Here is a 60948-nt window from a genome sequence, read left to right on the forward strand (position 1 = left end):
ACTAAACAGGCGGCATAGCTTTGTTCAGTGGAGGACAACTGTAATGGGAGGTAGACACAGTTAGTAGGCCTAAGTAAGTAAGTAGTCTAAATGCAGTTCAAGACAGGTAAAAGGACTAAACAGGCGGCATAGCTTTGTTCAGTGGAGGACAACTGTAATGAGAGGCTGACACACTTAGTAGGCACAAAAAAAGTAAGTAGGCTAAATGCAGTTCAAAATTTGTAACAGGAGTACACAGGTGGCATAGCTTGGTTCAGTGGAGGACAACTGTAAAGAGTGGCGCAGACAGACACATGTAGTAGGCCTAAAATAAAAAAGTAGGCTAAATGCAGTTCAAAATTTGTTACAGGAGTACACAGGCGGCATATCTTTGTTCAGTGGAGGACAACTGTAAGGAGTGGCGCAGACAGACACAGGTAGTAGACCTAAAATAAAAAGTAGGCTACATGCAGTTCAAAATTTGTAACAGGAGTACACAGGCGGCATAGCTTTGTTCAGTGGAGGACAACTGTAAGGACTGGCTGACACAGTTACTAAGCACAAATAAGTAAGTAGGCTAAATGCAGTTCAAAAGTTGTAAAATGAGTACACAGGCAGCATAGCTTTGTTCAGTGGAGGACAACTGCAAATGGGGGAATTGGAGCAGTCAGTAAGAGGAGGCCAAAAGCAAGACATTTTTCAGGCAAGCAACGTGTCAGCAGGGGAAGGTGGGGCCAAATAATTGGAAATCCTTGATTGGTTCATTTTAATAAAGGTTAGGTCATCCACATTTCGGGTAGCCAGACGTGTCCTTTTTTTGGTCAGTATTGAACCAGCCGCACTGAAGACTCTTTCGGATAGCACACTAGCAGCAGGGCAAGCGAGCTCCTGTAATGCATATTCTGCCAATTCAGGCCAGGTGTCTATTTTAGATGCCCAGTAATCAAAGGGGAATGACCTGTGAGGGAGAATATCGATAAGGGCGGAAAAGTAGTTTGTAACCATACTGGACAAATGCTGTCTCCTGTCACTTTGAATCGATGCAGCAGTACCTGTCGTGTCAGCGGTCATTGCGAAATCACTCCACAACCTGGTCATAGACCCCTTTGTCCAATGCCACTTCGGATTTGTGCACCTCTAACACCTCTGCCATGTTGCCCACTACGCCTCATGTTAGAACCATCACTGCCGCTGTGTGCTGGGAATGCCTGAACCAAACGGTCTACAAGAGTTGCTTGTTTGGTAGCCAATATTTGGTCAAGGTTTTCATGTGGCATGATATTTTGTAATTTTCCTTTATATCGTGGATCCAGGAGGCAGGCCAACCAGTAATCGTCATCGGTCATCATTTTGATAATGCGGGTGTCCCTTTTTAGGATATTCAAGGCATACTCAGCCATGTGGGCCAATGTTCCAGATGTCAATTCACTGCTTGTGCTGGGTTGAGGAGCACTTTCTTGCAAATCAACATCACTTGTGTCCCACAAAAGCCCTGTACCTGACCCTGCAACGCCACCAGTTTCTATTGCCCCCTGAGAAGCATCCTCCTCCCATAAATATTCATCTCCATCATCCTCCTCCTCCTCCTCTTCGTCCGCCACCTCGTCCAGGAGAGTTCCCTAAGCAGACAATGGCTGACTGTCATCAAGGCTTCCCTCATCCTCGGCTGCAGACGCCTGCTCCTTAATGTGCGTCAAACTTTGCATCAGCAGACTCATTAGTGGGATGCTCATGCTTATGATGGCGTTGTCTGCACTTACCAGCCGTGTGCATTCCTCAAAACACTGAAGGACTTGACAGAGGTCTTGTAGCTTCGACCACTGCACACCAGACAACTCCATGTCTGCCATCCAAGTGCCTGCCCGTGTATGTATATCCTCCCACAAATACATTACAGCACACCTCTGTTCGCACAGCCTCTGAAGCATGTGCAGTGTGGAGTTCCACCTTGTTGCAACGTCGATTATTAGGCGATGCTGGGGAAGATTCAGAGATCACTGATGGTTCAGCATACGGCTGGAGTGTATGGGCGACCGGCGCATGTGCGAGCAAAGTCTTCGCACCTTCAGGAGCAGGGCTGGTAACCCCGGATAATTTTTCAGGAAGCACTGCACCACTAGGTTCAAGGTGTGAGCCAGGCAAGGTATGTGTTTTAGTTCTGAAAGGGCTATGGCAGCCATATAATTCCTTACGTTATCACTGACTACCTTGCCTGCCTCAAGATGTACACTGCCCAGCCATGACTGAATTTCTTGCTGCAAGTACTCGGACAGAACTTCCGCGATGTGTCTGTTGCTGCCCAAACACTTCATTTGCAACACAGCCTGCTGACGCTTACCACTAGCTGTTCAATAATGGGATACCTTGTGTGCAACACTGGCAGCTGCTGATGGAGTGGTCGTGCGACTGCGCTCTGTGGACGAGCTTTGGCTTCTGTAGGAGGAGGGGGAGGAAGAGGAGGGGTGGCGAACGCCTACAGCCAACTGTTTCCTAGACCATGGGCTAGGCAGAATTGTCCCACTATGGCTGTTCCCTGTGGACCCTGCATCCACCACATTAACCCAGTGCGCCGTGATGGACACGTAATGTCCCTGGCCATGCCTACTGGTCCATGCATCTGTTGGAGGTGCACCTTTCCACTGACTGATTGCCTCAGTGCATGGACAATGTGGTCTTTGACATGCTGGTGGAGGGCTGGGATGGCTGTTCTCGCAAAGAAGTGCCGACTGGGTAGGTCATAGTGTGGTACTGCGTAGGCCATCAGGTCTTTGAAAGGTTCGCTTTCAACCAACCGGTAGGGCATCATCTCTAACGAGATTAGTCTAGCAATGAGGCCGTTCAAACCCTGTGTACGCGGATGAGAGGATGAGTACTTTCTTGTCCTAACGAGAGTCTCTTGTAGGGTGAGCTGGACTGGAGAGCTGCATATGGTGGGACTAGCGGTGGTGGTGGTGGACATGGCGGATTGAGAGAGGGTTGGTGATGGTATTCTTGATGTTGACCTACATACAGTGTTTCCTACCAAAAACCTTGTGATTCCCTGACTGCTTTGTCCTTGCGACGATACCTCCACTTTTGCTGCTGGTGCTGTCCTAACCGGTGGGCTTACAGTGAGGGAAGCAATGTAGCGTTGCTGACTACCTTCATTCTGAGCAGGTGCACCAACGGTACGTGATGTTTGGTAGTTAGTCCAGGCTTGCAAGTGCATGCTGGTTAAATGTCTACGCATGCACATTGAATTTAAATTTTGAAGATTCTTCCCTCTGCTAAAGGTCTTTGAGCATTTCTTACAGATAACTTTGCACTGATCATTCGGATCTTGGTTAAAAAATTGCCACACTACACTCTTCCTACTATGGAATACCTTTTCAGGCATTGCACGCTGTGCTACTTTCACCGGATGGCCACGCTGTCCTAAAACTGTTTTTTTGGTTGACACACGTTTTTGGCCTGAGAGGGGCCTGCCAGATGAAAGCTGTTGCAATGTAGATGGCTGCTACGGATCATCCTCCTCTGCTTCTGAGCTACTGGCAGTGGCACCCTCTTCCCCCAATGGCTGCCAATCAGGGTCAACAACTGGGTCATCTATCACCTCCTCTTCAATGTCATGTGCACCTTCCTCTGTGTCACCGTGTAAGGTGCTATAGCGTTCGGAACGGGGCACTATAGTCTCATCAGGGTCAGATTCTGGCTCAATACACTGCGAGGGCAAAGTAGTGATCTGAGTCAATGGAACAGCATAATAATCTAGCTGTGGCTGTGCATCAGTGCACTCCATGTCCGATTCATCTTGTAATGGGCAGTTAACAATTTCCCTATCAAACCCAGGCACGGTATGTGTAAAGAGCTCCATAGAGTAACCTGTAGTGTCGCCTGACGCATCCTTCACTTTTGGTTTGGGTGAAGGACACAAGGAAACGTCTTGTTCCTGACCGGGAGCATCCACTGACGACTCGCTGCTTTTATATTTGGAACTTTCTGAAGAGGAGGCGAAAGAGCTAGAGGCTGAGTCAGCAAGGAAAGCCAAAACTTTTTCCTGCTGCTCCGGCTTTAAAAGCTGTTTTCCTACTCCCAGATAAGGGAGCCTTCAAGGCCTTGTGTAGCCAGACGATGACGCTGGCTCAACACCTCCAGCCTTAGGTGCTATTGTGCTTTTGCCACCCCCACCAGATGCACCACCACCACCATCAGTACCAGCTGGCAACCACCGTCCACGGGCTCTTCCACCAGACTTCCTAATTTTTTTTGAAAATCTAACCAAAATAACAACTGTTATATGGTACTGTAAAACAAGGTAGAAGGTATATATAAACTTGTTGAGAATTTAAATCTCCCTTTTTTTGGGGGAGACTGAACCAAAACTCAGGCCCAGTGTATAAAACAACACAATGTACGTGGCAGAAAGTGGCTGGCTGATATACGACAAACTAACAGGACTGAAGTATATCCACTTTGTGAGAATCTGAATCTCACTTTTTTTTTTTGGAGACTTAACCAAAACTCAGGCCCAGTGTATAAAACAACACAATGTAAGTGGCAGAAAGTGGCTGGACTATATATGAAAAAATGCAAGGACTGTAGTACAATTTCAATCTCCCTACAATGATCTCAGGACAAGTATGGCAGCAATAAAAAGGACTGCTGCACACAAAAGTGTGGACAAATAAACAAGATAACTGTGCAGAAAGGAGCAACAGGACTTTTGCTTTTAAAAAAGCAGTTGGTTTGCACAGCAGTGTGCAAACAGCAATGCAGCTATCAGGGAGCCTTATAAGGCAGCCTAATAAGCTACAGCGCTGATGCACAAAGATATAGCCTCCACTGTCCCTGCAAAAAAAAGGTGGTGTTGGACAGTGGAAATCGCTACAGCACAAGCAGTTTGGGGGTTAATCTTCCCTTCCTAACTATATCCCTTCTTCTGACGAAGCTGCAGCAACCTCTCCCTATGCTAAGATTGGCAGAAGTAAGATGGCGGTCGGCGTGCACGCCCCTTTATAGCCCCTGTGATGCCCAGAAAGCAAGCCAATCACTGTCATGCCCTTCTCTAAGATGGTGGGGACCGAGACCTATGTCATCACATTGCCCACACTCTGCGTCCTCCTTCATTGGCTGAAAAATGGCGCTGAAAGCATCATACGAAACACGACTTTTGCGCGCAGATTGCCGACAGCATGGCCGATCCCACACTAGGATCGGGTCGGGTTTCATGAAACCCGACTTTTGCCGAAAGTTTAATTTGTCCGATCCGTTTCGCTCAACCCTAGTCAGCACAATTTTTTAATGTAAAGAAAACACATGGCAGTAATGGTGCTGTAATACTAATTAAATTGATGCCTTAAAATGATATCACAGCTATGTCTTTACTTCAAATTACAAAATTGTGCTGAAAAGTTCTACACAATTATTTTTTTCACTTGACAAAGACACTAGTCCAGCCTTGAAACTCGTTGTCGAAATAAAAACCGTTTAACTCATCTTGGTCCCAAAGATTCTTCATTTCAGTGGTATTATCCAAACTGGTCAACTACCGTGGAGGAGATCATCACCCAACCACGATGCAGCAGCAGCGGATATCATCAAGTGTTCATAGGAGTTGTGCCTGCCCACAGCCTGCTCAGGTGAGCACTTTCCTTTTACTTTCCTTTGTAGCTAAAAGTGTATCACACGATGGTCTTTGTGTACTTTTTGTTCCTCCACAGGTTTTATACTAAAGATCAGAGGTAGGCAGAGTGCTGTTGAATCACAGACAGGGGGGGGGGGGGGAGAAGACCCAGGGTACAGTCCACGCCTGTGCACCAAAATCAAATTAGCAGAAAATCAATTAACAAAAAAATCAATTAGCAGGTATGGTATCAATTTAAATAGTATTAAAGTGAACTCACAGCTATGTCTTTACTTCACATTACAAAAATGTGCTGAAAAGTTCTCTTTAAAAGAATCATAATATTAAAGGCACAGCTTGGGTGTGGGGCCTGGTGCTGATTTTAAGTGGAGCTCAACCAAACAACTCTGCCTTGGTCAGGGTATTTAGACAAAGGGTAAAAGTGGCAAATTGAATTACTGCCCCATAAAACAACATAGCGAAAACTTTGAGAAATGTACTCTAGCTATATTGCTGAAAAATTATAAAGTGCCCATGCATGTGCTTCGCAATTGAACAAGACCGTAGAATAGTATTGAAATTTTTTGCAGGAAAAAATATGGGATTTAGAAAATATATATATATATATATGATCATTCTGTTAGAAGGTGTTTTTTCAGTTGAGTGACATGGAAAATAATTTGATTTTGTATCTTAATGGACCTCAATACTTTAATACTGAGAATGGCACAAATGCGTCATGCAAATTTTCTAACTTTCTACCAAAGAAGTGATTGGGATTGAAATAAAAGGGGCATCGTAGCTGTGCTTTTCTTAATTCAATTTATCATATTAATGAATAGTGCAATGAAAATGAAAAGGTATACACATCAACCCACATCAACACATCAACCGTAGCCAAAAAGTAGGCAATAAAAGCCAAAGCAGGGTACTGTTAAGAGTCCATTCTATTTGTGCTGCTGTCCTTATATTTATAGATATGGAATTATTTTCCCTGCATGTGTTAATCTAGGGCACAAATAAACTATAATAAACTGATTGGCCCATCGCCATTTACCTTGTTCAGACAATCTTGGCTCAGATGGCACAGCCTTCAGGGACACAAATTAATTCATTTTTAATTCCAGTAGAATTTATGTACTAAAGTTTTAGTAAATTACCAATGTAATCAGATAAACAGATTTTGAGGGCAAGATTCTGAAAAGAATTCCATTTGTAGACATTTCTGAAAATTATATACATAACATAGGACATGACCTACAGAGTTAGCCCAGTATTATTTAAGATTCCTCCTCTGTTACAGAATTAGCTGTATTGTTTTTCATTCAGGAGGACCAATCAATTTATTGCATTTTTGGAGTAGGCCATTTATTTTTTTAATTGAAACTATGCCAAGTTTTATTCCCAGCTGTGTCACCGTAGGAAAATTGAACATTTTTTATTGTCCATCACAGATTGCAGTTGATCTTTGGAAGCTCAGCAGTGACATAGACTATGAGCAGATCATCATTGGTGAACTTTTCGTCCAAAAAAATGGTTCACTCCTCAAATAACAAATTGATATTTATATTTTGTTTATGTTTTATTCATTATATATTGGGGCAGATTTATTATTCCTTCTGACTTAAACGTAGCATGAAACTAAACTAAGCAGAATATGAGTAAAATATATCACAGTAGCCTACTTCAAATGATAGACTTGGAGAATCTTGCTAGAGATGATAAACAATGTCCCCTTCGTAATGTCATCCCTATTTGGTTGAGCCAACATTTTTATGCAATTTGTCACTTTCATAGCTAACTTGTTTTTTTCTAATCCTTGCCTCTAAACACTTTGTAAAACTCTTGAGTGGGGCGCAAAAAAGTGTTGTCAAAAACGCACAAATGGAAAAGGTGCCGGATAACCCCTTGAAGTGCTAGACCTTAGTGCTGAGGGTTTGTGCAGTGTTTAGGCTGGGTTGGATATGGTCACCAGTCAGAAGCAATCTTGAACTTATCCGGAGACTTAGGCGATACTAAAGGCTGAGACTGTGAAGATGGTAAGCCAGAGGATGCAAGTCATGACAGAGGGTCTAAGTGGAGCGGAAAATAATGTCTTACGCACACATGATTATTTTTGGCTCTATCAATATTTATAAGGCAAAACCTGTGACTGTCCTTTGTAGGCTACCGCAGGAGTACTCTTGGCTAAATGCATTATCAGGCCAGTTGGTTAACTCTGGAGAGTGTGCTGGAACTATAGGAATAGTCAACCCATAGAGGTAACAAGTGTTGGGATAGAGTGGCGAAGTTCAATCACATACGATAATTAGAATATTCAATGCACCAGTGGCTTGGTCAAGAGGTCCAGTGCAACATTCCACCCACTGGTTTTGTATGCTCCCGCCGCTATCACTGGTGAATTACAGCACTGACTTGCTTGAACTTTCACTGCTGACAATGCAGCCAGCATTGTTGATCACCAGTGACGGAAGCATGCAAAACCAATGGGTGTAACGGTTCACTCAGCACCCCAATTGCTTATGCTTTAGGTTCTACAGAACAAAGGCAACAACTGGAAAATTAAATGTTTGATTTTTCTTTACAGGGGCTGTATCCTTTACAAAGCTATGATTTTAGATTATAATGCCAGTTTGGGCTCACATTTAGTGAATGACTTTACCAGGATTTTAATTCACGACTCCTAACCTGTAAGGCAGAAACTCCATCAGTGAGCCACACGTTGCACTGTTAAGTATAAGAGAATTTTCTGTAGCTATAGATCTTAATGGTATTTTTATTTTTTACAGGCAATAATATTCTGATATGCAGAGAATGATACATATCTATATACCAGTACATTATGCCCCTGCATGTGTGCACAATAATAGTAGCAGCAATTACAATCATTCACTATAGCTGGAAGCCCCTAGAGTTCTTTCCTCTGTCTTATGTCTTATGCCATTGGGTGCAATGACCATTTTCAGGTTTTCAGGACTTCCTTCTTCTGAATAATTGCATTGTATCAGTCAAGGGGATGGGGAATGGCCCAAAGACCCTGATTAGTGATCTAAAAGTTCCGATAAGCCTAAAAAAATTCAGGCTCAATCGACTAACAACTACCTCTCCTGACATCCCAAAATATATGTACTTTTGATTTGTAAATGTTTAATAGCAAAAGTGGGGAAAGGCTTACAGCATTTACCTCAAAATTGCCTGAACTTCCTTTCTAATGTGTATGGGCGTCCTAAAAGTTCTATTTTCTGTCCCAGAAACTAAAGGCACAGCAATTCAGGAGAAAGTAAAAAAAATATCTTGCAAGATATAAACTATGCACAGATACAGTGCATTAAAATTTTCATTTGTGCCACAAAATACACCTTATCAAAAAATCCAATCAGCATTTACTAAAACTAAAAATATACTTTTAGTTTAAAGGTCAAATAAGATAATTGGAGCCCATTGCATAATTTACTCTACTGCTTTCAACTAAAGAGATTTGATAATGATATTTACAAAAAAAGTACTAAATTAAATTTATTAAAGTATAATCAAACAAAAAACATCAGTCTCTATGTTGTCTCTGTTTTTCACTCCAAACTAATAGTTTGACTTCGCACAGGTCATGTATGGTGTGGGTGCTAATGTGAATCCAATACGAGGTTGGAGACTGAGATCGTCTGGGTGAGTATAAGCATTTTTTTATTTTTTTATTATTTTTAAATATTCTATCTTTTACTATAGATGCTGCATAAGCAGCATCTATAGTAAAAAGTTGGTCACACTTGTCAAACAGTATGTTTGACAAGTGTGACCAACCTGTCAGTCAGTTTTCCAAGCGATGCTACAGATCGCTTGGAAAACTTTAGCATTCTGCAAGCTAATTACGCTTGCAGAATGCTAAAAAAAACGTGAAAAAAACGAAAAAAAAAACGCAAAAAAAAAATGCGGATTTCTTGCAGAAAATTTCCGGTTTTCTTCAGGAAATTTCTGCAAGAAATCCGGACGTGTGCACATACCCTAAGGCATACTTTCCAAGTCTCTCTCCTGGAAAAAATAGGAAGCGTCCAGGAAGTCACAAATGTTTCCTAGAACTCCCTGGAAAGCATAGTTGACTGAATAGTTCTTGTTTATTGCTCCAGGATGTTTCATATCCAGACCATTTGAAAAAACTGACCGTCACATCCAAACATAGACTAAGTGTGAACAGGTGCTGAACCTAGAGTCACCAACTCTTATATAGTCAAGCAAATAAGGCAGCACACTGCAGTGCTGAAACATGCAAACATGAAACATGCAAATTGAACTGCATTACTGCACTAGAAATATGAAAAATGAGAGCGTTTAGCGCATAAAAATGGCCAATTTTATGTGTACCTGGTAGCCACTTTATGGCATCTCTCTTATACCAGGTCCTACGCTTTCCTTTCCTCGCTGAGAATAAACATCTCCATCTGAATGGGTACCTATGAAAACCTCTTCTTAGACTAACATTCTCTCTCTCTGTGGAGGGGTAATGGACCTGTTGCAATTAAAACACCTGTGTATTATTTAGCCTTCTGACCGAGCACTTCGCCTCCTAGCCACAGGTGTTTTAATTGCAACAGGTCCATTACCCCTCCACAGAGAGAGAGAATGTTAGTCTAAGAAGAGGTTTTCATAGGTACCCATTCAGATGGAGATGTTTATTCTCAGCGAGGAAAGGAAAGCGTAGGACCTGGTATAAGAGAGATGCCGTAAAGTGGCTACCAGGTACACATAAAATTGGCCATTTTTATGTGCTAAACGCTGTCATTTTTCATATTTCTAGTGCAGTAATGCAGTTCAATTTTCGTGTTTCATGTTTGCATGTTTCAGCGCTGCAGTGTGCTGCCTTATTTGCTTGACTATATAAGAGTTGGTGACTCTAGGTTCAGCACCTGTTCACACTTAGTCTATGTTTGGATGTGACGGTCAGTTTTTTCAAATGTATTATTTAGCCTTCTGCCCGAGCACTCCGCCTCCTAGCCACAGGTGTTTTAATTGCAACAGGTCCATTACCCCTCCACAGAGAGAGAGAATGTTAGTCTAAGAAGAGGTTTTCATAGGTACCCATTCAGATGGAGACGTTTATTCTCAGCGAGGAAAGGAAAGCGTAGGACCTGGTATAAGAGAGATGCCGTAAAGTGGCTACCAGGTACACATAAAATTGGCTATTTTTATGCGCTAAACGCTCTCATTTTTCATATTTCTAGTGCAGTAATGCAGTTCAATTTTCGTGTTTCATGTTTGCATGTTTCATATCCAGACCAAACCACAGAGTACAAAGAATATTACAACAATACTCCATCCTCCACAAGGATGCCAATGGAGGGATGAAAAGTTCGATTTTGCTCCCTTTCTTTGTCCCAGGTATCCTACTTAGACATGAATGCTGATCTTCATAAGCTTAAGTACATGAGAGAATGACCAAGCAGCATATAATTACATTTTTAGCTACTGCATCTAACTCTTAAATGCACACATGCTTGGGGGATGTCATTCAAACAACTCTGCCTTTGTCAGGGTATTTTGTCAAAAAATACTGAGAAGCAAACTGAATTCTTGGCCTAGGAGAAGGAAAACACGATGAAGACTTTCGGAAATGTACTGGCTGTGCCAATCATTGTACTGGTTTCTCACTCGCTACAGAATACAATGCAAAATTATCTATCTCACCCACAAAGTTCTCCATTGTTTTGCACCACCTTATATATCATTCCTCATTTCTTTCACCTTACCCGTGCCCTCCATTCTGTAAGTGATCTAAGACTAACATCCTTCATAATATGAACCTCGCACCTCAGTCTCGAAGACTTCTCTCATGCTGCGAATATGTTGATGTTATATAAATTGAATTATTATTATTACTCTAGGTTATATTGTAAAAAAAATATTAAGTGCTTATGCATATGCTGAGCATATTAATAAGACCATCAAACTTTTTTTACTTTTTGGAGGAAAAAATATGAGATTTAGAAAACATATTTTATTTCATGTAAAATATAGTCATTCTGTTGGACAGTGTTTTGTCAGTTGAGTAACATGCAAAGTGATTTTATTTTTCATCTTAATGCTCCTCATTACTTACCTGCTGAGAATGGCATAAATGCGTCATGTTGGATAAATTTCACATTTTCACCCAAGAAGTGATTAGGATTGAAATCATAGGGAGTTTTCCATTGAGTTTTGTCGTAGAGAACTGATGTCAGGAATGGGATAACCTCTGTACCCTGGGAACAATAAATCACCAATTTTTTTTTATTATATACATTTAAAAAATGTGAGATTATTTGGATGGCTGTGAACCCCATAGCAGTCCTTTTTACTAATAGGGATAGTAATAATTATACAATAGTTGAGCATAAGAACATTTATTTTATATAAACTCACTTTTGGGATCAGTTGGAGTTGTGTGTGACACGTTGAGTGGGACAACATTGCCAAACCTTTGTATTTCATGTATTACTGCATCAGTATAAGGCATTTTTTCCGATCTTCAACTTTCGGCAGCTGTCCAAGTTTAATATGTGTTTTAATTTCTGCCTGTACCTTCTCTATAAAGAAAAAGAAAACCTATTTTGATACATTTTGTACTTGCACATCAATACCAATGCATTTAATTAATAGATTAAAGACTTTTGTTATGACTTGCACCGGCTGCCAGTCAGTGCTAGGGTATGGTTACAGCTGACGCTCACTATGTACTGAATCCGTGCCGGCAGCGCCACTATGTCTGAAAGCCAGAGGCTGCCAAGAGGAATAAAACTCGTTTCCTCCCAGTAGCCGAGCTTTCAGTGCAGTGGGCGGGCAGCTTTGGAATGCTATTATTCTGCAGATTAACCCTATATCTGCAGGTTAATAGTGTTTCAGATCATGATAGGTTATCTTTAAATGGTGTGGAGATCAAGCATGGGCACTGCCGCTCCATTCATTCTCTATTGGACTGCTGGAGATTTCATCAAGAATTCCCGGTATACTCCTTCATATAACAAAGTTGTAAAGATTGATAAGTCTAAAACTTGGATTTTTACTGGCTATGAAAAAATAATTTTAGGTGAAATCTAAATGTCTTATTTCGCCAAAAATCTCTTGTCCCTCTCTGTCTAGGGTGGGTGGTAGCATCATCCCAGAAATATAGCAAATATAAAACATGCAATTAATGCAAAAAATAAATACTATAATTACCTCAAATGAATAGATAATTTATATATGCAAAAATTTGCATTTAAAATTGACTTCTACAGGGGTGGCCATTAAAAAGACAGCCATTATACAGTATATGGAATATGACGTAAAAATGAATAAATAACAGAAAGTCTGGGTAAGGTGCTACCTTTCAGAGAGAGGTGATTTTGTGGTCTATAGAATCTATAGAGACTGTAGTTGTTCACCTACATTCTTATATAACTTTTAAAAATATATCAAGAATTACTTTGAATCTCCGGATACTTCATCATCAATAAAATTCCCCAGCGGATCGTTGTAGATGTAGGTTCAGTTCCAGCAGCAAAAAGATCCAGGACGGAAGAAAGTAGATTTTCTTCTTTAAAATATGTCTGTGGTTTTGTTGTTTCCTACAATTACATAAAACGAATATTCTCCATGTTACTACACTCAGCTGGTTTCAAGGCAATTACATGCGTCTTCTGTTTCTTATAAGGTAGGCACCGTCCTCTTTTGCTTAACATTTCTTTTTACCTGAAATAGTAAGCTTGTCACAGTAATGTTCTCATGACTATAGCTGCCTGAATGGGAAGCATTAAACAAAATGTTATGGTTCCACCCTTCAGTGTGTCTGGGATGCAGTTATTGACAGCTCAGCCATCGATTCTGTTACAGGGGTGTGCTGAAGCTGTCATCACTTTGATTGACAGCTCAGTCATTCAGTCTGGTGTAGGGGCATGCTGAGCTATCAGTGTGCTAACTGACTGCTTGGCCGTCCAATCTGAGACTTTGAGGAGCTGGCCGTCTTCAGGAGTTCATTGCCCAGGTGATTGCCAGGCTACTTAACTGGACGTGTTTGCACTCTAAGAAATAATCACTTTACTAATTTACCTTTGGGTTGGTCTCTATGACTACTATTTACTTATACATATAGATGTTTGTTGATACCCCTTTACTAACATAGGATCAAAGTGGTCTGATGTTTTAAAAGCACTTGCTTTGATATATTATACCACTTAATCACCATAAGCTATTTTTGTCTGGTATCTCCATATATCTGTATTCTTTCCGTGTCATTTGTGGCTTTCACCACAAATTACCCATTCATAGATATTGTGTCTGCTTCATCAACCCTAATCTACATTTTTGATACCTACTGTGCTGTGTGCCTTTACATTTACCTACTCATCTGCAACAGTGATGTATTGATTGCCTTCTTGACCCGAGAGATTTCTCTTTTGCCACTTCCCCTTGTATTTTGTCTATATTTAATTTAATGGATTTAATAAACATTTACCTTTTTAATACATAGTGGTATACTGCTTCTTTGTTTCTCTTTTGGGTAATACAGTTTTTTTGGAAGTAATATCTTTAATAGGCCGAATCTGCTTTGGATTTCTTACGTAACTGGGCTGTTTCTTCCTGGCCTCTGCCAGACGTACAATCAGCTAAGTGCGGTTTGTCTCTCTGTGCCTTGCATTCTGTTTGTAAATTTTTTGTTACCTCACTCTGACCATCCGTCTGTTTAACCCTTTCTGCTCTGATCTGTTATCCCCCAGGTATTCTGACCTCAGAAAGTTACCTAACAACTCATCTGTCTCTTCCTTCTGTTTATGACGTACCCTCCTAACTTTTGACCATGGACTCCTTGATTTTCCCGCCTCATGGCTTGGCCATGAGATGTGACTCTGTGTCACATCTCATCTGGCCAATACGTTTTTCTTTTTCGCCGGTATGGAGCCTGTACACCCGCTCGGTGACCAGGTGGCAAATTTGACGTAGATGACTCAGGATCTGGATAAAGAATGTCAGCGTCTGGAGTCATCACAATGCCAGTTGCAGGGTCAAGTAATTAATTTGATGAAGACCCCCTATAACCTCCACTGTCGGCAGTGGCTGTGACGTCAGTAGCCTCTGATGTAATGTTGGCCTATCCTGGACCTGTAATGGCCCTCCCTGATAAATTTTTGGGAAAGATCAGTTTAAGGTATTCACTGAGCTCTTCGAGTTGCAGATCCTGTGCCTTAGCAAAAATGGCATAGTCATCAAAATTTTGGTAGCAGCTAAAAGTAGCAGTCACTGACCAGTCCGTAGTGACTTAGTCCCCCTCGAAACAGGGAAAAGAGGTGGCAGAACACAAAGTGGAGAAAAGTCAGTCAGGTCTAGGACCCTTCAGAGAAAGAGTCCGTGAGGTCCTCCAAAACTTGAAGGGCTAAAACTATCTGTGTTTTTAAAGAACAAAAGGACCAATTGGGGGCATAGAACATGGGAGCTGTTAAAAGGGCTGTCAGCAAAACAGCTCAGCAGCAGGGAACTGTGATCTACTTTCACAACAACATGGACTCTGTTGTTCCTCTGAGGTCAATCAAGGCCGGAGAGCTACCAGAGCCAAGAAAGGGGAAGGACAAAGTATCGCCATGTTCCTGCCAAGGTTGGCACTGGTTTTTACACTCTCCTTGGCAATAGTCACTGATCATGGCTGTGCCATAATAGATCAGAGATAAAAAATTAAAACAGAAAATACGACGCAAACAGCACATACTGAGAAACTAAAGTTACTGATTTACATATAATTTTTGTAGCATACAAGTTAACATCCAGATTAACTATTCTCTGGATGTTTCCAGTATTGTGTATTGTATAATCCCAGGTATCCTGTCATTCATGAAATTCAAGCGAACCTTTCTCTAAGAATGTGCCTTCAATAACTGAAGCATTGGAGGACAGGGCAAGGAAACACATTTCCAACTTTACCTACTATAATCTGGTGCTCTGTTTTGCCAAAATTCATGTTTAATGTATATGCAAATTAGGCTTGCAAGTGCACCAGTGGGCGCATCAGGGCACTTTCAGTCCTCCGTTCCTCCATGATTCTTTCTTCCAACGCTACGCTTGAGTTGAGAGCAGAGGTGACATCAGGCAACAGAGCTTGTCTCTACTGTTAATCAATAAAAAAGCAGGGGCATAGCTGGGGGAGGGCAGCAAAGAGGAGACGAGGACTGCAAGTGCACTAATACGTCTACCACTAAACTTGTAAGCCTACTTTGTATATAAATAAAATATGAATTTTATCGCAATTGAGCAGCGGATAATGACAGAAAAGGTATTGTCGAATTTTTTTTCCCTGCTCTATTCTACAGTACCTCAGGTTTCTTAAGTACATTCTTACTGACAAGTACCTTTTAAGTAAGAAAAATTATGAAAAATCACAAAGAAATCTCTTACTTGATTAACCATAGAGTTATTTTAGGGCAGGGATGTCAAATTCAAATACATAGATGGTCAAAATTAAAAGTTTGGAAAAAGTTGTAGGCCAACTTTGATATTTATTAAAAAAATCTACAGTTGAGGACATTTTTCCTCATCAAATATAACAATGAACTTTTTCATATGGAAACAAAGTTAAAAGGGTTGTACCACAAACAAAGTATATTTTAATTAATAGATCTTGAAATAAAATATTGGAATTATGTAATATGTTATGTAAGATCGGTAAAAACCATATGGCCCAATATCCTAATTTAAATATGTAATTATAAAGAACTAGATGGTGGCCCGATTCTAACGCATCGGGTATTCTAAAATATGTATGTATGTATATAGCAGCCACATAGTATGTAGCACAGGTCAAGTAGTATATAGGAGCCATGTAGTATATAGCAGACAAATACTACGTGGCCTGTGCTATATACTATGTGGCTGCTATATACATACATACATATTGTAGAATAGCCGATGCGTTAATACAGGCCACGCAGTATATAACAGTGGCCACGCAGTATATAACAGCCCAAACAGTATATAACACAGCCCATGTACTATATAACACAGTAAAGGAACAAAGTCCAGCTCACCATACCGACATTCCCCAGGTCTCGGAGCACGGAACCGCTGTGTCAGGGCGTGAACAAACAGGAAAAAAGGAGAAGATCCAGCTCAACGATATAGTGAAAAGTCCATAGTTTTATTTCACCTCGAAAATAGCATGGTGTAAGGACAAAACATCAGCATACAAAAGGGTTAAAAACCAAGATCAACGCGTTTCCGGTGACTAAGCACCCTTAATCATGATACCTGGCACATGTCATGTCTCGTACTTTTATACTGGTATCCGGTCGGCACACCGGCATGACAATTAATCAATCCAATAGAATGGACACACATGAAAAATAAGCACAAAACAAGCATGGTAATAGAACTAAGGCAAATGTTCTAGTTGGATGGAATTATGGAAAAAGGAATACAGAAAAAGCATAGAAAAACTACATACAAAATTTAACACTGAAATAATTAATTAAATAAATAGATCTATACAAAGTTTAATTATAATTGTAATTAAATAACCTAAAATATATAGAAAAAATTATTTATATGATATATAATAAAATATATTCTAATGACAATATGAAAAAAATACTATTTTTAAATATAAATTAAATTTGTGGAAGCAACCTAATCCACTTGAGTTGATGACAATTTTACATGGGAGGGAGAGAAATTTACAAGGGAAAACAAAATCGCCTGAAGTGGGACACAAACTCATATGAGTTCTTTATTCGGAGGTGAGACATGCATGTAAATCTCGTAATGAACGGAGCTACAAGCTTCTTTGACTCGAGAGTCGGCCTTGGAATGTTACGGACTTATAGATGGCCAAGGCTGAAAGAGCAAAGTAAACAAATTAGAGGCAATCAAAGTCGAAGTGAATTAGTGCACAGCAGGAGACGCCGTTACAATGTAGAAGCGGCCGACAGGAAGGAATCATTTTAAATGGATAGTAAATAATAGATAAATAAATAAAAAAAAATATACATAACAGGAAAACAGGGAAACATACAGAAAATGTAACCTATACATATAGTAAGCAGATAAACGAATGCGCAGTCCATAAGCTGTCAGAAGATTAATAGAAGAGCATTAGATCCTTTCTTTTGTTTAAGCCATGTGGTATTCTAGTACCAAGCTTGAAGATCCACCATGTTTCTCTATTTCTAAGGATCACCTCAACATCTCCTCCTCTAAATGATTTATGAATTTTTTCAATCGCATAAACTTTAAGTGACTCAAGATTTGAATGATGAAAATTAATAAAATGTTGTGAAACTTGTGATATGTTTCTGTTGACATTGATATTCTCAACATCATAAATGTGTTCACGGATGCGTGTTTTTAGGGAACGTATGGTACTCCCCACATATTTGAGGTTACACATTGTGCATTCCATGATATATACCACATTTTTGGTGTTGCAATTCAAAAATGTTTTGATAGGGAAAGTATTCTGGTCAATAGCATCAGTAAAATTACAGCGTTTTCCCGAAAATTTGCAAGTTTTGCATGTCACCGCACCACATTTGTAAAAGCCTTTCGTACTAAGCCAATGAGAGGGCTGTGCAATAGGGGTATTGAGAGAGCTCGGTGATAAGCTGGAACCCAAAGAAGGTGCTTTTCTGGATACAATTCTACATCCATTACTCAAAATTTTGGCTATATCAGGATCCTCTTTTAGAATAGTCAAATTATTAATAATCGTTTTTTTGATTAAATTAAACTGATTACTATACTGGAGAACTATAGTGATTGGATCTTGAGGAAGTAGACTTTGGTTTTGTTTTTTGTGAAAACGTGGTCGTCGTGCGACGATTTTTTCTGCTCTTTTTAAGTGCCAGTCACTATAGCCTCTCTGTGAAAGTCTTTCTTTTATACCCTCGATTTCTTGTGAATAATCTTTCTGTGTGCTACAGTTACGTTTTGCTCTTACCATTTCCCCCACAGGAATACTTTTAATTGTATGTTTGGGATGGTGACTGTTTGCGCGCAATATCGTGTTTCCTGCCGTGGTTTTCCGAAATGTGGAGGTAACAATAGGAGCATATGGTATGCCCTTCAATTTTAGGTCTAGAAACTCTATACAGGTGTAATCTTGGCGAGAAATAAATTCAAGATTAAAGGGATTGCCGTTGAAATAATTTGTTAAATCCTGTACGGTAGATACATCAGAATTCCAGATTAATATCAAATCATCGATGTATCTACCGTACCAACATATGCAGTCCTTAAATGGGTTTTCATCATTGTATATATAGGATTCTTCCCACCAACTCATTACCAAATTGGCAATGGAAGGTGAGTATTTAGCACCCATTGACACTCCGCTAATTTGCATGAAATACATTTGATTAAAGCAGAAAAAATTGTTGGTCATGAGAAAAGAGGTGACCTTTATAACATAGGACTGAAGGTCCGCAGAGAAATCACTATATTTCTGCATGTGAAATTTAAGAGCAAATAACGCCACTTCATATGGTATAGAGGTATATAACGAAGTGACATCTGAGGTGATCCATGAAAAGTTTGGCTGCCATATGAACTCCTCCATGAAGTTGAGGACATCAGTACTGTCCCTAAGATAGCCAGGAGTTCTCTGGACGAGAGGCTGGAGGAGCAGATCCAGCCACTCCCCCAGCCTCTCACCCAGAGATCCAATACCCGATACAATCGGCCTCATAGGTGGTGGATATTTATTTTTGTGGGTTTTGGGTAAGGCATACAAAATTGGAGTTACTGGATTTAAAACTTTCAGATGGTCACCTTCCTTTTTGTTAAATAATCCCAAATTAAGCCCCTCGTCTATCAGACTATGGATTCTATTTTGTATTTGTAGAGTGGGATTGGCAGGCAGGCACTTGTATACAGTTGAATCCATGAGCATGTCATTAACCCATGTGATATAATTAGCTTTGTCCATTATAACAACGGACCCACCCTTGTCAGAGTTTTTAATGACAAGGTCGTCATTGTTTTGTAGTTCACGAAATGCCTTCTGTAACCTGGGTTTAAGATTACTATTGTGCAGGTGTCTGTCCCGCGTGCCTTCAGAGAGATTTCTCAACTGAGATTCCATCACATTTTGAAATCTGTCCATAGCAGGTTTGCGTGCTTGGACAGGATAATAATGAGGGTTAGGCACTTTAATTACATTTTTTGGAATAGTTAAATCTTTACTCGCCTCTAAACTTTCTTCCTGTAGTTCTAATAGACACATGAGTGATAACTGGTCTGAAAAGTCAAGAGATCTGAATACATTATTATGAGAATTAGTATTGCTTTTTACCTCTGATGAATCATCCTTAAAATGCAATTTAAGAGTGATATTTCTAATAAATCTATTCACATCACAAACCGTGGAAAAAAGGTCAAAATTGCAGCTTGGTACAAAATTAAGGCCATATGATAGAAGTTCTTGGTCATCTGTAAGGGAAAAAGAAGACATATTGACAACATTGTAATGACCTAACGCTGGCGTCTGAGATGATATCTCGGAGGATTTCTGTTTGCTTCGGTGTTTCCTTCCTTTTCTTCGATAGATCTTCTTCTGTTGAAAAACGGAGGTTTGCTTTTTTTGTAATAGGAGTTTTTTGAACTCTGTGCAGGTTCAGAGTCTGAGTCCTCCGTGGCTCCAGTTGAAGTATCCAAATCTGACGAGCTGTATACAAGTGCCTGCCTGCCAATCCCACTCTACAAATACAAAATAGAATCCATAGTCTGATAGACGAGGGGCTTAATTTGGGATTATTTAACAAAAAGGAAGGTGACCATCTGAAAGTTTTAAATCCAGTAACTCCAATTTTGTATGCCTTACCCAAAACCCACAAAAATAAATATCCACCACCTATGAGGCCGATTGTATCGGGTATTGGATCTCTGGGTGAGAGGCTGGGGGAGTGGCTGGATCTGCTCCTCCAGCCTCTCGTCCAGAGAACTCCTGGCTATCTTAGGGACAGTACTGATGTCCTCAACTTCATGGAGGAGTTCATATGGCAGCCAAACTTTTCATGGATCACCTCAGATGTCACTTCGTTATATACCTCTATACCATATGAAGTGGCGTTATTTGCTCTTAAATTTCACATGCAGAAATATAGTGATTTCTCTGCGGACCTTCAGTCCTATGTTATAAAGGTCACCTCTTTTCTCATGACCAACAATTTTTTCTGCTTTAATCAAATGTATTTCATGCAAATTAGCGGAGTGTCAATGGGTGCTAAATACTCACCTTCCATTGCCAATTTGGTAATGAGTTGGTGGGAAGAATCCTATATATACAATGATGAAAACCCATTTAAGGACTGCATATGTTGGTACGGTAGATACATCGATGATTTGATATTAATCTGGAATTCTGATGTATCTACCGTACAGGATTTAACAAATTATTTCAACGGCAATCCCTTTAATCTTGAATTTATTTCTCGCCAAGATTACACCTGTATAGAGTTTCTAGACCTAAAATTGAAGGGCATACCATATGCTCCTATTGTTACCTCCACATTTCGGAAAACCACGGCAGGAAACACGATATTGCGCGCAAACAGTCACCATCCCAAACATACAATTAAAAGTATTCCTGTGGGGGAAATGGTAAGAGCAAAACGTAACTGTAGCACACAGAAAGATTATTCACAAGAAATCGAGGGTATAAAAGAAAGACTTTCACAGAGAGGCTATAGTGACTGGCACTTAAAAAGAGCAGAAAAAATCGTCGCACGACGACCACGTTTTCACAAAAAACAAAACCAAAGTCTACTTCCTCAAGATCCAATCACTATAGTTCTCCAGTATAGTAATCAGTTTAATTTAATCAAAAAAACGATTATTAATAATTTGACTATTCTAAAAGAGGATCCTGATATAGCCAAAATTTTGAGTAATGGATGTAGAATTGTATCCAGAAAAGCACCTTCTTTGGGTTCCAGCTTATCACCGAGCTCTCTCAATACCCCTATTGCACAGCCCTCTCATTGGCTTAGTACGAAAGGCTTTTACAAATGTGGTGCGGTGACATGCAAAACTTGCAAATTTTCGGGAAAACGCTGTAATTTTACTGATGCTAGTGACCAGAATACTTTCCCTATCAAAACATTTTTGAATTGCAACACCAAAAATGTGGTATATATCATGGAATGCACAATGTGTAACCTCAAATATGTGGGGAGTACCATACGTTCCCTAAAAACACGCATCCGTGAACACATTTATGATGTTGAGAATATCAATGTCAACAGAAACATATCACAAGTTTCACAACATTTTATTAATTTTCATCATTCAAATCTTGAGTCACTTAAAGTTTATGCGATTGAAAAAATTCATAAATCATTTAGAGGAGGAGATGTTGAGGTGATCCTTAGAAATAGAGAAACATGGTGGATCTTCAAGCTTGGTACTAGAATACCACATGGCTTAAACAAAAGAAAGGATCTAATGCTCTTCTATTAATCTTCTGACAGCTTATGGACTGCGCATTCGTTTATCTGCTTACTATATGTATAGGTTACATTTTCTGTATGTTTCCCTGTTTTCCTGTTATGTATAATATTTTTTTTATTTATTTACTATCCATTTAAAATGATTCCTTCCTGTCGGCCGCTTCTACATTGTATCGGCGTCTCCTGCTGTGCACTAATTCACTTCGACTTTGATTGCCTCTAATTTGTTTACTTTGCTCTTTCAGCCTTGGCCATCTATAAGTCCGTAACATTCCAAGGCCGACTCTCGAGTCAAAGAAGCTTGTAGCTCCGTTCATTACGAGATTTACATGCATGTCTCACCTCCGAATAAAGAACTCATATGAGTTCGTGTCCCACTTCAGGCGATTTTGTTTTCCCTTGTAAATTTCTCTCCCTCCCATGTAAAATTGTCATCAACTCAAGTGGATTAGGTTGCTTCCACAAATTTAATTTATATTTAAAAATAGTATTTTTTTCATATTGTCATTAGAATATATTTTATTATATATCATATAAATAATTTTTTCTATATATTTTAGGTTATTTAATTACAATTATAATTAAACTTTGTATAGATCTATTTATTTAATTAATTATTTCAGTGTTAAATTTTGTATGTAGTTTTTCTATGCTTTTTCTGTATTCCTTTTTCCGTAATTCCATCCAACTAGAACATTTGCCTTAGTTCTATTACCATGCTTGTTTTGTGCTTATTTTTCATGTGTGTCCATTCTATTGGATTGATTAATTGTCATGCCGGTGTGCCGACCGGATACCAGTATAAAAGTACGAGACATGACATGTGCCAGGTATCATGATTAAGGGTGCTTAGTCACCGGAAACGCGTTGATCTTGGTTTTTAACCCTTTTGTATGCTGATGTTTTGTCCTTACACCATGCTATTTTCGAGGTGAAATAAAACTATGGACTTTTCACTATATCGTTGAGCTGGATCTTCTCCTTTTTTCCACTATATAACACAGCCCACACAGTATATAGCAGCCATGCAGTATATAACACAGGCACACAGGCGACGTAGTTTATAACAGTGGCCGCGCAGTATATAACACAGGGCATGTAGTATATAACACAGCCCACGCAGTACATAACACAGGGCACGTAGTATATAACACAGCCCACGCAGTATATAACACTGGCCATGTAGTATATAGCAGCCACGAGGTATATAACACAGCCCACGTAGTACATTGTGCAGCCAACGCAGTACATTGCGCAGCCAACGCAGTACATTGCGCAGCCCACGTAGTACATTGCACAGCCCACTTAGTATATTGCGCAGCCCACGTAGCATATTGCGCAGCCCACGTTGTATATTGCGCAGCCCACATAGTGTATTGCGCAGCCCACTTAGTATATTGCGCAGCCCACTTAGTATATTGCGCAGCCCACGTTGTATATTGCGCAGCCCACATTGTATATTGCGCAGCCCACGTTGTATATTGCGCAGCCCACATTGTATATTGCCCAGCCCAAGTTGTATATTGCGCAGCCCACGTAGTATATTATGCAGCCCACGTTGTATATTGCGCAGCCCACGTTGTATATTGCGCAGCCCACGTTGTATATTGCCCAGCCCACGTTGTATATTGCCCAGCCCACGTTGTATATTGCGCAGCCTACGTTGTATATTGCCCAGCCCATGTAATATATAGCACAGCCACGTACTATATAGCACAGCCCATGTAGTATATTGCCCAGCCAACGTAGTATATTGCCCAGCCCACGTAGTATATAGCAATGTGGGCATCATATCCCTGTTAAAAAAAAGAAATAAAAAATAGTTATATACTTACCTTCCGAAGCCCCTGGATCCAAGCGAAGCGGTTACCGACACTGCTCGTGCGCTCCGGTCTCAAGAGTGCATTGCAGTCTCGCGAGATGATGACGTAGCAGTCTCGCGAGACTGCTATGTCATCATCTCGCGAGATCGCAGCACGGACCGGTTACCGGAGCGTCGCAAGCAGGAAAGGCCTGTTGTCGATTCGGGGGCCAACGGACAGTGAGTATATAAAGATTTTTTATTTTTTTATTATTTTTAACATTAGATCGTTTTACTATTCATGCTGCATAGGCAGCATGAATAGTAAAAAGTTGGTCACACAGGGTTAATAGCAGTGGTAACGGGGTGCATTACACCGTGGCATAACACGGTCCGTTACTGCTGCCATTAACCCTGGAGGGGAGTACGGAGCGGGCACTGACTGAGGGGAGGAAGGAGCAGCCATTTTTGCGCCGGACTGTGGCCATCGCTGATTGGTCGAGGCTGTTTTGCCACGACCAATCAGCGACTTGGATTCCATGACAGACAGAGGCCACGACCAATGAATATCCGTGACAGAAAGAAAGACAGACAGACAGACGGAAGTGACCCTTAGACAATTATATAGTAGATTTGCAGTAAAGTAGTGATGGCTTGTTATATTATTTATCCTTTTACTTTTTATTATTTTTTATTTATATTTTTGTTATATATTTATATTTATTTATTTATATTTATTATTTATTTATCATTTATTATTCATTAATCAATATGTTTTATTCTATTTTTCTATTTGAATAATTTTTAATAATTTTTATTTTTTTCTTACTATCAATTTAAATATTTATTTTTTATTATTTTTTCATTTTCATTTTATTTTCATTTTCTATAATTCCTTTATTATTCTTTACTATTTTTGTGTGTATACATGCATGCATGTATGTGGTTAGCATGTATATACACGTAAGTACATAATTTCCTCATTATCGTATATATTTTTTTATCACACACAATCATTATTTTTTCATCATTTTTACTTCATACTCTGTATTTCACTTAATAAGTAGCACAGATTGTATGGCATACTTTCTTATGGCACATTGCCCTTGCATAAGTACATATACTTTTTAATTCACAATCTTAATTCACACTTTTGTGTTTTTTCCCCTTTTGTATTTTTTATTCTTTCTGTGTTATTTTGGTAATACAAGTTGTGGTGACATTGCATTTAATCTGAATTATCCAGACATGTTATTTCAGTAGGTCCAGGGACATGAGCTAGTGTTCATGTGAGAATGACTGTTGGCCCTTATTGCCACTAAATTATTGTTCACTGGCTGCATTTGTTGACTGGCTGCTGATTAGCTATTGTATCTGTCCTAGTATTGCAGTCCTAGTATTTGAATGTTTGTTAATATGTTGACCCATTGGTACTCTGAAATATAAAGGACAATCTATGCATGTTGTTTGAACACTCCAGCAGTGAGGGATGGCCTCCTTCCACCTACTGTACCACCAAGCCTGTGGTGGAATGACTGAATGAGAAGTTGTGATCTATAAAAAGCAGGATCTGCCTATGTTCAGAGAGAGTCTACATTACAGAAGTCATGGCATCATAACTCCAACTGAAGAAGCACAGAGCTGCCTCACTGACCATCACTGAACCCTCAAAGATGTTTAGAGAATCCAAGATGGGACAATCAAGTCACCTAGCCTTGTACAGTATTGGGCTGTATGCTTCATAAATTTGTCGTTACCTCTTAACCGTGGAGGCCCGCCAAAAGCGGGGAGCCACTGGTGGGGGTATTCGGCATTGGAAGCAGCTCTAATCCCGGCGAGTCAGCGGAAGGGTGAGACTCTGTAATTTGCACCATCTTGGGTATTTGCTGGGACTGTTCTGTATGCTATTATGTGTTGGTGGTTCAATAAATTATTGACACACTGTTTTACCCTCATCCTGTGTTGTCTGGGTTCTGCCCATAAGGAGAGAGAGAGGACGTTCAGTTGTATGAGCCCTTGTCCATGCAGTCTTTCTAGTTATAGCTCTTAATAGTATTTTTATTTTTACAGGCAATAATATTCTGATATGGAGAGATACATATCTTTACACCAGTGCAATATTTCCCTGCATGTGTGCGCAATAATAACAGCAGCAATTACAATCATTCAGTATAGCTGGAGGCCTGTTAGAGAACTTTTCTCTGTCTTATCAAAGAAAAAAAAATCAGCTGACAGCTCGTCAGTCCCAGGATGCACGTTCCAAGTCCAATGACCCAATCAGACATCAAGTGATACAACAATAAAAAGGAACAGCATCCAGTTCAGGGGATGAAAAAGAAAAAAGGCCTTTATGTCAACACGTTTCGACCACTATTGTTCTTTTTCAAGTCTTGATAAAGACCAATTGTGTTTGAAACGTCGAATGATGGCGGAATAAAGGCTTTTTTCTTTTTCATCACCTGGACTGGATGCTGTTCCTTTATATTGTTTCCTATGTATTATGTCTTATGCCAATGGTTGTAATGACCATTTCAGGAATTCCCTCTTATGAATATTTACGTAGACCCTGATTAGTGATCTATAAGTGCTGATAAACCTAGAAAAAGGTCAGCCTAAATCGACTAATAACTATCTCTCCTGACATCCCAAAATATGTTCACTCTTGGTTTGTAAATGTTTAATGGTAAAAGTGGAGAAAGGCTTACAGCATTTACCTTGATAATGACTGAGCTTCCTTTCTCCTGACTTCATTGGTTGGCGAAAAGTCAGGGGGCCTCTATACACATTAGATGTTTGTCCAACTTTAATGTAATGTGTATGGGGGTCCTCACCAATTGAAAAAATCCTATCAGCATTTACTAAAACTAAAAATGATTCCTTTAGTTTAAAGGGGAATTATGATAATTAGAGACCATTACATGATTTACTCTACAGCTTTCAACAAAAGAGATTTGAAAATGAGATAAAAAAAATAGAAAATTAAATATATTAAAATATAATCAAACAAAAAACATCAAAACATCAGTCTCAATGTTCCTCTCTGTTTTTCACATCAAACTAATAGTTTGGCTTGGCACAAGTCATGTATGGTGTGGGCACTAATGTGAATCCAACACAAGGCTTTAGACTGAGGTCTTCTCTGGAAACTCCTGGAGGTGGATAGAAAGTAAATGCTTGAAGAAGTCCAGTAAAAAACAGGAAAAGTTCCATCTTGGCCAAGGCCTCTCCTGCACAAGCTCTTCTTCCTGTAGAAATGGGATTACTGAGTTAACAATGTCATGTTGAGAGTAGATTTTGACTCTAAGGGTACCGTCTCACAGTGGCACTTTGGTCGCTACGATGGCACGATCTGTGACGTTCCAGCGATATCCATACGATATCGCTGTGTCTGACACGCAGCAGCGATCAGGGACCCCGCTGAGAATCGTACGTCGTAGCAGATCGTTTGGAACTTTACTTCGTTGCTGGATCTCCCGCTGTCATTGCTGGATCGGTGTGTGTGACACCGATCCAGCGATGTGTTTGCTTGTAACCAGGGTAAACATCGGGTTACTAAGCGCAGGGCCACGCTTAGTAACCCCATGTTTACCCTGGTTACCATCGTAAATGTAAAAAAAAACAAACAGTACATACTCCCATTCCGGTGTCACGTCCCTCGCCGTCTGCTTCCCGCACTGACTGTGAGTGCCGGCCGTAAAGTAAAAGCAGAGCGCTCTGCTTTTACTTTACGGCCGGCACTCACAGTCAGTGCGGGAAGCAGACGGCGAGGGACGTGACACCGGAATGGGAGTATGTACTGTTTGGTTTTTTTTACATTTACGATGGTAACCAGGGTAAACATCGGGTTACTAAGCGCGGCCCTGCGCTTAGTAACCTGATGTTTACCCTGGTTACCCGGGGACTTCGGCATCATTGGTCGCTGGAGAGCTGTCTGTGTGACAGCTCCCCAGCGACCACATAACGACTTACCAACGATCAGGGCCAGGTCGTATCACTGGTCGTGATCGTTGGTAAATCGTTTAGTGTAACGGTACCCTAAGGCCGGAGACAAACTAGTGTATGGCATCGGATGAGAGATCACCGGACGCGATAAGCTAATGACCCTCTGCTCCTGCTGAGCTGAGTGTCATGCTATTGTGCTCCGATTCTCTCGCACAGAGGGAATCAAAGCACAGGTGTGGAGGAGGTGAATAAATTAATTTATCCATCTCCTCCGCTGACAGCATTGGCGTATAACGAGTTCTGTGAATTGCGTCACTCGCACCCACAGGCTTATATGGGTGCAAGTGAGCCAAGACTCGGCCAAGTCTCGGTGCTAATGGTAGCATGCTGGGATTGATCTCGCATGCCGAATCGGCATGAGAAAATAATCACAGATGTGAGCTGCCCCATATAGCAACATTGGTTCAAAGTACTATGCAAAGTCTTATCACATAGCACTCGGTCATATTGTATGGTAGCCTGACTCCGGCCTGACTTAATAAATTGGAAATAATGCATACTTTCCAAATTTCTCTAAATTACTGTGAGTGTCCTGAAAAAAAAGAGACCTCCAGAAAGTCACAAAATGTTCCTAGATCTCCCTGGAAAGCATTGTTAACTGAATAGTTATTTTTCATGGCTCTAGGCTGTTTCGTATCCAGACCATCGTATACTGTACGTGTATGTATGCCTGCGGATCACCCATGGACACTTACATGGAGAGCATCTTTCAAGATATCTCTGCAAGAGAAATTAAATCAATATAATATATTGAAAGCGGTAAATACGCATGGTTCAGTGAACACATGGTGATTTAACTGCATTCAATAGAAGGCACCGCTTTGGATGCAGTGAACATACGCTGCATCCAAAGCGTTGATAGTTCCAGATTATGGGCACATAGCCTTATTGTAAAGTGCTGTAGAATATGTTGGCGTTGAATAAATACAATTATTATATTTACTCTAGGCTATATTACAAAAAAAGATTAAGTGCTTGTGTACTGTATATGTTGAGCATCTCAATAAGACCATAGCACATTTTGGAACTTTTTGAAAGAAAATATATGAGAGTTAGAAAACATATTATTCCTTGTTAAGAGAGGCATTCACACTAGGCACAAAAGGTCCAAACAGTGTGAGACCACCTTGTCGTTTGTTGCTGGGCATGCATGAATTGGCCAAATTATGTACTAAGTGTCTCAATGTTTTCGTATTATCCAGAGCAGTATTGCTATTCATATTTCATATATTCCAAGCCTACATGCTTTAGCATGACAGAGACCAACTTCTTTTGTATCTTGTTAAAATATAGTCATTCTGTTGGGCAGTGTTTTGTCAGTTAAGTGGCATGTAAAATGATTTGATTTTTCATCTTAATGCTCCTCATTACTTACCTACTGAGAATGGCATAAATGCATCAGGTCGGACAAATTTCCCATTTTCATCCAAGAAGTGATTGGGATTGAACTCATTGGGAGTTTTCCATTGAGTTTTGTCATAGAGAACTGAAGTCAGGAGTGGAATAATCTCTATACCCTTTGAACAACAAATCAGCAAATATATTTTTTATTATATGAATTTAAAAAGCGTGAGATAATTTGGATGGCTGTGAACCCCATAACAGTCCCTTTTACTAACAGGTAAACGCTTACAGTACTTGAGCATAAGGACATTTTTTACATAAACTCACTTTTGGGATCAGGTAACCCCGCAAATACACATCAGTTGGAGTTGAGTGTGACAGGTTCAATGGGACAATATTGCCAAACCTTTGTATTTCATGTATTACTGCATCAGTATAAGGCATTTTCTTCCGATCTTCAACTGTTGGCAGCTGTCCAGGTTTAATATGTGTTTTAATTTCCTCCTGTACCTTCTCTATAAAGCAAAAGCAAACATATTTTGTTACATTTTGTACTTGCACAACAATACCAATGTATTTAATTAAGCCCTTAATGACCGCCGATACGCCTCTTAACGACGGTAGTTAAGGGTACTTAAAAAGTGTATAGCGCCTCCCAGAATCAGATTTTCTCCAGGTCTCAGCTGCCAGGAGTAGCCGAGACCCCAGAGAACATGATTAGGGTCTGTTTTTACCGACCCCTGGGTTGCAATCGCCGGTATTAACCGTTTAACGGCGACCGCAAAAATAAAAGTTCAATGTGCCATTTAATTTCTCTCTCCTCTGATGTGATTGCACATCAGAGGAGAGAAAAATAGGGTCCCCCCCGGTACCTCCAGGTGCTTCTCAGCCCCCCTGCTTCCCCCACCATGGGCACCGCCATCTTTTCCTGGAAACAAAAATGGTGTGCGCATGCTTAGTGCGTCCCACGAGATCTCTGGGTCTAGGCTTCCAGGGGTAGCCGAGACCCCAAAGAACATAATTCGAGTTGGTTTTTACCGACACCGGTTTTGCGATCACCGCCACTAACCGTGCAGTGGTGGCTGCAAAAAAAAAAGGCCGATGTGCCATTTAATTTCTCTCCTCTGATGTGATCGCACATCAGAGGAGAGAGAAATAGGGTCCCCGATCTCCCCCGTATCTGCCGGTGCTCCTCGGCCCTCCTGCTTCCTCCTGTGGGCGCCTCATCCTCATCCGGGAAAAATGGCCGAGATCTGCAGGCTGGCACCCGGCAACAATAGGAAAATATTTCCTATTGGTTCATTTTGATCACCGTGATAAACCCTATCTGTTATGACCCCAACGGCGAGGGTCTCAGAGGAACGGGGAAGTCTGCAGAATACAAAAATCCAGCTCATAGGGCAGTGGTAGCTGGGTTGACCATATATCTACTCCTAACGCCAACACTAGAAGTAGCCAGGGATCATTCCTACGTTGATTCTAGATGACACGCTCCAGCCGGAGAATCTAGCTACCCCTAGTAGAGGAAAACAAAAGACCTTTCTTGCCTCCAGAGAAGGGGACCCCAAAGCTGGATAGAAGCCCCCCACAAATAATAACGGTGAGGTAAGAGGAAATGACAAACACAGAAATGAACCAGGTTTAGCACAGAGAGGCCCGCTTACTGATAGCAGAATAAAGAAAGGTAACTTATATGGTCAACAAAAACCCTATCAAAATCCACACTGGAAATTCAAGAACCCCCGAACCGTCTAACGGTCCGGGGGGAGAACACCAGCCCCCTAGAGCTTCCAGCAAAGGTCAGGATATAGATTTGGAACAAGCTGGACAAAAATACAAAACCAAAACAAATAGCAAAAAGCAAAAGGCAGACTTAGCTGATATAACTGGAACCAGGATCAGTAGACAAGAGCACAGCAGACTAGCTCTGATAACTACGTTGCCAGGCATAGAACTGAAGGTCCAGGGAGCTTAAATAGCAACACCCTTAACTAATGACCCAGGTGCGGATAAAAGGAGTGACAGAAAAACCAGAGTCAAAAAACTAGTAACCACTAGAGGGAGCAAAAAGTAAATTCACAACAGTACCCCCCCCTTAGTGAGGGGTCACCGAACCCTCACCACGACCACCAGGGCGATCAGGATGAGCGGCATGAAAGGCACGAACTAAATCGGCCGCATGAACATCAGAGGCGACCACCCAGGAATTATCCTCCTGACCATAGCCCTTCCACTTGACCAGGTACTGAAGCCTCCGCCTGGAGAGGCGAGAATCCAAGATCTTCTCCACCACGTACTCCAACTCGCCCTCAACCAACACCGGAGCAGGAGGCTCAGAAAAAGGAACTATAGGCACAATGTACCGCCGCAACAAGGACCTATGAAATACATTGTGAATAGCAAACGACACAGGAAGATCCAGACGAAAAGATACAGGATTAAGGATTTCCAATATCTTGTAAGGCCCAATAAAACGAGGTTTAAATTTGGGAGAGGAGACCTTCATAGGAACAAAGCGGGAAGAAAGCCATACCAAATCCCCAACGCGTAGTCGGGGACCCACACCGCGGCGGCGGTTGGCAAAGCGCTGAGCCCTCTCCTGTGACAACTTCAAGTTGTCCACCACATGATTCCAGATCCGCTGCAACCTATCCACCACAGAATCCACCCCAGGACAGTCAGAAGGCTCCACATGACCCGAAGAAAAGCGAGGATGGAAACCAGAGTTGCAGAAAAAAGGCGAAACCAAGGTGGCGGAACTAGCCCGATTATTAAGGGCAAACTCAGCCAACGGCAAGAATGTCACCCAATCGTCCTGATCAGCAGAGACAAAACACCTCAAATAAGCCTCCAAAGTCTGATTGGTTCGCTCCGTCTGTCCATTAGTCTGAGGATGGAAAGCAGACGAAAACGACAAATCAATGCCCATCCTACTACAAAAGGATCGCCAGAATCTGGAAACGAACTGGGATCCTCTGTCTGACACAATATTCTCAGGGATGCCGTGCAAACGAACCACGTTCTGGAAAAACACAGGAACCAGATCGGAAGAGGAAGGCAGCTTAGGCAAAGGAACCAAATGGACCATCTTTGAGAAGCGATCACATATCACCCAGATAACGGACATGCCCTGGGATAGCGGAAGATCAGAAATGAAATCCATGGAGATATGTGTCCAAGGTCTCTTCGGGACAGGCAAGGGCAAGAGCAAACCGCTGGCACGAGAACAGCAAGGCTTAGCTCGAGCACAAGTCCCACAGGACTGCACAAATGACCGCACATCCCTTGACAAGGAAGGCCACCAAAAGGACCTGGCCACCAGATCTCTGGTGCCAAAAATTCCCGGGTGACCTGCCAACACCGAGGAATGAACCTCGGAAATGACTCTGCTGGTCCACTTATCCGGGACAAACAGTCTGTCAGGTGGACAAGACTCAGGCCTATCAGCCTGAAATCTCTGCAACACACGTCGCAGATCCGGAGAAATAGCTGACAAGATAACTCCATCTTTAAGAATACCAACAGGATCAGCGACTCCAGGAGCATCAGGCACAAAGCTCCTAGAAAGAGCATCGGCCTTCACATTCTTTGAACCTGGTAAATACGAGACAACAAAATCAAAGCGGGAGAAAAACAATGACCAGCGGGCCTGTCTCGGATTAAGGCGTTTAGCAGACTCGAGATACATCAGATTTTTGTGATCAGTCAAGACCACCACACGATGCTTAGCACCCTCGAGCCAATGACGCCACTCCTCAAATGCCCATTTCATGGCCAACAACTCCCGATTGCCCACATCATAATTTCGCTCGGCAGGCGAAAACTTCCTAGAGAAAAAGGCACAAGGTTTCATAACAGAGCAACCAGGGCCTCTCTGCGACAAAACGGCCCCTGCTCCAATCTCTGAAGCATCCACCTCAACCTGAAAGGGAAGTGAGACATCGGGCTGGCACAAAACAGGCGCCGAAGTAAACCGGCGTTTCAACTCCTGGAAAGCCTCCACGGCAGCAGGAGCCCAGTTAGCTACATCGGAGCCCTTCTTGGTCATATCCGTCAAAGGTTTCACAATGCTAGAAAAATTAGCGATAAAACGACGGTAGAAGTTAGCGAAACCCAAGAACTTCTGTAGACTCTTAACTGACGAGGGCTGAGTCCAATCAAGAATAGCTCGGACCTTGACTGGGTCCATCTCCACAGCAGAAGGGGAAAAAATGAACCCCAAAAAGGGAACCTTCTGTACACCAAAGAGACACTTTGAGCCCTTGACAAACAAAGAATTTTCACGCAAAATTTTAAAGACCAACCTGACCTGCTCCACATGCGAATCCCAATTATCAGAAAAAACCAAAATATCATCCAGATAAACAATCAAAAATTTATCCAGATACTTCCGGAAAATGTCATGCATAAAGGACTGAAAAACTGAAGGCGCATTGGAGAGCCCAAAAGGCATCACCAAGTACTCAAAATGACCTTCGGGCGTATTGAATGCGGTTTTCCATTCATCACCTTGCTTAATGCGCACAAGGTTGTACGCTGTCATGATCTCTGCAGGCAGAGATCATAGCAAGCCTATAGAGGGACAAGCTCTCGGAAGATGGAACTATACTGACCATGAACTAAGCCTGCCGCGCAACTAGAAATAGCCAGGTAGCATTTCCTATTTATCGCTAGATGCCCAGCTCTGGCCTAAGACCTAAATAGCTAGCAGAGGGAAATATAAGACCTGGCTCACCTCTAGAGAAATATTCCAAAGAAGACAGTAGCCCCCCACATATAATGACGGTGAGTTCAGATGAAACAACAAACGCAGCAGGAAAATAGTCTTAGCAAATTTGAGGTCCGCTTACTAGATAGCAGAAGACAGATAGTATACTTTCATGGTCAGCAGAAAAACACTAACAAAACACCATCCAGAGATTACCTTAAACTCTGGCATTAACTCATAACGCCAGAGTAGCAATCCCTGATCAACGAGAGCTTTCCAGACACAGTAACAAAACTTCAGCTGTGAACTGGAACAAATAGGCAAAACAAAACATGGACAAAAGTCCAACTTATCTAGTAGTAGTCTAGAAGCAGGAACAAGCACTGAGAGGCATCAGATAACATTGTTGACCGGCAAGAAACCACCAGAGAAATGAGCTTAAATAGCGACACCCACTACTGATGGAACCAGGTGAAACAGGAAAGAGGATGACAAGTCCAATTCCACAAGCGGCCACCGGGGGAGCCCAGAATCCAAATTCACAACAGTACCCCCCCCTCAAGGAGGGGGCACCGAACCCTCACCAGATCCACCAGGGCGACCAGGATGAGCCCTATGGAAGGCACGAACAAGATCAGAAGCATGAACATCAGATGCATTGACCCAAGAATTATCCTCCTGGCCGTAACCCTTCCAGTTGACCAGATACTGGAGTCTCCGTCTGGAAACACGAGAGTCCAAAATTTTCTCCACAACGTACTCCAACTCACCCTCAACCAACACCGGAGCAGGAGGCTCAACTGAAGGTACCACAGGTAACTCATACCTGCGCAATAACGACCGATGAAAAACGTTATGAATGGAAAAGGACGCAGGGAGGTCCAAACGGAAAGAAACAGGATTAAGAATCTCCAATATTCTATAAGGGCCGATGAACCGAGGTTTAAACTTAGGAGAAGAGACCCTCATAGGGACAAAACGAGAAGACAACCACACCAAATCTCCAACACAAAGCCGAGAACCAACACGACGATGACGGTTGGCAAAACGCTGAGTCTTCTCCTGGGACAACTTCAAATTGTCCATAACCTGCCCCCAGATGTGATGCAATCTCTCCACCACCGCATCCACTCCAGGACAATCCGAGGATTCCACCTGACCGGAGGAAAATCGAGGGTGAAACCCCGAATTACAGAAAAACGGGGACACCAAGGTGGAAGAGCTGGCCCGATTATTGAGGGCGAACTCTGCCAATGGCAAAAAAGCAACCCAATCATCCTGGTCAGCAGAGACAAAACACCTCAGATATGTCTCCAGGGTCTGATTAGTCCGCTCGGTCTGGCCATTAGTCTGAGGGTGAAAAGCAGATGAAAAAGACAAATCTATGCCCATCCTAGCACAGAATGCCCGCCAAAATCTAGACACAAATTGGGTACCTCTGTCAGAAACAATATTCTCAGGAATACCGTGCAATCGGACAACATTCTGAAAAAACAGAGGAACCAACTCAGAAGAAGAAGGCAACTTGGGCAGAGGAACCAAATGGACCATTTTAGAGAAACGGTCACAGACCACCCAGATGACAGACATCTTCTGGGAAACAGGCAGATCTGAAATAAAATCCATCGAGATGTGTGTCCAAGGCCTCTTAGGAATAGGCAAGGGCAACAGCAGTCCGCTAGCCCGAGAACTACAAGACTTGGCCCGAGCACAAACGTCACATGACTGCACAAAGACTCGCACATCTCGTGACAGGGAAGGCCACCAGAAGGATCTTGCCACCAAATCCCTGGTACCAAAAATTCCGGGATGACCTGCCAATGCAGAAGAATGTACCTCAGAGATGACTCCGCTGGTCCAATCATCCGGAACAAACAGTCTATCAGGCGGACAACGATCCGGTCTATCCGCCTGAAACTCTTGCAAGGACCGCCGCAGATCAGGAGAAACGGCCGACAAAATTACTCCCTCCCTAAGGATACCTGTGGGTTCAGAATTACCAGGAGAGTCCGGGTCAAAACTCCTAGAAAGGGCATCTGCCTTAACATTCTTAGAACCCGGTAGGTATGACACCACAAAATTAAAGCGAGAAAAAAATAAAGACCAGCGCGCCTGTCTAGGATTCAGGCGTCTGGCAGTCTCAAGATAAATCAAATTTTTGTGGTCAGTCAATACCACCACCTGATGCCTAGCCCCCTCGAGCCAATGGCGCCACTCCTCAAACGCCCACTTCATGGCCAAAAGCTCCCGATTCCCAACATCATAATTCCGCTCTGCGGGCGAAAATTTGCGAGAAAAGAAGGCACAAGGCCTAATGACGGAGCAGTCGGAACCTTTCTGCGACAACACTGCCCCAGCTCCGATCTCCGAAGCGTCAACCTCAACCTGAAAAGGCAGATTCACATCAGGCTGACGCAACACAGGGGCAGAGGCAAAACGGCGCTTAAGCTCCTGAAAGGCCTCTACAGCATGAGGGGACCAATTAGCAACATCAGCGCCTTGTCTGGTCAAATCAGTCAGTGGTTTAACGACATCCGAAAAACCAGCAATAAATCGGCGGTAAAAGTTGGCAAAGCCCAAAAATCTCTGAAGACCCTTAAGAGAGGAGGGCTGAGTCCAGTCACAAATAGCTTGCACCTTGACGGGATCCATCTCAATGGAAGAGGGAGAAAAAATATACCCCAAAAAGGAAATTTTCTGGACCCCAAAAACGCACTTAGACCCCTTCACACATAAAGAATTAGACCGCAGAACCTGAAAAACTCTCCTGACCTGCTGGACATGAGAGTCCCAGTCATCAGAAAAAATCAGAATATCATCCAGATATATTATCATAAATTTATCCAGAAAATCGCGGAAAATATCATGCATAAAAGACTGGAAAACTGAAGGGGCATTAGAAAGACCGAAAGGCATGACCAAATACTCAAAGTGGCCCTCGGGCGTATTAAATGCGGTCTTCCACTCATCCCCCTGCCTGATCCGCACCAAATTATACGCCCCACGAAGATCAATTTTAGAGAACCACTTAGCACCCTCTATACGAGCAAACAAATCAGTAAGCAATGGCAATGGGTATTGATACTTAACAGTGATCTTATTCAGAAGCCGATAATCAATACATGGTCTCAAAGAGCCGTCTTTTTTTGAGACAAAGAAAAACCCAGCTCCCAAGGGAGAAGAAGATGGACGAATATGTCCCTTTTCCAAAGACTCCTTTATATATTCCCGCATAGCAGCATGTTCCGGCACAGACAGATTAAACAAACGACCCTTGGGATATTTACAACCCGGTATCAAATCTATGGCACAATCGCACTCACGGTGCGGAGGTAACGACCCAAGCTTGGGTTCGTCAAAGACATCTTGATAATCAGAGAGGAACTCAGGGACTTCAGAGGGAATGGACGACGAAATAGAAACCAAAGGTAAGTCCCCATGAATACCCTTACATCCCCAGCTCAACACAGACATTGCTCTCCAGTCCAAGACTGGGTTGTGAGACTGCAACCATGGCAATCCCAGTACCAAATCGTCATGTAAATTATACAGCACCAGGAAACGAATAATCTCCTGGTGATCCGGATTGATACGCATGGTTACTTGTGTCCAGTATTGTGGTTTATTATTAGCCAATGGGGTGGAGTCAATCCCCTTCAGAGGAATAAGAGTCTCCAAAGGCTCTAAATCAAAACCACAACGATTGGCAAAGGACCAATCCATAAGACTCAGAGCGGCGCCAGAGTCAACATAGGCGTCCGTGGCAATGGATGACAAAGAGCAAATCAGGGTTACAGACAAAATAAACTTAGACTGAATGGTGCCAATGGAAACAGACTTATCAAGCTTCTTTGTACGCCTAGAGCATGCTGATATAACATGAGTAGAATCCCCACAATAGAAACACAATCCATTCTTCCGTCTAAAATTCTGTCGCTCGCTCCTGGACAGAATTCTATCACACTGCATACTTTCTGGCGTCTTTTCCATAGACACCGCCAGATGGTGCACCGGTTTGCGCTCCCGCAGACGCCTATCAATCTGAATAGCCATTGTCATGGACTCATTCAGACCTGCAGGCACAGGGAACCCCACCATAACATCCTTAACGGCATCAGAGAGACCTTCTCTGAAAGTTGCCGCCAAGGCGCACTCATTCCACTGAGTAAGCACAGACCATTTACGGAATTTTTGGCAGAAAACTTCAGCTTCGTCTTGCCCCTGAGATAGTGCCATCAAAGTTTTTTCTGCCTGAAGTTCCAAATGAGGTTCCTCATAAAGCAAGCCCAAGGCCAGAAAAAACGCATCCACATCGCGTAACGCAGGATCCCCTGCTGGCAATGAGAAGGCCCAATCTTGAGGGTCACCCCTGAGCAAGGAAATCACAATCCTAACCTGCTGAGCAGGGTCTCCAGCTGAACGAGACTTCAGGGACAAATAAAGCTTACAATTATTTCGGAAATTCTGGAAGCTAGCTCTATTCCCTGTGAAGAACTCCGGCAAAGGAATTCTCGGCTCAGATACCGGAGCATGTACCACAAAATCTTGTAAATTTTGTACTTTCGTGATGAGATTATTCAAACCCGCAGTTACCCTCTGGAGATCCATTATTGTCAGGTGCACACAGAGCCATACAGAGATTAGGAGGAGAGAGAGAAAAAAGACTGCAGCAAGGCAGACTGGAGGAAAAAAAAAAAAAAAAATTCCAGCAGACTTCTTATAACTCTCCTTTCTCAACCTGGGTCTTTAACACTTTACGGGCCGGTCAAACTGTCATGATCTCTGCAGGCAGAGATCATAGCAAGCCTATAGAGGGACAAGCTCTCGGAAGATGGAACTATACTGACCATGAACTAAGCCTGCCGCGCAACTAGAAATAGCCAGGTAGCATTTCCTATTTATCGCTAGATGCCCAGCTCTGGCCTAAGACCTAAATAGCTAGCAGAGGGAAATATAAGACCTGGCTCACCTCTAGAGAAATATTCCAAAGAAGACAGTAGCCCCCCACATATAATGACGGTGAGTTCAGATGAAACAACAAACGCAGCAGGAAAATAGTCTTAGCAAATTTGAGGTCCGCTTACTAGATAGCAGAAGACAGATAGTATACTTTCATGGTCAGCAGAAAAACACTAACAAAACACCATCCAGAGATTACCTTAAACTCTGGCATTAACTCATAACGCCAGAGTAGCAATCCCTGATCAACGAGAGCTTTCCAGACACAGTAACAAAACTTCAGCTGTGAACTGGAACAAATAGGCAAAACAAAACATGGACAAAAGTCCAACTTATCTAGTAGTAGTCTAGAAGCAGGAACAAGCACTGAGAGGCATCAGATAACATTGTTGACCGGCAAGAAACCACCAGAGAAATGAGCTTAAATAGCGACACCCACTACTGATGGAACCAGGTGAAACAGGAAAGAGGATGACAAGTCCAATTCCACAAGCGGCCACCGGGGGAGCCCAGAATCCAAATTCACAACAGTACGCACCACGAAGATCTATCTTGGTGAACCACTTGGCACCTTTAATCCGGGCAAACAAATCAGACAACAGCGGTAAAGGATACTGAAATTTGACAGTGATCTTATTTAAAAGCCGATAATCAATACAAGGTCTCAAAGATCCGTCCTTTTTTGCCACAAAAAAGAATCCCGCACCAAGGGGGGAAGAAGACGGACGAATATGTCCTTTCTCCAGAGACTCCTTGATATATGAACGCATAGCGGTATGTTCAGGTACCGACAGATTAAACAGTCTTCCCTTAGGAAATTTACTGCCTGGGATCAAATCTATAGCACAGTCACAGTCCCTATGAGGAGGCAGTGCACTGGACTCAGACTCACTGAAGACATCCTGATAATCAGACAAATACTCCGGAACTTCCGAAGGCGTAGAAGAAGCAATAGACACAGGCAGGGAATCCCCATGAATACCCCGACAGCCCCAACTTGAGACTGACATAGCCTTCCAGTCAAGGACTGGATTATGGGTCTGTAACCATGGCAGCCCTAAAACAACCAAATCATGCATTTTATGTAAAACCAGGAAACGTATCACCTCGCGGTGTTCAGGAGTCATGCACATGGTAACCTGTGTCCAATACTGCGGTTTATTTGCTGCCAATGGCGTAGCATCAATACCCCTAAGAGGAATAGGATTTTCTAATGGTTCAAGAGTAAAACCACAGCGCTTAGCAAATGAGAGATCCATGAGACTCAGGGCAGCACCTGAATCTACAAACGCCATGACAGGATAAGATGACAGTGAGCAAATCAAAGTTACAGACAGAATAAATTTAGGTTGCAAATTACCAACGGTGACAGGACTAACAACCTTAGCTATACGTTTAGAGCATGCTGAGATAATATGTGTAGAATCACCACAGTAGTAGCACAAGCCATTCCGGCGTCTATGAATTTTCCGCTCATTTCTAGTCAGGATTCTATCACATTGCATTAAATCAGGTGTCTGTTCAGACAACACCATGAGGGAATTTGCGATTTTTCTATCACATTGCACCAAATTAGGTGTCTGTTCAGACAACACCATGAGGGAATTTGCGGTTTTGCGCTCCCGCAACCGCCGGTCAATTTGAATAGCCAGTGCCATAGTATCATTGAGACCTGTGGGAATGGGAAAACCCACCATAACATTCTTAATGGCTTCAGATAGGCCATTTCTAAAATTAGCGGCCAGTGCACACTCGTTCCAATGTGTCAGCACGGACCATTTCCGAAATTTTTGGCAATACACTTCAGCCTCGTCCTGCCCCTGAGACATAGCCAGCAAGGCCTTTTCTGCCTGAATCTCAAGATTGGGTTCCTCATAAAGTAAACCGAGCGCCAGAAAAAACGCATTAATATCAGCCAATGCCGGATCTCCTGGCGCCAGCGAAAAAGCCCAATCCTGAGGGTCGCCCCGTAAGAACGAAATAACAATTTTTACTTGCTGAGCAGAGTCTCCAGATGAACAGGGTCTCAGGGACAAAAACAATTTACAATTATTCACGAAATTCCTAAACTTAAACCTGTCTCCGGAAAACAGTTCAGGAATCGGTATTTTAGGTTCTGACCTAGGATTTCTGATAACATAGTCTTGTATGCCCTGCACACGAGTAGCCAGCTGGTCCACACTTGTAATCAAGGTCTGGACATTCATGTCTGCAGCAAGCATAGCCACTCTGAGGTAAAGGGGAAGAAGAAAAAAAAAAAAAAAAAACTCAGAATCTTCTTTCTTATAATCCCTCTTCTGCAATGCATTAAACATTTAATACTGGCCTGGCAAACTGTTATGACCCCAATGGCGAGGGTCTCAGAGGAACGGGGAAGTCTGCAGAATACAAAAATCCAGCTCATAGGGCAGTGGTAGCTGGGTTGACCATATATCTACTCCTAACGCCAACACTAGAAGTAGCCGGGGATCATTCCTACGTTGATTCTAGATGACACGCTCCAGCCGGAGAATCTAGCTACCCCTAGTAGAGGAAAACAAAAGACCTTTCTTGCCTCCAGAGAAGGGGACCCCAAAGCTGGATAGAAGCCCCCCACAAATAATAACGGTGAGGTAAGAGGAAATGACAAACACAGAAATGAACCAGGTTTAGCACAGAGAGGCCCGCTTACTGATAGCAGAATAAAGAAAGGTAACTTATATGGTCAACAAAAACCCTATCAAAATCCACACTGGAAATTCAAGAACCCCCGAACCGTCTAACGGTCCGGGGGGAGAACACCAGCCCCCTAGAGCTTCCAGCAAAGGTCAGGATATAGATTTGGAACAAGCTGGACAAAAATACAAAACCAAAACAAATAGCAAAAAGCAAAAGGCAGACTTAGCTGATATAACTGGAACCAGGATCAGTAGACAAGAGCACAGCAGACTAGCTCTGATAACTGTCATGATCTCAATGGCAAGAGAACATAGCATAAGCATATATAGGAACTAGCTCTTGGAAGATGGGAACTGAGCTGACCATGAACTAAACCTAACGCACAACTAGCAGTGGCCGGGTAGCATGCCTACGTTGATTCTAGATGCCCAGCCCAGCCGGAGGACTAAATAAAGCTAGCAGAAGAAAATATTAGTCCTAGCTCACCTCTAGAGAAATACCCCGAAAGGAGACAGAGGCCCCCCACATGTATTGGCGGTGAGTTGAGATGAAATAACAAACGTAGTATGAAAATAGGTTTAGCAAATTTGAGGTCCACTTACTACATAGCAGAAGACAGAAAGGACACTTTCATGGTCAGCTGAAAACCCTATCAAAAACCCATCCAGAAATTACTTTAAAACTCTGGCATTAACTCATAACACCAGAGTGGCAATTCCCGTTCACAAGAGCTTTCCAGACACAGTAACGAAACTACAGCTGTGAACTGGAACAAAATGCAAAAACAAACATGGACAAGAGTCCAACTTATCTAGTAGTTGTCTAGGAGCAGGAACAAGCACAGAGAGGCTTCTGATAACATTGTTGACCGGCAAGCAACTAACAGAGCAGCAAGGTTATATAGCGACTCCCACATCGTGATGGGAACAGGTGAACAGAGAAGATGAAGACACCAGTTCAATTCCACCAGTAGCCACCGGGGGAGCCCAGAATCCAAATTCACAACAGTACCCCCCCCTCAAGGAGGGGGCACCGAACCCTCACCAGAACCACCAGGGCGATCAGGATGGGCCCTATGAAAGGCACGAACCCGATCGGAGGCATGAACATCAGATGCATTCACCCAAGAATTATCCTCCTGGCCGTATCCCTTCCACTTGACCAGATACTGGAGTCTCCGTCTGGAAACACGAGAGTCCAAGATTTTCTCCACAACGTACTCCAACTCACCCTCAACCAACACCGGAGCAGGAGGCTCAACGGAAGGCACAACCGGTACCTCATACCTGCGCAATAATGACCGATGAAAAACGTTATGAATAGAAAAGGATGCAGGGAGGTCCAAACGGAAGGAAACAGGGTTAAGAATCTCCAATATCTTATACGGGCCGATAAACCGAGGCTTAAACTTAGGAGAAGAGACCCTCATAGGGACAAAACGAGAAGACAACCACACCAAATCCCCAACAGAAAGCCGAGGACCAACACGACGGTGGCGGTTGGCAAAAAGCTGAGTCTTCTCCTGGGACAACCTCAAATTGTCCACCACCTGCCCCCAGATCTGATGCAATCTCTCCACCACAGCATCCACTCCAGGACAATCCGAAGATTCCACCTGACCAGAAGAAAATCGAGGATGAAACCCCGAATTACAGAAAAACGGGGACACCAAAGTGGCAGAGCTGGCCCGATTATTGAGAGCGAACTCCGCCAATGGCAAAAAAGCAACCCAATCATCCTGGTCAGCAGACACAAAACACCTCAGATATGTCTCCAGGGTCTGATTAATCCGCTCGGTCTGGCCATTCGTCTGAGGATGGAAAGCGGACGAAAAAGATAAATCTATGCCCATCCTAGCACAGAATGCCCGCCAAAATCTAGACACGAATTGGGTCCCTCTGTCAGAAACGATATTCTCAGGAATACCATGCAAACGAACAACATTTTGAAAAAACAGAGGAACCAACTCGGAAGAAGAAGGTAACTTGGGCAGAGGAACCAAATGGACCATCTTAGAAAAACGGTCACACACCACCCAGATGACAGACATCTTCTGAGAAACAGGCAGATCTGAAATAAAATCCATCGAGATGTGCGTCCAAGGCCTCTTAGGAATAGGCAAGGGCAACAATAATCCACTAGCCCGAGAACAACAAGGCTTGGCCCGAGCACAAACGTCACAAGACTGCACAAAGCCTCGCACATCTCGTGACAGGGAAGGCCACCAGAAGGACCTTGCCACCAAATCCCTGGTACCAAAAATGCCAGGATGACCTGCCAACGCAGAAGAATGAACCTCAGAGATGACTCTACTGGTCCAATCATCAGGAACAAACAGTTTATCAGGTGGGCAACGATCAGGTCTCTCCGCCTGAAACTCCTGCAAGGCCCGCCGCAGGTCTGGAGAAACGGCTGACAATACCACTCCATCCTTAAGGATACCTGTGGGCTCAGAGTTACCAGGCCAGTCAGGCTCAAAACTCCTAGAAAGGGCATCCGCCTTAACATTCTTAGAACCCGGTAGGTATGACACCACAAAATTAAACCGAGAGAAAAATAATGACAAGCGCGCCTGTCTAGGATTCAGGCGCCTGGCGGTCTCAAGATAAATCAAATTTTTGTGGTCAGTCAATACCACCACCTGATGTCTGGCCCCCTCAAGCCAATGGCGCCACTCCTCAAAAGCCCACTTCATGGCCAAAAGCTCCCGATTCCCAACATCATAATTCCGCTCAGCGGGCGAAAATTTACGGGAAAAGAAGGCACAAGGCCTCATCACGGAGCAGTCAGAACTTTTCTGCGACAACACTGCCCCAGCTCCGATCTCAGAAGCGTCGACCTCAACCTGAAAAGGTAGAGCAACATCAGGCTGACGCAACACAGGGGCAGAGGAAAAACGGCGCTTAAGCTCCCGAAAGGCCTCCACAGCATCAGGGGACCAATCAGCAACATCAGCACCCTTCTTAGTCAAATCGGTCAATGGCTTAGCAATATCCGAAAAACCAGCAATAAATCGACGATAAAAGTTAGCAAAGCCCAAAAATTTCTGAAGACTCTTAAGAGAAGAGGGCTGCGTCCAATCACAAATAGCTTGAACCTTGACAGGATCCATTTCAATGGAAGAGGGGGAAAAAATATATCCCAAAAAGGAAATCCTCTGTACCCCAAAAACACACTTAGAACCCTTCACACACAAAGAATTAGACCGCAAAACCTGAAAAACCCTCCTGACTTGCTGGACATGAGAGTCCCAGTCATCCGAAAAAATCAGAATATCATCCAGATACACAATCATAAATTTATCCAAATAATCGCGAAAAATATCATGCATAAAGGACTGGAAAACTGACGGAGCATTAGAAAGACCAAAAGGCATCACTAAATACTCAAAGTGGCCCTCGGGCGTATTAAATGCGGTTTTCCACTCATCCCCCTGCCTGATTCGCACCAAATTATACGCCCCACGAAGGTCAATCTTAGAGAACCACTTGGCCCCCTTTATGCGAGCAAACAAATCAGTCAGCAACGGCAATGGGTATTGATATTTAACAGTGATTTTATTCAAAAGCCGATAATCAATATATGGTCTCAAAGAGCCGTCTTTTTTTGACACAAAGAAAAAACCGGCTCCTAAGGGAGATGACGATGGACGAATATGTCCCTTTTCCAAGGACTCCTTTATATATTCTCGCATAGCAGCATGTTCAGGCACAGACAGATTAAATAAACGACCCTTTGGGTATTTACTACCCGGGATTAAATCTATGGCACAATCGCACTCTCGGTGCGGAGGTAACGAACCAAGCTTGGATTCTTCAAAGACGTCACGATAGTCAGACAGGAACTCAGGAATTTCAGAGGGAATGGATGATGAAATGGAAACCACAGGTACATCCCCATGAGCCCCCTTACATCCCCAGCTCAACACAGACATAGCTCTCCAGTCGAGGACTGGGTTGTGAGATTGCAGCCAAGGCAATCCTAGCACCAAATCATCATGTAGATTATACAGCACCAGAAAGCGAATAATCTCCTGGTGATCCGGATTAATACGCATAGTTACTTGTGTCCAGTATTGTGGTTTATTATTAGCCAATGGGGTGGAGTCAATCCCCTTCAGAGGAATAGAAGTCTCCAAAGGCTCTAAATCATACCCACAGCGTTTGGCAAAGGACCAATCCATAAGACTCAAAGCGGCGCCAGAGTCGACATAGGCGTCCGTGGTAATAGATGACAAAGAGCAAATCAGGGTCACAGATAGAATAAATTTAGACGGTAAGGTGCAAATGGAAACAGATTTACCAAGCTTTTTAGTGCGCTTAGAGCATGCTGATATAACATGAGTAGAATCACCACAATAGAAACACAACCCATTTTTCCGTCTAAAATTCTGCCGCTCGCTTCGGGACAGAATTCTATCACACTGCATACTCTCTGGCGACTTCTCAGTGGACACCGCCAGATGGTGCACTGGTTTGCGCTCCCGCAAACGCCTATCGATCTGAATAGCCATTGTCATGGACTCATTCAGACCCGCAGGCACAGGGAACCCCACCATAACATCCTTAATGGCATCAGAGAGACCCTCTCTGAAAGTCGCCGCCAGGGCGCACTCATTCCACTGAGTAAGCACAGACCATTTACGGAATCTTTGGCAGTAAATTTCCGCTTCATCTTGCCCCTGAGATAGGGACATCAAAGTTTTTTCTGCCTGAAGCTCCAAATGAGGTTCGTCATAAAGCAACCCCAAGGCCAGAAAAAACGCATCCACATTGAGCAACGCAGGATCCCCTGGTGTCAATGAAAAAGCCCAGTCTTGAGGGTCGCCCCGGAGCAAGGAAATCACAATCCTGACCTTCTGTGCAGGGTCTCCGGCAGAGCGAGATTTCAGAGACAAAAATAATTTGCAATTATTTCGAAAATTCTGAAACCCGGATCTATTCCCCGAGAAAAATTCCGGCAAAGGAATTCTCGGCTCAGATACAGGTGCATGACAAACAAAATCTTGCAAATTTTGTACCTTCGTGGCGAGATTATTCAAACCTGCAGTTACACTCTGAAGATCCATTACAAACAGGTGGACACAGAGCCATTCAAGGGTTAAGAGGAGGTAAGAAGCAGCTAGACAGCAATTAAGGGCTAGGCAGCAAAACTCTGAGGGGAAAAAAAAAAATTTCCCTTCAACACTTCTTTTTCTCCTGCTTCAGCCCAAACAATTAACACTTTGCGGGCCGGTCAAACTGTCATGATCTCAATGGCAAGAGAACATAGCATAAGCATATATAGGAACTAGCTCTTGGAAGATGGGAACTGAGCTGACCATGAACTAAACCTAACGCACAACTAGCAGTGGCCGGGTAGCATGCCTACGTTGATTCTAGATGCCCAGCCCAGCCGGAGGACTAAATAAAGCTAGCAGAAGAAAATATTAGTCCTAGCTCACCTCTAGAGAAATACCCCGAAAGGAGACAGAGGCCCCCCACATGTATTGGCGGTGAGTTGAGATGAAATAACAAACGTAGTATGAAAATAGGTTTAGCAAATTTGAGGTCCACTTACTACATAGCAGAAGACAGAAAGGACACTTTCATGGTCAGCTGAAAACCCTATCAAAAACCCATCCAGAAATTACTTTAAAACTCTGGCATTAACTCATAACACCAGAGTGGCAATTCCCGTTCACAAGAGCTTTCCAGACACAGTAACGAAACTACAGCTGTGAACTGGAACAAAATGCAAAAACAAACATGGACAAGAGTCCAACTTATCTAGTAGTTGTCTAGGAGCAGGAACAAGCACAGAGAGGCTTCTGATAACATTGTTGACCGGCAAGCAACTAACAGAGCAGCAAGGTTATATAGCGACTCCCACATCGTGATGGGAACAGGTGAACAGAGAAGATGAAGACACCAGTTCAATTCCACCAGTAGCCACCGGGGGAGCCCAGAATCCAAATTCACAACAGATAACTACGTTGCCAGGCATAGAACTGAAGGTCCAGGGAGCTTAAATAGCAACACCCTTAACTAATGACCCAGGTGCGGATAAAAGGAGTGACAGAAAAACCAGAGTCAAAAAACTAGTAACCACTAGAGGGAGCAAAAAGTAAATTCACAACACCTATCACAGTGATCAAAATAAAAAAAATAGTAAATAACACCGCCCCTTTATCACCTCCTTAGTTAGGGAAAAATAATAAAATGAAGAAAATATATTTATTTCCATTTTCCCATTAGGGTTGGGAGTTGGGTTAAAGTTAGGGTTAGGGTTGGAGCTAAAATTAGGGTTAGGGTTGAGGCTAAAATTAGGGTTAGGATTAGGGTAAGGCTTCTTGTACACTTACCGTGGTTTTGCATCCCATTTTTGTGGTCCCAATAGATTTCTATGCGGCCGCAAAAAAGGTCGCAATAATTCCATGGAGCGCCGTATGGCCGTGAGGGCCATATTTACGGCCATGAAAAAATATCGAGCCTGCTCGATATTTTTCACCGTTTATGGACACGGCCCCCATTGTAATTCAATGGGGCCGCAAAAAAAATGGAAGGTTGTTTTTGCGGCTCACTGTGACTTCCGGTTTTATGGACCGCCGTTTTTTTCCCAATACTTTTGCCATAGTATTGCAAACCTGAAAAACGGCGATCTGCAAGTTTTTTGCAGTCCGATATTGCGGCGGACCATGAAAATTGTGGCAATAAGGCCTGCAAAAAAGGCCCACAATAATGGGCCGCAAAAAACCCAGTAAGTGTAAAGGAAGCCTTAGTTTTGGGATTAGGGTTATGGTTAGGGTTGGGATTAGGGTTAGGGTAGGGATCAGTGTTAGGTTTGGGATTAGGGTTAGGTTTGGGATTAGGTTTGGCATTAGGGTTATGGTTAGGTTTGGGATTAGGGTTATGGGTGTGTTGGGATTAGGGTTAAGTTTGTAGTTAGGGTTATGGTTAGGGTTGGGATTAGGGTTAGGGGTGTGTTGGGGTTAGGGTTGTGATTAGGGTTAGGGTTTGGGATTAGGGTTATGGGTGTGTTGGGATTAGGGTTAGGTTTGCAGTTAGGGTTATGGTTAGGGTTGGGGTCAGGGTTAGGGGTGTGTTGGGGTTGGGTTGTGATTAAAGTTATGGTTATGGTTGGGATTAGGGTTAGGGGTGTGTTGGGGTTAGGGTTGTGATTAGGATTATGGTTAGGGTTGGGATTAGGGTTAGGGGTGTGTTGGGGGGTTAGTGTTGGAGTTAGAAATGGGAGTTTCCAATGTTTAGGTATATCAGGGGGTCTCCAAACACGACATGGCTCCACCATTGATTCCAGCCAAATTTGCGTTGAAAAAGTCAAATGGTGCTCCCTCCCTTCTGAGCTCTGCTCTGCACCCAAACAGTGGTTAACCCACTTCCACGTACTCAGAACAAATTGGACAACAACTTTTGTACAGTTTCTCCTCTTACCCTTGGGAAAATTTTGGGGCTAAAAAATCATTTTTGTGGGAAAAAAAAGATTTTTTATTTTCACGGCTCTGCATTATAAACTTCTGTGAAGCAATTGGGCGTTCAAAGTGCTCACCATAACATCTAGATAAGCTCCTTGGGGGTATCTAGTTTCCAAAATGGGGTCACTTGTGGGGGTTTCTACTGTTTAGGCACATCAAGGGCTCTGCAAACACAACATGATGCCCGCAGACCATTCCATCAAAGTCTGCATTCTAAAACATCACTACTTCCCTTCCGAGCCCCGACGTGTGCCCAATCAGTGGTTGCTCCCATATCTGGGGTATCGGCTTATCAGAAAAAATTGGACAACTTTCGGGTTCCAATTTCTCCTGTTACCATTGTGAAAATAAAAAATTGCGGGCTAAAAAAATCATTTTTGTGGAAAAAAAATGATTTTTTATTTTCACGGCTCTGCTTTATAAACTTCTGTGATGCACTTGGGGGTTCAAAGTTCACACAACACATCTAGATAAGTTCCTTGTGGGGTCTAGTTTCCAAAATGGGGTCTCTTCTGGGGTGTTTCTACTGTTTAGCCACATCAGGGGCTCTGCAAACGCAACATGACACCCGCAGACCATCCTATCAAAGTCTGCATTCCAAAACGGCGCTCCTTCCCTTCTGAGCTCTGCCATGCGCCCAAACAGTGGTACCCCTCCACATGTGGGGTATCAACATACTCAAGACAAATTGCACAACAACTTTGATGGTCCAATTTCTCCTGTTACCCATGTGAAAGTAAAAATTTGAGGGTGAAAAGATAATTTTTGTGGAAAAAATATGATTTGCTCTATGTTATAAATTTCTGTGAAGCACTTGGGGGATCATAGTGCTCACCACACATCTAGGTTAGCTCCTAGGGGGGTCTAGTTTCCAAAATGGGGTAAAATGTGGTGGGTTTCTACTGTTTACGTACATCAGGGCCTCTGCAAACTCAACATGATGCCCGGCAGACCATTCCATCAAAGTCTGCATTTTAAAATGTCACTACATCCCTTCCGAGCCCCGCTGTGTGCCCAAACAGTGGTCCCCCCACATATGGGGTATCGGCATACTCAGGACAAACAGGGCAACAAATTTTGGGGTCCAATTTCTTGTTACCCTTGTGAAATTAAAAAATTGCTGGCTAAAAAATCATTTTTGTGGAAAAAAAATTATTTTTTATTTTCACGGCTCTGCGTTATAAACTTCTGTGAAGCACTTTGGGGTTCAAAGTGCTCATCACACATCTAGATAAGTTCTTTAAGGGGTTTAGTTTCCAAAATGGTGTCACTTGTGGGGGTTTTCCACTGTTTATACACATCAGATGGTCTCCAAACGCGCCATGGCGTCCGATCTCAATTCCAGCCAATTCTGCATTGAAAAAGTCAAACGGCACTCCTTCCCTTCTGAGCTCTGCCGTGTGCCCAAACAGTGGTTTACCCCTGCATGTAGGGTATCGGCGTACTCAGGACAAATTGTACAATAAATTTCGGGGTCTAATATCTCATGTTACCCTTGTGAAAATAAAAATTGGGGGGCTAAAAATCATTTTTGTGGAAAATAATTGATTTTTTATTTTCATGGCTCTACGTTATAAACTTCTGTGAAGCACTTGGGGGTTCAAAGTGCACACCACACATCTAGATAAGTTCCTTAATGGGTCTAGTTTCCATAATGGTGTCAGTTGTGGGGGGTTTCCACTGGTTAGGCACGTCAGGGGCTCTTTAAACACAGCATGGCGTCCGATCTCAATTCCAGCCAATTCTGCATTGAAAAAGTCAAACAGCCCTTCTTCTCTTCCAAGCTCTGCCGTGCGCCCAAACAGTGGTTTATCCCCACATATGGGGTATCGGCGTATTCAGGAGAATTTGAACAACAAAGTTTGGGGTTTCTTTTTCTCTTTTTACACTTGTGAAAATAAAAAAAAATTGGTTCTGAAGTGAAATGTTTGTAAAAAAAAGTTAAATGTTAATTTTTTTCCTTCCACATTGCTTCCCTTACTGTGAAGCACATAAAAGGTCAATACAATTTTTGAATGTGGTTTTGAGCTCCTTGAGTGGTGTAGTTTTAGAATGGTGCACTTTTGGGTATTTTCTGTCATGAACACCTTTCAAAGTGACTTTAAATGTGAGATGGTCCCTAAAAAAATGGTTTGTAAATTTTATTGTAAAAATGAGAAATCGCTGGCAAACCTTTAACCCTTATAACTTCCTAACAAAAAAAATTGTTTCCAAAATTGTGCTGATGTAAAGTAGACATGAGGGAAATGTTATTTATTAACTATTTTGTGCGACACATCTCTCTGATTTAAGGGCATAAAAATTCAAAGTTTGAAAATTGCAAAATTTAAAATTTTTTCACCATGCTTCCATTTTTTTCCTAAAAAACACAAGTAATAGCGAAGAAATGTTATGAATAACATGAAGTACAATATGTCCCGAAAAAACAAACTCACAATCAGCGGGATCCGTTAAACCGTTCCAGAGTTATAACCTCATAAAGTGACAGTGGTCAGAATTGGAAAAATTGGCCTGGTCATTAAGCTGCAAATTGGCTCCATCACTAAGGGGTTAATATATGATAGGCTTTTGTTATGATTTGTATGGTCAGTGAGTGCTAGGGCATGGTTACAGCTGACATTCACTATGTAGTGAACTGTGACTGAAGCCATGTTTGCTGCTCCACTATGACTGAAAGGCCCGGAGACACACTGGTGCGAGATGCGGCCGAGTCTCGCTGGTTAAAAGCAAGCTGTGGCACCTGCACTCCGGAGCGGAGCGTGCGGCTCCATGTATTGCTATGCAGCTGCATGCTCCGCTCCGGAGTGCAGGTGCCACAGCTTGCTTTTAACCAGCGAGACTCAGCCGTATCTCGCACCAGTGTGTCTCCGGCCAAAGCCAGAGGCTGCCTAGAGGAATAAAGTTAATTTCCTCCCAGCAGCTGAGCATTCAGTGCAGAGGCCGGGCAGCTTTGGAATGTTATTGACCTGCAGATTGTATCTGCAGGTTAATAGTGTTTGAGAACATGACAGGTTATCTTTAAATAGAGTGGAGATCAAGCATGAGCACTGCGGCTCCATTCATTCTCTATTGGACTGCTAGAGATTACATCAAGAATTCCCTGTATACTCCTTCACATAACAAAGTTATGAAGCTTGAAGAGACTAAAACTTGGATTTTTATTGGCTATGAATAAAGATATTTTAGGTGCAATCAAAATGTCAAACTCTGCAAAAAATCACATGTCCCGGTCTAGGTTGAGTGTCAGCATCATGCTAGAACATTAGAAAATATAAAACATGCAATAAATGCAAAAAATATATGCTAGAATTACTTCAACTTAATTGATAATTTGTTTATACAATTATAGTAAAATTGCAATTAAAAATTGATTTCTACCGGGGCGGTCATCAAAAAGACGGCCATTATACAGTAAATAGAATATGATGCAAAAGTGAATAAATAGCAGAAAATCTGGGTAAAGTGATAGCCTTCAGAAAAAGGTGATTTGGTGCTCCATAGAGATACATACATATACCTGTATGTCATCTCCCCTGTAAATAGTATATACCTTGTTATGATCCGGTGACCTTGGAGCCGCATGAGACTTTCTCAGGAGAAGGTGGAACCTGTACTGACCGCAAACCCTAAACTGACACCGCAACTAGAAGTAGCCGTGGGGTGTACCTAACACATCCTAGACACCTCGACACAGCCGGAGGACTAAATACCCCTATAGATGGAAATGGGAATTCTATCTTGCCTCAGAGCAGAACCCCCAAGGATAGGCAGCCCCCCACAAATATTGACTGTGAGTATAAGAGGAAAGACAAACGCAGGCAGAAATCAGGATTTAGCAGAATTCTAAGCGGTCAGTATTAAAAGCCTAAAAATATCCACAGCAGATAATACAAAAAATTCCACCATCTAACTAAAGATATGGAATTAATTCACAAGGGAGAACCGGTATAAAGTGCCAATATGCACCAGAAAAATTATTTTATTAGAAAATACACATAAAATAGACAAAAAACAAGTACAATTGCAAGGTAGCTACTAAGAAGCAGAGACTGCCATACTAGGTAGTAAATGTTGTAAATATAAGTATTAGCACACCTATGCCTGCTTTAGTATGCCCATACAATAACTCCACAAACTACATAGTGTAGGGGTAACACGACCCTGTCTAAATACATAAGGGAAATATGTTAGGGCAAACAGCAATCAAAATCAGCGGCACTTACATTAACCTGGTGTGGATCACAGATGGCGTCCCCACCGCCCCACACCAGGTTAATGTAAGTGCCGCTGATTTTGATTGCTGTTTGCCCTAACATATTTCCCTTATGTATTTAGACAGGGTCGTGTTACCCCTACACTATGTAGTTTGTGGAGTTATTGTATGGGCATACTAAAGCAGGCATAGGTGTGCTAATACTTATATTTACAACATTTACTACCTAGTATGGCAGTCTCTGCTTCTTAGTAGCTACCTTGCAATTGTACTTGTTTTTTGTCTATTTTATGTGTATTTTCTAATAAAATAATTTTTCTGGTGCATATTGGCACTTTATACCGGTTCTCCCTTGTGAATTAATTAAGTATAGTTCGGTTTTTTGTGCCCTCTGAATTTTATATGGGTCTAGTGGTGTAGCTAAAGATATGGAATGTATCTCTGCATCTCCTGAGAATCCAACTTGACTGAAAGTATCCAAACACAGTCTAAGCTGGACAAGAAAAAACAATGAATAGCACTGAATTGTAAAGCACACCGCATGTGTGCAGCAGAAACAAAACCAGACACTTATCTTGGCTGATTTGGCAGCAGGGCAGGAGGAACCAGACAGAGATGTATAACCTCCAAGAACAATGGACAACTGGCAAGGGCTAATGAATCCTGCACACCTAAATACCCCAGTCAGAGCTGCAATCAGCAGGAACACCTGCCCAGGATTGCAACCCAGGGACAACTGCATTACCACCAGCAACCACCAGGGGGAACCCAAGAGCAGAATTCACAACAATACCTGCTGTATGTCATCTCCTCCTGTATATTGTATATACCTATGTGTCATCTCCTCCTGTATATAGTATATACCTATATGTCATCTCTTCTGTATATACCTGTTACCTGTATGTCATCTCCTCCTATATATAGTATATACCTGTATGTCATCTCTTGTATATAGTATATACCTGTATGTCATCTCCCCTGTATATAGTATATACCTGCTGTATGTCATCTCCTCCTCTATATACATATGTGTCATCTCCTCTATTATATAGTATATACCTGTATGTCATCTACTCCTGTATATAGTATATACCTGTGTGTCATCTCCCCCTGTATATAGTATATACCTGTGTGTCCTCTCCCCTGTATATAGTATATACCTGTGTGTCATCTCCTCCTGTATATAGTATATACCTGTGTGTCCTCTCCTCCTGTATATAGTATATACCTGTATGTTATCTCCCCTGTATATAGTATATACCTGTGTGTCATCTGCTCCTGTATATAGTATATACCTGTGTGTCATCTCCTCTGTATATAGTATGTACCTGTATGTCATCTCCTCCTGTATTAGACCTCGTTCACACGTTACTTGGTCAGTATTTTTACCTCAGTATTTGTAAGCTAAATTGGCAGCCTGATAAATCCCCAGCCAACAGGAAGCCCAACCCCCTGGCAGTATATATTAGCTCACACATACACATAATAGACAGGTCATGTGACTGACAGCTGCCGTATTTCCTATATGGTACATTTGTTGCTCTTGTAGTTTGGCTGTAGCTGCGACGGTGCAGATGCCAATCCCAGACGCACACACATACACACACACATTCAGCTTTATATATTAGATTACTTTGAATCTCTGGATGCTTCATCATCAATAATATTCCCCAGCGGATTGTTGTAGATGTGGTTTCAGTTCCAGCAGCGAAGAGATCCAGGACGGAAGTAAGTAGATTTTCTTCATTAAAATACGTCTGAACTTTCGATGTTTCCTAAAATTATATAACACGAATATTCCCCATGTTACTATAATCAGCTTGTTCCGAGGTAATTATCACCTGCTTCTGTTTCTTATTTGGTATTCACTGTCCCCTTTTGGTTAAATTTTTTTTGCCTGAAATGCTAAGTTTGTCACAGTAATGTTCTCATGACTATAGCTTCCTGAATGGGAAGTATTAAGGAAATGTTACGGTTGCACCCCTCAGTGTGTCTGGGATGCAGTTATTGACAGCTCAGGCGTCCAATCTTGTACAGATACATGCTGAAGATATCAGTACTTTGATTGACAGCTCAGTCACCCAATCTGATACAGGGGCATGCTAAACTGTCACTGTGTTGATTGACAGCTCGACTGTCCACTCTAAGACTGGGAGGCATTGGCTGTCTCCAGGTGTTCAAAGCACCAGGAGATTGCCAGGCTACTTAACGGGGCTGTTACTCCCAGACCAATGCCTGACATATATTTAGCTAAGTGTGGTTTGTCTCTCTATGCATTGAGTTCTGCTTGTAAATCTTTCATTGTCTGACCTTGTTCTATCCGTCTGTCTTTTTATCACCTTCTGCTCTGATCTAATATCCTCCAGGTATTCTGACCTCCAACATCATCACAATGCCAATTGCAGGATCAGATGATTAATTTGTTGAAGACTTCTTACAGCAGTCCACTGCCAGCATGGGCTGTGATGTCGGTACCCCCTGATTCACAGTTGATCTCTCCCGAACCCCCCTGTAATAGCCCTTCCTAATTAATTTTCAGGAGAGAAAGACCAGGGCATTTAGGGAAAGCTGTCAGTTATTGTTTACCATGTGCATCCGGTCATCGGGGGAGGAGTGGGAATAGCTATGTCTCTACTGAGAAGGTGTCCTCAGAACTGGGCATTTACATTGTCCCCAAAAGCCCCAGAACAGTTCTCTGTTTATGGCTTTTTTGACAGTTTGGGTCTGATACATGACTAAGATCATGAACCTGGCACAGAGAGGTTGCACAGCAAAGGACTACTGTACTAAGTTCCACCAGTGGTCCACTGAATTTCTGTGGAACGGTGCAGCTCTCAGGAGCCAATGGCTCAAAGAGCTTTCCAAAACCTTTAAGGACTCTGGTTCTTCATGATGCCCCTTGTTCTCTGGAAAAGGCCATGACCCAGGCCATATGAATGGACAGCAGAATCTGTGAGAGATTTGTTGAACTGCAGGCTATCCGTCATACTTGCCTGCAGCAGGTCCATTTACCGAAGGTGGATCCATTGGAGGTTAGCCTTGACAGTCTTTGTGTTGTGCAAAAAACACATGCACAAAATCTTTCTCTGGTAAAGTACTAATAAATACAGTGTTATCCTTTGAGAACCAGGTATTATCAATATTGGCGTTCATTGACTTTGGGTCTGCTGCTAGCTTTATTGATTTGTGACTGGTTTTCAATTTAGAGTTAGGGACAATCAGTTTAGATAGGCCCATTCAAATATTCGCCCTTGATAGGACACCATTAGCCTGGAATTTTGGCAAGAGGGTATTGGTGGATTTCACTCTCCAAGTGGGAGCACTCCACTCTGAATCCATCTCCTGTTTCGTATTGGATAATTTACCTGCTGGGTTGGTAATGAGGCTTCCACGGTTGCAGATTCACAATCCTGTTATTGATTAGTATCAGAAGGAGATTGTTAAATGGAGCCCCAATTGTTTCAAGAAATGTCTAAAAACTTTACAAATATGCTCTGAAAGGTCTGTCGGGATAAACTGAAGGTCTTCAGATATGTGTTCTCGGAAAAAGCATATGGCTCAATAGTAGTGTTGAGCGATACCGTCCGATACTTGAAAGTATCGGTATCGGAAAGTATCGGCCGATACCGTCACAGTATCGGAATCCAATCCGATACCGATACCCGATACCAATACAAGTCAATGGGACTCATGTATCGGACGGTATCCCTGATGGTTCCCAGGGTCTGAAGGAGAGGAAACTCTCCTTCAGGCCCTGGGAACCATATAAATGTGTAAAAGAAAGAATTAAAATAAAAAATATCGCTATACTCACCTGTCCGACGCAGCCGGGACTTCAGCGAGGGAACCGGCAGCGTTGTTTGTTTAAAAATCGCGCTATTACTTGGTTACGTGAATTCCCGGCTTGTGATTGGTCAGGTCGGCCATGTTGCCGGGACGCGGACCAATCACAGCAAGCCGTGACGAAATTACGTCACGGCTTGCTGTGATTGGTCCGCGTCCCGGCAATATGGCCGCCCTGACCAATCACAAGCCGGGACGTCACGGGAGGCTGGACACGCGCTCATTTTAAAATGGGCGCGTGTCCAGCCTCCCGTGACGTCACGGCTTGTGATTGGTTGCGCCGCGATCAACCAATCACAAGCCGGGAGGCTGGACGCGCTCATTTTGAAATGGGCGCGTGTCCAGCCTCCCGGCTTGTGATTGGTTGACCGCGACGCAACCAATCACAAGCCGTGACATCACGGGAGGCTGGACACGCGCCCTTTTTAAAATGAGCGCGTTTCCAGCCTCCCGTGACGTCACGGCTTGTGATTGGTTAATGGCGGCCATGTTGCCGGGACGCGGACCAATCACAGCAAGCCGTGACGTATTTTCGTCACGGCTTGCTGTGATTGGTCCGCGGCCCGGCAACATGGCCGCCCTGACCAATCACAAGCCGGGACTTCGCGTAACCATGTAAAAGCGGGAATTTTAAACAAACAACGCTGCCGGTTCCTGCGCTGAGGTCCCGGCTGCGTCGGACAGGTGAGTATAGCGATATTTTTTATTTTAATTCTCTATTTTACACATTTTAACATTAATGTTGTTCCGATACCCGATACCCGATACCACAAGAGTATCGGAATCCCGGTATCGGAATTCCGATACAGCAAGTATCGGCCGATACCCGATACTTGCAGCATCGGAATGCTCAACACTACTCAATAGCCTAATTTAAATTTCTAATAACAAATGATAAAAAAAACCTTGAATAATAAAGTGTGATGCAACAATAGTGCCCCCAAACACAGTATAATGCACCCACAGTGAATTCCTCAACAGTGTTCACTTTTGCCCATTCTCCCACTGCTCAGGTCTCTTCTTGGTGTCATCAGATCCTCTGCATATCTCGATGAAGAGGGTGCATTGTAATGACATAATTGTGCCCGCTGCGCTGAGATGTCAGACGTATAGGGGGAATCATGGGAGAGCGTCAGCTGACGCTCCCTCCTCCATCATTGCTTTCAACTGTATCGACATCTAAGATGCAGATCTAGTTGAAAGTGCAATGTCGGCAGGAGACCCACCCAGCACTGTGGGCCAAATATACTCATCCTGTGGGTTACATTTGGCCCGTGAGACAGAGTTTGACATGTGTGCTTTCGTGTCAATTTCAGCAAAGTTATGTCTCTTAAATGTTTTCAAATGATGAATGTATGTAAAAACTCAATTTCGATTAAATGACTGGCATGATTCCAGTAATAACTTTTAATAATATAAAAATACCAAAATAAAAATACCAAGTAAAGAAATATGCCATGTATTGGCTATATGGTCGTTCATATAGAAGGTCCCAGCCCCTGTTAAACCCACCCCATTTGTTATTGGGAGGTTAGTACCTGTGCAAGAAAGCCATCTCTAGAGGAACAGTAATGGGAGACCCATTAAATTTCCTAGTTGTATTATATGCGAAGGCAGTGATGTGAGTACAATTACTGACTACAGGGCTGGCATGAGGAAAGGGGTCCTGGGCAACTCCCTCTCCAAAGCTGACTAAAAGTTACGCAGGGGAAGAGACTTTTGGACCTAAGGACACGGATACAGATCAAGGATGCAAAATGGCAGTGAACATAACTCTGCAGACACAAATTGTGGCTGGAAGAAGTCTTCATAGCGGTCTGAGCCAGATGAAAAAGATGGGAAAAGTGAACAAGTCCAATAAGAGAAGACATTGGTCTTGGATTGGATTTATAAGACACACTGAACAGAAACACTAACAATTGCCTCCCTATTCAGCCTTGTAGGTCATTAACAATTGTGACATTGACCCCACACCCACTTTTTTATACTGCCAGGACAGTTTTGATTGGTGGGACATATGTTCCTATATGTCTAAACCTGTGCTGCATCTTAAAATCCAAAAAATGAACCCTAGCAGTGCCCAAACATCGGTGCCTCTGCTCTGCTCTCAGCACAAGACCTTCTGTGCTGACTGAATATGATTGTGTTGGTATAAATAGTTCAGCATTTACCATCTCACTTTTACTTTCAGCCACAGGGTTACACGTCACCTAACACCAACCGTGAGTGTTAGGGCTAGCGGAATGCACCAAATAATAATATGGAAGGTATAAGCTGCATTCGCTGCCCGGGGTCCACCGTGCAGAGAAACTCCTGCTGCTAGATAATGGCAGGCAGTATATGGCGGTATTACGTGATCACACACACAGGTTAGCTTCATCCGGTATGAACAATGAGGCGAACCCTGTTGCTTCACAGGGCCGCCGAACCGCAAAGAGACACTAGGTTCAGGTCATAGAACTCTGCCACAAGGATTGGGAGAAGAGTCCCTCTAGACCACTAGTGCTCGGCGCCACTACTGCGGTGCCAGGGAATTCAGACTAAACATTTACCAAGTGTGTGTACAGCGCTGCTCTGGCGGACGCCACTAACCACCCTGACTAGGGCCAGGAAAGCGCACTGGTCGCTGGAGATTTGTCACTGTCGTATTAGTGTGCTGGATTGCACTGTAAGGTGCTAGATAACTCCAACATTCGCAAGCATTCAACAACACTAGGAATGGGAATGATTAGGAGCTTTCATCAATCACAGGCATACATCCACATACACACAATAACAGGTTTATAGTAGCGCATTGCCATGCGGCCATGTGAACCTTTTATAGCAGAAGCTCTCCGGGACCTTCCTAGTGGTCCAATAGGAGCTGCTACAGGACCTGAGCATGTGACCCCAGACCTCCAATGAGAGGTCATCCCTTGGGCATGCTCATAAGAGAAAAAGCAGGACTTCGACCCAGTAGCGCCTGCTCGCCACTGATCAGTACTGGTGGTTACAACGTCTGAGTCAGGAATGACAGCAGTAACCATCCGCACAATATCAGCTTGAGCCAGATGCTGGGACTGATGTCTCTGCTGAGCAGGCTCCACTGCAGCTGGAGTAGAATGGGAGACCGCAGCGGAGATGGCTCGAGGTTCCCCCTGTGCAGCGGTGGAAACTCAAAACCTAACACTAAGTAGATTGTAAAATCCTCAGATGTAACCAGAATAATTGATATCACACCCTTTTTATCTTATAAAGGAAAATTAAGGTAACATATGCACTATTAACGCACCTGTTCCTGCTTCAGAAGATATGCATCAATATATCCTGTGACGTCATTTGCATCTAAATCCAATCGTCGATTCATCGAACATTGGGAAATGAAACTCTTCAGATCTTGTATGTTCTGCATTAGTTTCTTATGTAGGCCAAGGAGTGATCCGAGGAAAGGATAATAATTATACAGCTGTGGAAATTAATAATTCCTTCTTAGATTTTCTTGTAACAAAAAGTACAGACGATTTCAACAACGGTGTATATTGGGAACAGCTCGACCAGTCAGTGGCGCTCCACCCTACATCACTAGGTTAGAATCCAGAAAAGTGTATTCTCTGAATTGAGTCCTTTTCAGGTTTTTTTTCTACATCACTTTTATCAGTATAGTGGATCCAATTGTAAACATTTGTAGTCCTTGTGGATGGATTTTTTTTACCATTCATGCATATCATCCATTTTTCTCATATGAGAAAAAACCACAAGTTCCCCAGGCTTCTACCAGCATTACTCAGTGAAAAACGGACGCTGCACATATTCACTCAAATCACTAAGGTTTATCCACAAAATGGATCAATATCGGACATGACTTTGGGTATGTGAAAAGGCCATAGACTATAATAGTAGCAAATAAGAAAACACAAAACATGCACGCAAAACTTGTGTAAATGAGACTTAAGCTG

At 42.7% G+C, this 60948-nt stretch overlaps 1 protein-coding gene across 1 annotated transcript; it reads right to left on the reverse strand.

The window, feature by feature from the left end:
* Positions 1 to 25034: 25034 nt before the first annotated feature.
* LOC143785751 (cytochrome P450 2K1-like) lies at positions 25035 to 60491 on the reverse strand. The gene is made up of 5 exons (XM_077274843.1): positions 60285 to 60491; positions 54804 to 54945; positions 29489 to 29676; positions 29193 to 29334; positions 25035 to 27060 (listed from the first exon to the last, which is right to left on the reverse strand). Exons 1-5 carry the CDS (start codon positions 60402 to 60404, stop codon positions 26873 to 26875), a joined length of 780 nt encoding a protein of 259 aa, XP_077130958.1. The 5' UTR covers positions 60405 to 60491; the 3' UTR covers positions 25035 to 26872.
* Between the last annotated feature and the right edge of the window lie 457 nt (positions 60492 to 60948).

This window comes from Ranitomeya variabilis, chromosome 7 (genome assembly GCF_051348905.1).
Source record: "Ranitomeya variabilis isolate aRanVar5 chromosome 7, aRanVar5.hap1, whole genome shotgun sequence".
Classification (NCBI taxonomy): Eukaryota; Metazoa; Chordata; class Amphibia; order Anura; family Dendrobatidae; genus Ranitomeya; species Ranitomeya variabilis.

Excerpts from the sequence above, each read along its gene's own strand:
- LOC143785751 (XM_077274843.1), bottom strand. The coding sequence starts at position 60,404 with ATGCAGAACATACAAGATCTGAAGAGTTTCATTTCCCAATGTTCGATG. Across the intron at positions 54,946-60,284 it reads ATCTTCTGAAGCAGGAACAG|GAAACATCGAAAGTTCAGAC; the intron begins GTGCGTTAATAG and ends ATATAATTTTAG. Across the intron at positions 27,061-29,192 it reads ATTTATGCCATTCTCAGTAG|GAAGAAGAGCTTGTGCAGGA; the intron begins GTAAGTAATGAG and ends CCATTTCTACAG.